This window comes from Electrona antarctica (genome assembly GCF_951216825.1).
Source record: "Electrona antarctica genome assembly, chromosome: 4".
NCBI lineage: Eukaryota > Metazoa > Chordata > Actinopteri > Myctophiformes > Myctophidae > Electrona > Electrona antarctica.
The window spans coordinates 8364837-8425784 of record NC_136809.1 but is presented as its reverse complement, the minus strand read 5'-3'; the positions used below and the strand labels follow the sequence as shown (position 1 = coordinate 8425784).

Sequence of the window (60948 nt, the reverse complement as noted above, 5' to 3'; positions counted from 1 at the left end):
GTGTTTTTAAAAGGGATTTAAAAGAGGACACTGATTCAGCACACTTGATATGTAAGGACAGTGTGTTCCAAAGTATTGGCGCTATGGTGCTGAAAGCCTGGTCTCCTTTGGACTTTAGCCGACAAATTTGAGGGTTAAGAAGGTCATTGGATGAGGATCTCAGGGAGCGGGTTGGGACATAGGGGGAGATAAGATCGGCGATGTAGGGTGGAGCGAGACCGGACCTGGCCTTGAATATGGTGAGAAGGAGTTTGAAATTGATTCTGAAGGAAATTGGGAGCCAGTGCAGGGACGCTAGAACGGGGGTGATATGGTCAAATTTCCTGGAGCCAGTTAGCAGACGAGCAGCAGCATTCTGTACTAGTTGGAGACGATGAATAGATTTTTTAGTGAGGCAGGTATACAGAGAGTTACAGTAGTCTAAGCGTGAGAATATGAATGCGTGAATGACTTTTGTCAAGTCAGAGGGGGATAGAAATGATTTTATTTTGGCGATGTTTCTTAAATGGTAAAATGATGATTGAGTGACTTTCTTAATGTGGTGTTAGAAGTTGAGGTCAGGATCAAAAGTGACACCTAGATTCTTAACAGTGGGCCTGAGATTTACGGTTAAGGGGCCAAGGTCATTTTCTATTTGGGCTCTGGCGAGAGCCCAAGTACAGTATGGGTAGCCTATAGTGGCAGCGGTGGCCGAACGGATTGCGGAGCGGTCTTGACACCGGAAGGTCGCCAGTTCGAATCAGCGGTCCGACACGTTAAAATTACCACCGCTGAAGTGCCCTTGAACAAGGCATTGAACCACTACGATGAAATGTTCTATGAGCAGGGCCTGGCTGGAAACAAGTTCTTGAGCTTAGCCCAGATACCCTGGGTAAATATAGTAATCATTTCATTTAATTTCATATGCTAAAGACTATACCACCATTTATCTTACATATGGCCCCCCCCATTAAAATTGGGGGGGGGGGGGGGGAAACAATCCATTGTGTGATGTGTTCATTATGTTAAAAAAATTATGTGGTACAGTAATTTTAATTGACTTTGGTCTCAAATAAGTCAGAGAGGTGCAACTATACCAACTGGTTGATCTTGTTAGAATAGAACTCTTATCAGTTTTGTCCCTAGATTATAGTGGCTGTGTGTGTATGTGTAGGGCCAATGTGTACTACAGTGCCTTTCCACGCCAGAGAATGGTTGCTCAGCTCACAATCTCACAGAAACACTTAACTAAACTTGGACAGTTGGACTTGGACTGTCATGTTTTACTCACTGTGACACACGTTTGTTGATGTTGACAGTTGATTGATGACTGACTCTTGAGCTTGATATGGCTTGAAACCGGTAGAATTTGGCAGGAGTGAGAGTTAACTTAAGGCTCCAGAATAGTCCAGACATAAACTAAATACGTGTTTCAAGTCATTAATATACCTTAGAGCTGTTGTGTGAAAATAATAAAAAACGTCCCCCCATTCTGTGTTTCCTAGAACTGGAGATCTGAAAAAAATCATTAACATGGTGAAACACATCTTGATGATCTCATCAAGATGCGTTTCACCATGTTAATGATTTTTTTCATACTTACAGTTCAGGAAACACAGAATGGGGGGACTTTTTTTATTATTTTCACACAACAGCTCTAAGGTATATTAATGACATAGTAAAATGTTGAAAATGAGTGGAATGCCCCTTTAAGTTTCAAAACAGGAAAAGCGCATGTTCCAGGTTCAGAAAGGGGGGGGGGGGGGGGATCTGCGCTGTGTGTGCTGTGTAGTGTGTAGTACACAGCTTGTCACACAGCTGTGGCTTAATTAAAGGGAACTATGGTGCAATTTTCCAAGACGACCTGTGGGGGCGACATTTAGTCAAAAATATGGAAGCAAATGATATAGCTCAGTGACAGTGGGACTTAAATACACCTCTGGCACTGCACTTATTTGAGACCAACGTCTAATTATTTATTTAGTTTAGTGAGAGATTAAAAGAACACAACTTATGATCAAAATAGTGTCACTGTTCTGCAGAAGAGAGAGTGAGGAGAGATATAGCAACATAATACCAATCAAAAATCTACGGTCCAAGAAAGTTTAAATAGAGTGAATAAAGTTAGATAATTATAATAATTAAGTTGCAAGCTATAATTTCATGGTACAATTGTCCAGGGATAGAATCTACTGTATATAGCCTACTGTACTTTAAATAAACTCATTTATTGATGAACTTTATTTTACATTATTTTATTGTATTGGCATGCTCCATGCGTAACCCCATGCGTTACAATACAATACACCAAGTACAACTGCAGAGGTCAAACTTTAAAATGTATTTGATTTAATTACAAAATCACAAGTTATTGAATACAATCTACTCTTTTTCATGAGCCATAGCTTAATAGCAAATTTTCAAATATGAGCTCTATATAACGGTGATGTGGATCTCTTGACTTGGATAGCCTATAACCTATCTGACTTTGTCAGATATCATTGGATACTGCATCTGTCCACTGCTTTCTCACAAGCTTTTCGAAGCTTGCGTGCAGCTTCCACTATGGACACTTTCGCTTTTGAAAGGAAGGAGTTCCTTTTTTCAGCTTCTTTTCTTGCATTTTGCTCAAACTCTATATTCAGCTGTGTCTCTGCATGTGTCAGAACCGGCCCTGGAGGGAATTGGTCCTTCAGCTTTTCCGTCGCTATGAGTATCTCAGGTTTATTGAAGGTCAGAATCCTTGTCTTCTCTTCCTGTATCGCTCCCTCTGCTTCTTGGAACAGCTCAGTGGTGTAGTGGCTTCTTCCGTTCCTTTCCGCCATCGACTCGATTTTCACCAGCAGCTCGGTGACCTGAGAGCGATCCTTGATGTCGTTGTTGAAGACATGATAGCGACCGTAACAATTTCCGATCAGTTCTTGTAGTTTTCGACTGTTTTTCAAAAAGTCTTCAACTGGTTCGCCTTTAAGCTGGTCACCACCAGTGAACAGAATGATGGTGTATTTGTTTGACATTTCACCAAATACCGTCTGAATCATTTCCACAGATTTCTGCTCCTCTTCTGTGAATTTTCCCAATCTGATCACAAGCAGGAACACATGGGGACCAGGAGCAGCAAAACAAATACACTGTTGGATCTCTTCAATGATTTGTTCTTCACTAAAGTTGGTGTCAAACACTCCAGGAGTGTCAACAACAGACACCTTTCTACCTTGCCCTACTACACCTCTGACTTTCTGACACCTTTCTGTCTGAGATACGGCTGCAAATTTAGATGCAAAGACGTCAACACCCAGGATGGTGTTTCCAGTGGCGCTCTTTCCAACTCCAGTCTTTCCAACCATCACAATACGAACTTCTTCATCCTTTGTTATGAGAGCTGGTGGATTAAATTGGTACGGTTATGGATGATTGTCAGAGGTTTCCAAAAAACATTGTTTAAATACTATTATATTAGATTGTGTGTGTGTGTGTGTGTGTGTGTGTGTGTGTGTGTGTGTGTGTGTGTGTGTGTGTGTGTGTGTGTGTGTGTGTGTGTGTGTGTGTGTGTGTGTGTGTGTGTGTGGGTGTGTGTGTGTGTGTGTGTGTGTGTGCGCGTGCGTGCGTGAGAGAGAGGGGCACATACCTTTTGAACTCATCATGTCTGTCTTGAAGTGTTACTCTGTAAGAAAGAGAGAGAGAATACTGTTAATGCAATCTACAGCAACAGTTTTTCACATTCAAATGAGGGGGAATTGTCCTATAAAATTGGCACTTTTTAACAAGTTTAAATCAACACAATCTCAAACCAAAAATAATGAACGGCCATAATGACCTATTCCATCACTCACCTCAGGTGAGGTGATGACGAGACAATCGTCCTGATTGTTTTGGTGGTTCTATGGCTGTTTTGACAGCAGCGAGAACCTACAGTATCAGTGGATATAAGTGTAATAAGTAAGTAATAAGTAATAACTATATAGAATATAATATGCAATATAGAAATACTCTGTTACAAGTAAAAGTCCCGAATCCAATATGTACTGTAACTTAAGTACGAAAGTATTGGCATCAAAATGTAAAGTACCAACATGCAGAATGTCTCATTTCAACAATCTTCTGATAATAGCAGCTCTAAAAGCTCACAATGCATCACATCGCGATGCATTGTGAGCTTGTAGATCAGCTATTTTCAAATGGCCGAAATGTATGTAGGGTTGAAGTGGTTAATGTATGTTCTGTAATAATAATCTAAATCTACAAAGAAACTAGTAACTCAAGCTTTCAAATTAATGTAGTGGAGTAAAAGTACAACATTTGGGATGATTTGTGTGGTAATGAAGCAATGCTGTACACACATTATGGAATATAGTGTAATTGTAATGCAGTCGTCCCAGTTTGACATTGTCCGCATGGATACATAGTACTTGATTAACTTACTACAACAAATCATATTTAGATTTTCAGTAATATTATTTCAAGTTTCTATGAAGCAACAACAATTATAATACACCATTATCCTGGCCAAAAGATACAAGTCTGTAAGTGGACAGTAGGCTAGGCCTAATTATAAAGTATTATGATATTTGAAGTCTACAGTACATGCCATTTTTCATGTGTTTTAATTATAGCTATGAAGCATTGTGAGTATTTATGAGTCCTCAACTCCTCATACAATGTTATAAGCATGTATTTTTGTTTAAACTATTTTATGCATTATAGACATGGGTTTCATAGGAAGTGTCACCGTTTAGGTCACACTTTCCCATGTACATGTCACTAAAACTAAAAGACAAGAGTTCTCAGTATCATACCTGCTTCAATGTTGAAATCCTGATGTATAGGTCTACTCTGGACAGAGGAAGAATAAAGACAGGGTGTGAAGAAGGACCAGCTCACTGACACATCTCTGGTGTCTCCCTGTCATTTTATATATTTCAGTCTGCAATCAGACTTCAGTGGGGTGGGGGGGAGTCAGCAGATCTATCTCGTTTACATAACGAGAGGCCATTCATTCATTCAAATATACCGTGATGAGATCATGTGACCGGATTAAGCAAAGTTCAATCTGCACCACAGAGAAAAGGAATACAACAGCAAAGTAGGAATAGTAGGAAACGCCTTGTGACACGCTCCATATATGGCCGTCTCCATATATGAATATCACGACACAGACCTCATCAAACCCTGGATACCCATACATGGAGAAGACTGGATCATTGCCTACTGTAGATCTGCATATATGGAGCCGGCCAGCAACTCTACATCTGACCTCAAACCCTTAGATCTTCATATGGAGCTGACCTGTTCTGACGTTCCATATGTTGATCCTTCCTCTTCGATGTCTCCCTTTTGACTGATACCTGTCCATTCAAACTCTAGATGGCTCACCCCAAAGTTATTAGTGCAGCCACGCCAGGCAGCCAGAAAATGAAGGCCCGGCCCTACCTGGGCCCTCATCAAACCCTGTACGCCAACACTCAAGACACTGCCCACCGCTGCCACACTTAGATCTCCATATATAGAGCTGTCCTGTTCTGACAGTCTATATGTTGATCTGACCTCATCAAACCCTGTACACTCAAGACACGCTCCATATATGGCCACTACAGAATTCCTTCCATATGTTAATCTGACCCCCATGCCAAAGTGCCAGCACCCGCACAGCAGTCTGCTGTCACCCAGGCAGATGCGTGACAAAGATACAGAACTTTGCCATGGAAAAAGGTCTGTAGGAGATTTGTCCCCTAAGCCATTGTGCGTCGCAACATTAAACAAACTGCCCCGCCGATAGGATTGTTCTGTACACAGCGGGGACCTTTACCACCTCTCTTAACTTGCGCAAGCAGAGCGAGCAAGTATTGTGGTTGGCTGTGTATTTGTGGTACTGTACTGTATGTATGTATGGTATGCATGGTAGGCCATGTATGGCCTACTTGTGTGCAAGGCGCAAATTGGCACCTCGACAGAGTGCATTTCTAGTTAAAGACTGCACAGTCAATTCAAAATGTCAAGTCAAAGGGCTTTATTAGCACGAGAAAACATACGTTAACATTGGTTCCCAGTTCGAACCTGGGCTCCTCCAGAGTTAGTGTCGAAGTGTCCTTGAGCCAGAATCTGAACCCCTAATTTCTCCCGATGTGCAGGTTAGTGCCTTGCATGGTTTCCTCCGGCATCGGTGTGTGTGAATGGGTGAATGACTGTATGCACAATCTCTGTAAAGCGCCTTGGATAAAAGGAGCTATATAAATGCACCATTTACCATTTTATTTACCATACAGTAGGTAAACCTATCATCAGTCTAGACTCTAGACAGTAGAATATCCATAAATCAATTCCTATGAACAGAGGTCACTCAGTGCAGATAAATACACACAATGATTACTGTCTTTAAGGTGGTTGTGTTCCATTTGATATCCTCCTATCACAGCAGCTCGCAAATCTTGCCGCTGTGTTTGCACATTGTTGTACCCATACTGTATATACAGTATGAGAGCTTTGTGACATTAGTCTTGTTTTCAAACTCTCCTTGGGTGATTGTAATCTGTGGGAAGTATGTGTCTCTGACGTATTGGTACAGTGGACAGGCGGCAGTGGTGGAAAGTAACTAAGTACTCTTACTCAAGTACTGTACTTAAGTACAATTTTGAGGTATTTGTACTTTACTTGAGTTTTCCCAATTTCCATTACTTTTACTTCTACTCCACTACATCTCAGAGCCAATTTTTTTACTTTTACTCCACTACAAGTATTTGAAAACTTTAGTTACTAGTTACTTTGGAGATTTTAATTTTGATTAGAGAACATACATTAACCACTTCAACAATATACATTTCGGCCATTTGAAAATAGCAGATCTACAAGCTCACAATGCAGATCTGCTATTTTCAATAGATTTTGTACACATTTTGAACATGTGAAATGGCACATTCTGCACAATGAGTACTTTTACTTTTAGTACCTAAGTACATTTTGATGCCGATACTTTTATACTTTTACTCAAGTACATTTTCAATTCCGTACTTTTACTTGTAACGAAGTAGTTCTAAATTGCAGTATTGGTACTTTTACTTAAGTAAAACAATTGAGTACTTTTTACACCACTGACAGGCGGTTAGCGGTTAGTGAAATGTAGCTTCCACGTAATTTTGTGTGCAGTGGGTGCATAGGTGGGTCTTCTCACTATGGGGCGTACAGGTTCAATTAGACTTTAGACATAGGTGGGTCTTCTCACTATGGGGCGTACAGGTTCATAGGTGGGTCTTCTCACTATGGGGCGTACAGGTTCATAGGTGGGTCTTCTCACTATGGGGAGTACAGGTTCATAGGTGGGTCTTCTCACTATGGGGAGTACAGGTTCATAGGTGGGTCTTCTCACTATGGGGCGTACAGGTTCATAGGTGGGTCTTCTCACTATGGGGAGTACAGGTTCATAGGTGGGTCTTCTCACTATGGGGCGTACAGGTTCATAGGTGGGTCTTCTCACTATGGGGCGTACAGGTTCATAGGTGGGTCTTCTCACTATGGGGCGTACAGGTTCATAGGTGGGTCTTCTCACTATGGGGAGTACAGGTTCATAGGTGGGTCTTCTCACTATGGGGCGTACAGGTTCATAGGTGGGTCTTCTCACTATGGGGCGTACAGGTTCATAGGTGGGTCTTCTCACTATGGGGCGTACAGGTTCATAGGTGGGTCTTCTCACTATGGGGCGTACAGGTTCAATTAGACTTTTGTGTACTTGCAAAGTACATGGTCCTGATACATGAAACCATTTTTGAGTGGTGTAAACCACTCCTACAACTGGCTTTGTTAGTCTGTGCAAAAAAAATGAGCATGGTTGCTATGTTCACCCTGTTCACCCGGGTGTGATTTCATTATTGAGTGGTGTAAACCACTCCTACAACTGGCTTTGTTAGTCTGTGCAGAAAAAATGAGCATGGTTGCTATGTTCACCCTGTTCACCCGGGTGTGATTTCATTACGTCAGACATGATTTCATTACGTCAGACAGGCTATATAAGACCTTACACCACTCAGTTCACACGGGTGTGATTTTTTTTTTAGAATATATATATATATAAGCTGGTTATCAAAAGCCTTTTCAGGAAAGAATGTGTCTCTTGAGAAAATGTTTATGTAAATGATTTTGCACCACTATTTTGCACCACATCTGCATTACGTACAACAATAGTGTTCTCTTTTAATAGTTAGTATGATGAAATAAAGATGTGATAAATCAGGTTTAAAGAATGATTTACCCTGGCCTACAGCCAGCTACTGCAGACAAAGAGAATTTGTATCACAGATTATCAAAGGATCTAAATCAATGTTTCAATGCCAAAGGGTACAATTATGGCTTTAAAAGATTGTCTACACAAGGTAGCAGAACCAGTTTATTTTACCTCTGAATGTCCACAGCCAGGAAGAGTTTAAAAAATGGTGCCGTTTACCACTTTTTCGATTTAAAGAGGATCGATTGTCCAAAAACTACTTACTATATTCTATCCACTGATCCTATCATCCTGTTGGTCATGTGCTTAAACACAAGTTATGATGAAAATAGTTGTATTGGTCTGTAGAAGAGAGTGAGGAGAGATTCAAATAGCAACATCAACTAATACCAATCAAAGTTGGTAAACAAAGAAAGTTTAAATAGAGTGAATAAAGTTACATAATTATTATAATAATTTAGTTGCAAGCTATAATTTCATGGTTTGTACAGTGTGTGCCGCACAGTACCGGTAATCATTTTCCAAGGATAAAATATATATAGCCTACTGCACTAAACATTACTTGATTGATTCATTTTATTTTACATTTTATGTTATTGTCTTGGACACAAACTGTAGTACAACTGCAGACGTCAAACACTTTCATTTTAGTTAATTTTATTCCAAAATCACAAGTTATTTTAACTACAATCTTCTTTTTCATGCACTTGCAATTTGTCAAATATGAGCTCTATATAACTGTGATGTGGATCTCTTGACTTGGATACATATCTCACTTTGTCATTCATTGGATATTGCATTTATCAATAACCTTTCACTAGCTTTTCTATACAACTGCCTGTACGCTTTGCAGCGTCTCTAAGCTTGGGTGCAGCTTCAACTATGGCCCCTATCACTTTCAAAAGGAAGGAGTCATTTAGTCATTTTAGCTTGCATTATTGATCGTTGTTGATGTTCTGTATTTCAACCGTGTCTGTGTTTATATCAGAGCCGCCCCTCTATACATTTTCTTCATTCTTTTTTCATCTCTTGAGTCTTTACGTCTCTCGGAGTCTCTCCTGCTCAATGTCGTTCTGAATCCTTGTTTGCTCTTCCTGTATCGCTCCCTCTGCTTCTTGCAACATCTCAGTGGTGTAGTGGCTTCTTCCATTCATTTCCGCCATTGACTGGATTTTCACCATCAGCTCAATGACCTGAGAGGGATCCTTGGTTTCGTTGTTGAAGACATGATAGCATCTTCCAATTAATTATTAAAATACAACTTTTCAGGGTTCCAAATTCCAATACAAAAAAGGTAGCATCTTGCTACTTTTGTGTGACAAAATAGAATGACAGAGTAGGACATTAATTTACGAAAAAAGTTAAAATACGGAGGTTTCTGCTGTGTGTGTGCGTGTGTGTGTGTGTGTGTGTGTGTGTGTGTGTGTGTGTGTGCGTGTGTGTGCGTGTGTGCGTGTGTGTGTGTGCGCGTGTGTGTGTGCGTGCGTGCGCGTGTACGTGTGCACGCATTGTAGGCATGGGTTTCACTATTTTACCTGCTTCAATGTTGAAATCCTAATGTAGGTCTGGAGAGATGGAGGAAGTATGAAGACAGGATATGAAGTTTCATCTCTGGTGTCATCCCTGTCATCTTATATAGATTTCAGTCTGTAATTTGTTCACTGGGGGAAGTCAGAGTTCATTATAAATGTTGTGAAGTGGTCATGTGCCCGGATTAAGCAAAGTTCAATCAGTGCCACACAGATAGAAGGAAAACAACAGCAAAGTAGGAATAACACAATCAACAATTGACATAATCAAGGTTCCCCCCCCCCTCTCTCTCTCTCTGTGGCCCAGGGGCCACATGCGGCCCCTGTCAGTTCAAGTAAATTAGTAAATAAGTAAAGCAAGTACATTTTATTTATAAGGGAACTTTTCAAAAGTTCAAGAGGTATGTTGTCTCTCTCGCACGCACGCAACACACAGGGGCGGGCAGCATTAGGGATCTGGAGGCCAGTTTCCCTGAAATAGTTAAGAGTCAAGACGTGCTTGAATCTGAATAATTCCTTGGGCCAAAACTATATAAAAACGTGTTAATTTGTCCCTGTATGTTGTTGTGTTATTTTGAACACCATGGGACATTAGTTGACCTGGGCTAACAAGAAGAAATCTTAACTAGACACCATTAGGGTCCTAAAAAAACGTAATAATTAATATAATTCACTTTGAGTATTTAGTAGAAAGAGAAATATCTATGTAATTTTAACATTTTTTGTTCGTTTGTAATGGGGACCCAGGGGGAAGATTTGTATAAAATGTATACAAATCTAATGCACCGTGTTTCTGTACGTCTGTCTGTATACGTATGTGTGTATGGCTGTAATCCATCTAACTCGTTTACCCCACCGACTTCAAATTCGACAAACGCGTTCCACACAGGGTTGCCCACAGGTGCCCGGTGTCGAGTCAGTCGGACCCACGGTTGTCCAGAACCGCCACAAAAGGCCTCTGCCTGGGCTCTGGACAGGGCCCCTGCCCACTGTGCCCAGGGTCCATATATGGAGCTGGTCTGTTCCGACATCACAACACTCCATATTTGAGCATGCCTGACACATAACTCCATATACGTAGGAATAAAGGGACACAGAGAGACAAATCCAGAAATCTCCATATATGGGCATAAAAGGGACACAGACAGACAGAAATCTGTCTCTCTCTGCGCACACACGCATGCACGCACGCACGCACACACACACACACACACACACACACACACACACACACACACACACACACACACACACAGTTTTCAAATAATTGTAGTAAGATCTGAGATGTATTGAAGATTGCAGCTAAATACTCCAATAAAGTACAAGCTTCTCATAAGTGTAAAGCAAAGCAAAGCAAAGTTACTATATTTACCCAGGGTATTTGGGCTAAGCTCAATAACTTGTTTCCAGCAAGGCCCTGCTCATAGAACATTTCATGGTAGTGGTTCAATGCCTTGCTCAAGGGCACTTCAGCGGTGGTAATTTTAACGTGTCGGACCACTGATTCGAACTGGCGACCTTCCGGTATCAAGACCACTCCGCAATCCGTTTGGCCACCGCTGCCACGAACCTATAAGTACTTGAGTACGCGTAACTTCATATCACATCACATAAATAAAAACTGCTGACACAAAACAACAATGCTGACTCACCCTGACTAATTGCTGCTTTACCAGGGAACATCAAGTGAAATGAATGATGAAATGAATTACATCAGCTATAGTAATTAGCTAAGCTAACACCTGCAGAAACTCAGGCTGAGTTCGATAAGATGGAGACTTCTGTTCCACACAGTCTTTTGTAGAAGCTTTTTTCACCAGCTTGGTAAAGCACTGATGACTCTACTGGTCGAGTAATGTTACAATACGAGTTGTTTATTTGACTCTTTTTTACTTCTAAACAAACAGCTTGTAACAGTTGTAACAGTTGTTTGTGTGTGTGTGTGTGTGTGTGTGTGTGTGTGTGTGTGTGTGTGTGTGTGTGTGTGTGTGTGTGTGTGTGTGTGTGTGTGTGTGTGTGTGTGTGTGTGTGTGTGTGTGTGTGTCACCTAACAGCCAAAAAGGAGGAAGCTCAAAGTCTAGACATTAAAGTGCATGACAGTGAATTACACCTTTAATGAGCCTAACAATATGCTGTTGGAGGACAAGCATAAAAAGCTTTTTTTTGTACAGTACTGACTACAGTATGTGGACCATGGTGACATTGATCAGGCCCCAAAATCTATACATCTCAGTCACACTATTAAGGCAACCGGCCAGTTCCACGCGCTGCACAAGGTGCCCTTTTTTCACTTGAGCACCTGCCCCTCAGAATGTCTGTGCACGCCACTGCATCCAGTCCTAGTATTTCAGAAATAACAGACCTCACATCCAGTCCTAGTATTTCAGAAATAACAGACCTCACTCTTGGTTATCTGAACTGACTTGTATATTACACATGGAGAAAATGTGTTATGTTATGATGGATAATTCAAGCAAGTTCCATGCGATTTGGCAGCAATTCTTAGAACACATTGCTCAAATGTCTCACTGATCCCACTTAGCATTTAGTCTGCATGCAGCATCTGTGTGTCCTCCACTTTCCATATGATATATTCTAGTCTCTAGCAGTGTAACTCATTGATTTTAAATCATGCCCTGTTCTTTCTTTTGTTGTTTATGCTTTTTTTTCATTTTTTGCTCTCAAGAGTTAAAGATCTAAGGGTCCATTTGGTTACTCTCTATCATTTAGCTGGGGACCACCTGGAACCCCCTCAAGGACCACTGGTATCACTAATATCCCTAATATGTATGGCATGGTGTAGTACAGTTGAGTTTGGGTTTTGCACCCCAGCCTACTGACAGGAAATATGCTGAGCTGTGTATTTTCTTGAAACCACATGGTTTCATGGAAATCATCCACCCACATTTCTTATCTCTTTACACAACTAACAGTAATAAAACAGGGGAGTAAATTATGCCACTCAGTCACACAACATGATGATATCAGATTATCAGATGTAATTGTGAAAGTACAGAGGTCAACGTTATGCGACAACATATATGAGTTTTACGCAATTTACTCATAATTTATTTGAAATCTGAATATTTAATTGGATTCCCCATATATGAAAACCTAAAATAAAAAAATAATAAAAAGGTTTCTATATACCTTTTTTGGTCAAAAAGATGCAATGTAATATATTTCAGTATAGTGGTGGCCGCCATCTTTAAATGGTCAATTTTGAGGGCTTAGCATCCATTTTTGAGTTATACATATACAGCAGATTTGGATTCAGCAGCCCTTAATACCCCTAGAAAACATGTATGTAATAAATTAACACGATTTGCCTTCAGCACTTTAAATAAGCACATTTTCTGAAATCAAGCCTAGTCTAAATAGCCTGTCCCTTCATCATTCATCCCTTCATTGTAACCACTTCAACTGGGATATGTACATCAAATCTCTGCATGCATTGTTTGAATGAGTTGGCTATTCAAAAATATAGAAAATATTTGGACAAATATACATTATCCAAATATAGCATGTTTTGATTTGATTTGTTAATCGACAATCTATGATTAGGTAAACACGTGAAACATGTATGGTGGTCATAATGTAGACTTTTATTTGACAGAATGACAGCTGGTCAACAGCGACTCCTGTTGACTAAAGCTAGTCATTTTCCACGTGAGGTGGAAACTATCCAAAATTCAAATGCCGGGGTGAAACATTATCCTCTATATTTCATCTTCTTTATTTCTTGTATGTAGTGCTGAACCCGTGTAAATGTATTAAATGCATAGTCATGTCCAGTTTTGTGACTCTGTGCCATAATTTACAAAACACATAGCAGAGGATGGTTTCGATCCATCGACCTCTGGGTTATGGGCCCAGCACGCTTCCGCTGCGCCACTCTGCTGTCCGGGATCTGAACCACGAAATACACGTATATAAACCTAGGTCACATTCGGTGGTGCTCTGAAATATTACAGTGACGGTGCCTGATTGAATACATATCCCACCCACGTCCTAGTAATAACACGAGGGACAGCAACCTCATGAAGTAAGAAAAATGTAGTCGGGAGAAGTATTGACGAAGATGAGAATTGAGAACAGCTTTCATCATGGCGTACTATACAGCAGAGTGGCGCAGCGGAAGCGTGCTGGGCCCATAACCCAGAGGTCGATGGATCGAAACCATCCTCTGCTAGGCGACCCATTCTTTTCTGTAGGCCTACATCATAAGCGATGATTGCTTAGTTGTAGGTATGATGAATTGAAAAGGACCACAATGGCGAATGAGTTATGCTTTTAGCAAAATATCATAGTACCACTGTTGGCCACCAGATGGGACACTTTGCCTTACATCCTGTGTGATTCTCAACCTTTTAAATTTCAAGGCCCCGGCCCGGACGGTTAGCTCAACCGTCTGAGCACCTAGGCTGCCAAGCCAGCCGGACGGCGTGCCGCGGGTTCGACTCCCCCGAGCCCGACGGCCCCACCCCAGTTCGATATGCATTAGAGTGGGCCAGGGACCCCCCCCCCCCCCCCAATTTGATACAGAATTGTATTAATTTATTTATCTCTGGGACTTCAATCTACATCTTGTGTTCATTTGACCATGGTATGCAAACGGGAACCAGAGAATGGAAATCCTCAGTTAACAGGCCAGCAACCATTCAGGGATCTTCATACATTGATTGATTGAAATATTTATTAACAGTTTGCAGAATTACAGTACATTTCAAGCACAAACTCAATACAAAGACTGTTAACTGTGAGTGGACGACCCAATTAAGCATTACACTTGTTTACAAGAGGGTCCACCATGTTCAATTCATCAAAACATTTAGAAACGTACAAATAGACACTTCTATATAGTCAAAGAACAGAACAGGAATTCATCAAGCTTTATTACAAATGGATTCATGACAAATATATACATACAGACAAGATACGTTGAAATTCAAAAGTTTCATCATATATGCTGGAATTCAAAGTTTTATAAATACTTGTTAACTTGTCACAGCTCTGCATTGCTGTCCCTGTTACACAGGGAAACCAGTGTTGCGCACCACAACTATGTTAATGTCCGTGTATAAGACAAGAAGTAGTGATTGATAAAGAACAGAATAAAATAAAACATGTTTAAACTGAAATCTTAAGATAAACATTCAAAAATACACAGTCACATAAAGAAAATGAGACAAGAACATAGGAATTAAAATACTAGTATGTACTATGTTGACTATGTAGGGCAGGCTACTGTGGGCCGCTCAAAATCACTCACGGATTTGTCACTGTTCAGCAACAACACGAGGGGCATAAAAAGATCACTGGTTTTAGTGGTTTCAAATTTTAAGTGATTTTGTCCTAGTAGGAACCCTGATGAAAAAAGGTTTTTGTTATCTAAATGTCACAACCTACATATATAATTTGATTGATTGATTGATTGAAATATTTATTAACAGTTTGCAGAATTACAGTACATTTCAAGCACAAACTCAATACAAAGACTGTTAACTGTGAGTGGACGACCCAATTAAGCATTACACTTGTTTACAAGAGGGTCCACCATGTTCAATTCCTCAAAACATTTAGAGACGTACAAATAGACACTTCTATATAGTCAAAGACCAGAACAGATCATGAATTCATCATAAAGGAGGTACAAAGGGAAAAGAAACATAGTGGTGGCATTGAAACATATTGTGCTGTTGGAATAGAGGGTATATGCGCATGCATAATGTGAGAAACAAATCGAGTGGCAAAGTGAGTTAAACTTTGTTTGACGTCGTTTAATGCAGTCAGATAGGACTTTTCTGTTTGGATGTATGGGCTGTCAAATGTATGTTTTCTAATCAGAATTAAAATCGCCAAATTAACTAGTAACTAAAGTTTTCAAATAATTGTAGTGGAGTAAAAGTACAAATTTTGGCTTTGAGATGTAGTGGAGTAGAAGTAAAAGTACTGGAAATTGGAAATACTCAAGTAAAGTACAAATACCTCAAAATTGTACTTAAGTACAGTACTTAAGTAAAGTACTTAGTTACTTTTCACCACTGCTTCCGGGTATGATGATGATGTCACGCGCATACCCTCTGTTCATAGACACACGATATGGGAAGGATTCTGTTTTGCTTTATCATTGATGTGAATTTTGATGTGAACATTTTTAATTGTACTGTGATGTTCCTCGAAGACACTGCAAATGAGGGAAACCTCATCATTGTCTTTTGAGAGTAAAGGTTTTAATCAATGAATGAAAATAACACTCACACACTGTACATATTTTGTATTGTAATTATTTAAGTGAATGGAATCATACTGAAATTAAATGCCTCCTCAAGGACCCCATGGTACCTGGGCGGCTGGGCCGCACCCCACTTTTAAAACCTGAAAGCCTGGATTGCAGCTACTGTAATGATTGTGGCTTTCCACTGTTTCCAGACTACAGTATGAAACTAAATTCCTCCAATTTAACTTCCACACATCAAAAATCCAGTGTCCCTTTAACCCTGTCAGAGTTAAGTGAACACTCAGGGTTTTACTGTGGAGAGTGTAAAAGAAGATCAAAAGTACAATAGTGCTTTATGTACACATATTTACATACATTAACCACTCAAGCCCTCCTGGTGATGATTGAGCTGTGAGCTTGTCGATCTGCTGTTTAAAGAACAACTTTGGGTTGTTTTTTTCAACCAAGGTTCATGTTTTAGGCTGTTATTAGAGAAAGTAAAAGATGAGTGTTATTTTTATTTTATTTTATTTATTTATTTTTCGTTGTTTGTACGGATTTTAGCTATTTTTGACAGAGGGGTGGTGGCATTAGAACAAGTGGCTAAATTTTGATGGTGATTTCTTTATTGTTGTTCGGATTTCAATCCCTCCGAAAGGGAATGTTTGCCCTGGTAGTTCTGGCAATGATAACTACTCAGCCTCACACACATTGGAATACACTTGAGAAACAAATAACTGTCTTTTGACTCTTGTTGTTTATTTTACCAAACTCTTTCACACACAACCACACACACTCTCTCTATACTTGTGTACGGTTATGGCCGACCCGTGAGTTGAGGCGCTAGCAATTGCCTCAAGTAAAAAACAATACGTTGCTGCAGGCAGGAAGGTAATTTACTGTAACACACCAAAGAAAACAAATCACACTATTAATATAACATATACACATTGACTGTAAACCTGAACATCATGCAAGAAATTATGAAGGAATTAACGTCATATTAACAATTAAACCGCTGGTACTCACACATTGGTCTCTACAAGTTGACAAACATCTCCGCACTGACTAAATGACCAGCTTGCACATGCGCAGTAGCGTCCCTCACCAAAACATTCCCTCAAAATGACATATAAACACGGGTTCCAATAAAATACAGTTAAACATGCTCACCTTTCCCATGCAATAAAATCACCCCTAAACATACATATTTACCCACATGATCCCCTCATTTTACTCCTGAGATAAGTTTGTAAACTTTAGTCCAGAATAATAAAACACGATGTTCTGTTAGCCAGGTGTGTGACCCCTTCTCAGCCACTAGAGGCACTCGTCCACCCATAAATAACCCCACAATTGTCATTTACTATAGTCCTACTAGACCCCATGACATTACATCTGGCCACAAAAGATCACGCGATCTACTGAATGTGAAGGGGGATAATTGGGGGATGCCATATACTGTGTGTCGTAGGCTCAATATGTTTGTCTCCTCACCCTTCACCATTCAGATCCCGTTATCTTTTGTGGCCAGATGTAATTTCCTGGGGTCTAGTAGGAGTCGGACTATAGAAAATAATATTAAAGAAATCAGCGTAAAACTTTGTAAATAAAGACACATTTAGCCACGTGTTGGAATGCCCCCGTCCCTCGTCGTTAAATGATCATCTTTTACCTCACCTTTAACATGAACCTGGGTTGGAAAAAACCCAATGTTGTCCTTTTAAGTGTTTTTGTGGTTAATTCTGGACCTGGAAGAGATTGCTGCATGTTTCCCCCCCAACAATCTCAGTGTCATCATCACTCCTCTCTATATACTGAACAACATCCGTCAACAAACAATCTCTATTTCCTCAACGTCTTCCACTTTCACTTCCTCCGTCTTCTCCTCTCCCTTCTTCTCGTCTCCTTCCTCCTCCTTCCGCTCCTCCTCCTGTCCCATCACCTCCACCTTTCTCCTCGGCCACGCCTCCTCCCCCAGCTCCTCCTCCTGTCCTATCACCTCCACCTTTCTCCTCGGCCACTCCTCCTCCCCCTGCTCCTCCTCCTGTCCCATCACCACCGCCTTTCTCCTCGGCCATGCCTCCTCCCCCAGCTCCTCCTCCTGTCCCATCACCACCGCCTTTCTCCTCGGCCACTCCTCCTCCCCCAGCTCCTCCTCCTGTCCCATCACCACCGCCTTTCTCCTCGGCCACTCCTCCTCCCCCAGCTCCTCCTCCTGTCCCATCACCTCCACCTTTCTCCTCGGCCACGCCTCCTCCCCCAGCTCCTCCTGCACCCCGCCTTCCGTTTCCCCCCTCCGCCCCTCCTTCTCTCCGTCCGACACCGCTTTCCTCCTCCTCCGCCTCTCTCTCACCGCACAGGGGAGACAGTTTACCAGAAAGAGGACGGTCGACAGACAGAGGAGAGAGAGGACCACTCCCGCCCCCACCTCCAGCTCCCTCTCCTTGTCACGATGGCCTCCTCCTCCTCCTTCTCTCTCCTGGCTAGGGGAGAAGTACACGTCACTCTCCTCGAGGTTCGGCATCAGCGCGGCCCGTTCCAGGTCGTTGCGCGCGGCAACAGCGCCCCGCTTTGCGCCGCTGTTCCCGGCAGCCCTGCCGTGATACTCATCGGCGGTGCCATTGTCGCCGGGATCGCCGTCGAAGTTCCCCACGTAGACGCCGCCGTCCGATTCGACCAGCAGGTCCGAAATGTCATACTCGAAGTCCTCGCTGTCCCCGTCCTCGCTCCCCATTGGCCGGAGGAAGTCGGAGTCCAGGTTGACTCTTATCCAACCGGATCCCCTCGCCAGCCTCCTCGTCGGTGGTCTGCTGGGCTCCTCCCCTTCTCCCCCGGCACCTCCGTCAAAAATGGAGTTGGAAGTGACTGGTCGGTCGACGCAGGCAACCACGAGGAGTTCCGCCCTTAGCAGAGGCCCGCCCCCGTCACCCTGGGCGATGACGCGCTGGGCGCGGCCGGGGGTCACCACGACCACGGTCTCGGCCAACGAGGAGAGGCGTAGGGAGAAGGGAAGGCCGTCGAAGGACGAGAGGAGGGACGACGTGTCATCGCTGAACTGGAGCCACGTGCTGATGGAGGCTTCCTGAGAGAGAGAGAGAGAGAGAGAGAGAGAGGAGAGAGAGAGAGAGAGAGAGAGAGAGAGAGAGAGAAAGGGGCAAAAAGAACATTTTTTTTGTGGTTTAGGCTTAGCTTAGATGTTGATTAGGTGTTTCTTAAACGTCTATATATAAACCGTTTATATTTTAGGTTAGCCGTTTTTTTAAACGTCTATATCGGTCTATATATAGACTGTCTATATATAGCTGTTGAATCAACGTCTAACCCAAGCCTAGACCTCTAAAAAAACTTACATTTTTATTTTTTAGACCATATATAACCCATGCTTAGACGGCCATTTAGACATATAAAAATGCGGGTCTTTACAACATGGGTTATGTTTTCTTTGGCATGGGACCACAATGTAACAACAAACATTCACATTCATGTACAGGTGTGTGGTCACCCAGCCAGGCGTGCGGTCACCCAGCGGTCACCCAGTGGTCACCCAGCAGTCACCCAGTGGTCACCCAGCCAGAACCAACCTGTCCATATTCGTAGAGGATGTTGTAGGCCGTCACCGTCGTCGTGATGACAGCAGGGTGGGCGGGGTTGGCCTTGACGGACATGCCGAGGCCGCCGACCACCTGCACCGAGAGGTCACCCAGGGTCACGGCTTCAGAAGACACTGTGACGTCACAACTCCCCAGCACCCCGTCCCACTGCTCTGATATGACCTGACAGACAGACAGACAGACAGACAGGCAGGCAGGCAGGCAGGCAGGCAGGCAGGCAGACAGACAGACAGACAGACAAACAGATGAAGAGATATACTGGCCATGATATTGACATGATACCGACCATGATACTGACCATGATACTGACATGATACCGACCATGACTAACCATGCTACTGACACGATACTACCCATGATACTGACCATGACACTGACATGATACTGATAATGATACTGACATGATACTGACCATGACATTGACATGATACTACCCATGATACTGACATGATACTGACCATGACACTGACATGATACTGACCATGACACTGACCATGATACTGACCATGAAACTGACCATGATACTGACCATGACACTGACCATGATACTGACCATGAAACTGACCATGAAACTGACCATGACACTGACCATGATACTGACCATGAAACTGACCATGAAACTGACCATGACACTGACCATGACACTGACCATGATACTGACCATGAAACTGACCATGATACTGACCATGATACTGAGATTTTACCAGCCTCAGGTACGTTTCATAATTCAAAATAAGATATTGTTTTCTTAAATAACAGTTCAAAACAGAAATCGGCTGATCCATCATTGCCAGCTGGTTATTGCACTGACAATGTGACATGCCTATCAGCCCAGACCAGTAGTCATAAACCATCACCTACATGCAGCCATGTTCTGCCAGGTCGTAAACCATCACCTACATGCAGCGATGTTCTGCCAGGTCGTAAACCGACCACGGTGCCTCGTTCACCAAGGACGGCCACCAGAGGGTTCTCCACTCTCAGCCAGCTGTGAAGCAGCTCCGACACGTCCACAAACCAGTCCGACGAGCCCAGCAGGTGTGTGGCGTCACCCTGAGCATCCTGGGCCGTGAACTGAGTCAGAACCTGGACTGTAGAACGCTGGAATAACGGAGAACAACTGGAGCGAGAGAAACAGAGAGAGAGAGAGAGAGAGAGAGAGAGAGAGAGAGAGAGAGAGAGAGAGAGATAGAACACATGGAACGCAGTAAGAACGGTGACCCATGTTTCTTTTGTATCATCAGTTGGAAACTTCATATATCCATAACGTTACGTTTCAGGATTCAAATTCAAACATAGCAAAAAGTAGCATATTGTCGAGCTCAAAACGAGTCTCTTCGTGCAGCGGTTCGAGCTTGCAGATCTGCTACTTTTGATGCTCTTGTGTGATGCTGTGGTAAGTAATATGGAGATACGAGGTTTCTGCCCGACGAGTCGCGATGGCAGCAACAATATAAAGTATTTAGGAACAGAATGTTTGTGTGTGTGTGTGTGTATGTGTGTGTGTGTCTGACAGTTTGACAAAACAGGAAAGGGCGCACACCAGTGTTGGTGAGGTGCTGGCCTAAGGCAGTAAACAAGTAAAAATAAGAAAAAGGCTGCACACTCAAATCCAACGTTTCAACCTAGGTCTTCTTCCCTGAAGAAGACCTCCTAGGTCGAAACGTATACAGCATTGTGGCTACCAGTGTGTGGCCTTTTTCTTATTTTTATCTGTCTGACAGTTTACCATATACTGACTGTGTTATATTATATTAGCAGTCACCTATTAAAGTTCAGATGAAACACATCAAAACAGTAGAGAACTATTCCAATTTATTATGGCTCCAAATGTATTACTTCATGCAAAAACCTAAGATCAGTGATGACGCGCGTACAGCATAATTCTAACCCTATACAAAAATAATCGGGAAAATGTGGCTCAAATCTTTGAATATATATTATTTCAGAGCGAACGTTTTTTAACTCAATTCTTTGCTTCTGGTGAGTTCCCTGGAACAACATATTTTCAAGATGGGGGTCGGCGGCCAAATACATGTCCTTCACATGAAAAAGGTTGAGCACCACTGACAGAGATTTAGAAGGTTGAGCACCACTGACATAGATTTAGAAGGTTGAGCACCACTGACATAGATTTAGAAGGTTGAGCACCACTGACAGAGATTTAGAAGGTTGAGCACCACTGACATAGATTTAGAAGGTTGAGCACCACTGACATAGATTTAGAAGGTTGAGCACCACTTACATAGATTTAGAAGGTTGAGCACCACTGACATAGATTTAGAAGGTTGAGCACCACTGACATAGATTTAGAAGGTTGAGCACCACTGACATAGATTTAGAAGGTTGAGCACCACTGACATAGATTTAGAAGGTTGAGCACCACTGACATAGATTTAGAAGGTTGAGCACCACTGACATAGATTTAGAAGGTTGAGCACCACTGACATAGATTTAGAAGGTTGAGCACCACTGACATAGATTTAGAAGGTTGAGCACCACTGACAGAGATTTAGAAGGTTGAGCACCACTGGCATAGATTTAGAAGGTTGAGCACCACTGACATAGATTTAGAAGGTTGAGCACCACTGACATAGATTTAGAAGGTTGAGCACCACTGACATAGATTTAGAAGGCATTTGTAGAATCGTCCTCGGGTCTAAATGGGTTAATACAGCAATCAAAATTAGTGTAACCACTTTATTTGAATTTACTGGGGTCATATTGCAGATCTGGCAATTTCCAACATTTTAACGATACAACTTGTATGGGGGTCCCTGGCACGACATGTCTTCAGAGATTAGAGTTCATTTCCAACATTTTAACGATACAACTTGTATGGGGGTCCCTGGCACGACATGTCTTCAGAGATTAGAGTTCATTTCCAACATTTTAACGATACAACTTGTATGGGGGTCCCTGGCACGACATGTCTTCAGAGATTAGAGTTCATTTCCAACATTTTAACGATACAACTTGTATGGGGGTCCCTGGCCCGACATGTCTTCAGAGATTAGAGTTCATTTCCAACATTTTAACGATACAACTTGTATGGGGGTCCCTGGCCCGACATGTCTTCAGAGATTAGAGTTAATTTCCAACATTTTAACGATACAACTTGTATGGGGGTCCCTGGCCCGACATGTCTTCAGAGATTAGAGTTAATTTCCAACATTTTAACGATACAACTTGTATGGGGGTCCCTGGCCCGACATGTCTTCAGAGATTAGAGTTAATTTCCAACATTTTAACGATACAACTTGTATGGGGGTCCCTGGCCCGACATGTCTTCAGAGATTAGAGTTCATTTCCAACATTTTAACGATACAACTTGTATGGGGGTCCCTGGCCCGACATGTCTTCAGAGATTAGAGTTAATTTCCAACATTTTAACGATACAACTTGTATGGGGGTCCCTGGCCCGACATGTCTTCAGAGATTAGAGTTAATTTCCAACATTTTAACGATACAACTTGTATGGGGGTCCCTGGCCCGACATGTCTTCAGAGATTAGAGTTAATTTCCAACATTTTAACGATACAACTTGTATGGGGGTCCCTGGCCCGACATGTCTTCAGAGATTAGAGTTCATTTCCAACATTTTAACGATACAACTTGTATGGGGGTCCCTGGCCCGACATGTCTTCAGAGATTAGAGTTAATTTCCAACATTTTAACGATACAACTTGTATGGGGGTCCCTGGCCCGACATGTCTTCAGAGATTAGAGTTAATTTCCAACATTTTAACGATACAACTTGTATGGGGGTCCCTGGCACGACATGTCTTCAGAGATTAGAGTTAATTTCCAACATTTTAACGATACAACTTGTATGGGGGTCCCTGGCATGTCTTCAGAGATTAGAGTTTGCAGACTACATATAAAATGGAATGAAAACGTTTGAGAACCGCTGCTCTACCTCAGGGGTTCTCAACCCGTGGGTCGCGACCCCACGGGGGGGGGGTCGCCAAATTATTTTGGGGGGTCCCCAAATTATATTAAAAAAAAAAACAACTGAATGGCTGGAAAATGGAAATGAAGAGTTTACTAATAGTACACATAGTTCATGCGTACACCTTCCCTAATGATTGTCTCCACCAGGCCGAAGGCATGGGGAGAGAGTATGTTTTGCACTCCGTCCGTGTGTGTGTGTGTCCGTCCGTCCGTCCTTCCTTCCGTCCGTCTGTGTACAGCTAATCTCCGGCACCGTTAATCCGGTCGATGCCAAACTTTGCACACACACTCCCTGGATGCCAACAATGAACCTCTGCCCCGCATTTTCCAGAACGGCCTGTTATAGCGCCACCATGAGGCAGCTTTTCACATTCTTTACCTAAAACTGCACCGATCTGCGTGAAACGTTGCATGCACACTCCCTAGAGGCCAAGGACAAACCTTTGACCTGCATTTTCCGCATCTGCCTTTTATAGCGCCACCAGGAGGCCGACTTTTGTAAAACACATTTTTTTATATTACTCCTCCAGATTCTGTCCAAAAATCTCACAAATCGTTACACAGTATCTCTATGGTCATGTGCTCAAGTCGGATCTGTCCGATATTTCATATTCCATCCTAATTGGCTATAATTGGCTTTCACAGTTTGCAAGATTGCCCCGTTTGGAACAAAAGCCTCAAATCATGAACGCAGCATGCAATTTACCTGAAATCTTTCACACATTTTCTTACTAGGCTGAGGAATATATCCCACCCTTTTCACATTGGCCTGTTATAGCGCCACCAACAGGTTGATTTTTGCAAAACACATTTTTGGAACAAAATGCCTCAAATCATCCAATTGCCATCAAAGGCAAACATGTTTATATTACTCCTAAACATTTTGCCAAACATCTCACACAGTCCTATCCTCCTGGTGGAGACCTGCGCCCAGAAGGGCACTTTTTCTAGTTTTATCTGGTTTCAGTATTTATTTATGGTGTATTGTTTCTATTATTAAGGTTATTGTGGCAGTCAATTTATATTGGGGGTCGGGCGGGAGAACCCCTGCTCTACCTCACCTAGCTACAGTACAGTATATCTATTTATAGTTCGTTGTGTCCGTTGCTCTACTGAGTGGAACAGAATGGAGGGAGCTAGCAGAGCAGTTCTTATTTGCAATAGTAGACAAGAGTTCACCTTTGTAACATCTGTTCTGGGGCATTACAAGGTTTCTGTGTAATCCCTTCTTAAGCAATCGGATATCTTAAATCCCACCGCTCTCCTACCGCCTCACACATTATTCAATTTCTAACATGTTCAACTTAACAGGTTTCAGCTTAGAAACACTACTCAACTAAGAGCTGTTTCCTACATTGGTCAGCAAACTACTTGCATGCAAATCTGTATTATGTAACTTTTGTCTTTGTGAATAAAATGACCTAAAGGTCAAACATTCAATTTCTCCCCTGAGCAAAGCAGGCAGGCTCTATTAAACAAAAAATAAATCAGCACTTGTGCTGCTGCGCAGGAGACCTGGATTCAAATCCAGGCCAGAACAGGAAAGTTACATAGTGAAATTTAACCAATCAGTTAGCAGTTTTGATACAAAACAATATGCTGTGGAATTGCTTAGTCTGAATGTTTGCGTAAGTGTAAGCAGCAATGTCAAGATAATCTGTACTCGGCTGACTGTAAACTAAAGGATCATACCTGGTTATCTGTCATGACTCACAATACACAGTACTTTGATTTACAAGGAATCCACTGGATTCTGTTAATTTGGGCAGTTAAGAAAAGAACAGTGATTCTCAACCTTTTTTATTTCAAGGACCGCTAGTTTGATATGCATTTAGGCCACAGACCGGCGTTTTATTTATAACATTTAATGAAAAATCTCTGAGACCCACTATAACATACACACTATAACATCCTCTGAGTTAAACTAACTCTGAGAGTTACAGATCTCCTCAAGGACCCCCTGGTTGAGAAGCACTAGAATAATGGACCCACATACCCATTCTCTGTCAAGTGGTTCCAGCCAACGATAGCGTTGAGAACGGGGTCTGACAGGGACACTCGCAGGGGCACCGAGGGAGCCCACACCGACACACACACGGACCCACTGAGCATGCCCAGTTGAAACTCCACCCGCGCGCAGGTGCTCCCCATCCCTGATTCGCTGCCGTCCACAAAGAGGGTAGAGCAATCGCTGGACACCTGTTGCAGACAACAATAATAACGATTCATTATTTAGAAAATGCAACATTTTTGTGATCCTTTTGCTCTGTCAGAAGTTGCTATGGGAAGCCAGGGAAGGTGCAATTAATGATGTGAGTAAGCCATTGGAGAGACACAAGTAGGCCTATACAGATCATAAAATGGTTTATGTAGTAGCAGTTTTTATCTTTATTGCAGGGGAGTTTGGCTGATCATGATCACGAGTGCTCTTTTCAGCAACGCACTGCTTCCCAATGACACTGCCTGTGTGCGTTCAGATCCCTGAACCTGAGTGTGCGTGTGTGCGTGCATGCATGCATGCATGCATGCATGCATGTGTGTTCTCACTCCCAATCTTCCGCCGTAGTCTGAAAACCCACCTCTTCAGACTCCACCATGGCCCGTAGCACTTGCCCTAGCCTAGCCCCTTAGATAGCACATTATGTAGACTTAGATAGTATTTTAAACAGACTTATAGCTTGTTATGTAGACAGCTCTAGAATTGCACTTTATGTAGTCATAGCACTTTATAGTACACATGTATAATATATTATATAGTATAGTATGTATAGTTTACATAGATACTCCACTGTTACGTTCTTAGTTTACGCATGATTCATGATAACTACTTTTTTATACATGTGATGTATGCCATGCTTTTTGTTATTGCTTAATGTAAGTCGCTCTGGATTAAGAGCGTCTGCTAAATGCCTAAATTGTAAATTGTAAATTGTTCTACCTTGATAATGTCTTCGTTGGTCGACCGACACCTGACAACAGTGGTGACATCGGACACCTGCCCGTCGTGAGCCACGGCCAGCGCGATCACAGGGAGTGACACATGCTCTCCGGTCAAAATGGCCGTGTTTATGATTGTGTTACTCTTAAAAGAGACGAAGGAAAATAAAAACATTATCAGTATTATTATTTTCTTCTGCTGAAATGAGATTGCAGTGAAATATACATACAATCACATTCCTTAACACAATTCCCGCCGGGATTAATTAATAACATGCCAGGATATCGCCCCGTTCAACCCTTATTTTGCAGATCCAAAACACTGCGACCGGATGATCAGTACAGGCCGGCGCCATTACTGCGACCGCCAGACAATAAGTGTTGTTTTGACCAGAAATGCCGCCTGGGAGGGGGATTTGGAGACTAAAGCGACTAAAAGCGTGCGTGCGCGTGCACACACGCGCGTGCATGCAGGGTGCATGCTTTTGGTTAGACATACCATTGGTCCGATATCTCAAACCCTCACACTAACCCTAACCTCCCACAGGGCAGCACACCTAAACCTAACCTTAACCCTCTCCCAACCCTTAATCCAGTCAGACCAATGCTATGTCTAACCAATGCTATGTCTAACCAAAGTATGCCTCCCTGCGTGCACAATCAAGATGGCACAGTCCAGTGTCTAAGCTAACAACAGATAGCCATCCGAAGCTAATGTGAGTAGCCTTTCCACTAGATCGGATCAAACACGTTTATACAACGGAATAAACGTAGGCTAAGTATTTTGGCAGCGTCGCTTCACGAGAAATTACGGCGGGGAAACGGTTAATTGAGATTTCTTGAAAACTAGACTAAATCGCAATCAGCTCTGTACATAACTGTAGAACCCATTTCCTGTTCCGGTTCAGTGTCCCATGTGTGTCTCGCATGGCCTCACACAATTTTCATATAGACTGGAGCACCGAAGCTCTTTTGATGATTAAAGGCAAAATAAATTACGGGAGCAACTTCATAATCAGTATCAATGAATGGATGGAGGTTTATAGTGGGTGAGTCAATCAAGGAATGCAGGGATGAATGAAGGAGTAAACGATACCTCGGTGAGGGGAGCAATGCCCACGATTTGTCGGTCGGCAAAGGAGAAGGTGCTCACTGCTGCCCCGTGTGCCGAGTGGATGTTGTTGCGCCCCGAGTACTCCACCCACCAATTAGCCATCACTGTCATGGCAACGCCGAAACTCCGCCTCAGGCCGTCGAGCGAGAGACACGCCACCTGCTGGAGGACAGAGTGACTGCAGTGGGAGGATGGAGGGAGGGATAGAGAGCCAGGATAGATTAGAACCATTTATACATTCACTGATCTGTTCATTCAGAAATATTCCATTCATAAAACCAGTGGTGGAAAGTACATTTACTTTGCTAAGTACTGTACTTAACACTTTGATTGCTGCAAGATCTCAACAGGCCTATTTGGATGTTGCTGCCGTTTAACATTGCACAAAGGCCTTGTTCGGGGGCCCACAGTAAAATGTTCTCTTATAGCGAGAATCACACGCCTACATCAAAAGAAAGCTGAACTTGTCCACTTCAATTAAAAAAATACATTTTGATTTTACCATGTTCCATTCTGGAGATATTGACCTTTTTGCAACACCTGCATTTGCCTGGAAGTGGTTATCTTGAACAGCGAGCAGAGTTATGGATGGTTTAAAGTCAGAGACATTGACAGGCAGATATAAAATTGAACCCAATAAATATCCTATACATCCTATACACCGAATGAAAGCCCTGAATGTGTACTTTTACGAGGAAAACAGTAAACATTGATCCCATCTACAGTTAGACAGTAATTGGTTATTGAATGCAGCTTGTGCCCACCAGATAACTTCAGAGAAGACATGGACGTGAACTCCTCAATATTCACAAAATAAGGCCTATAGCGACATATAAATACTATATACCGTATGAAACAGAAGACTCTCTGCTTTCATAAGGAAAAAAATTGTACTGTAATAATAAAAAAATCACACCCCTGTGAAGTGAGCAGTGCAACTCTACTTCTCTACTTATTCACTACAGCTCGCTATATACGGACTGAGGCAGAAAGTCATGTAAACCTTTTATTTACAGTTTGGTCTGTAAACTTCTACTGTAATAATAAAAATCACACCCCTGTGAAGTGAGCGTTGCAACTGTTCTGTACTTATTCACTACAGCTCGCTATATACGGACTGAGACAGAAAGTCATGTAAACCTTTTATTTACAGTTTGGTCTGTAAACTTCTACTGTAATAATAAAAATCACACCCCTGTGAAGTGAGCGGTGCAACTGTTCTTTATAGTTGCGCGGTGCAACTGTAGAGAACAGTTGCACCGCTCACTTCACAGGGGTGTGATTTTTATTATTACAGTAGAAGTTTACAGACCAAACTGTAAATAAAAGGTTTACATGACTTTCTGTCTCAGTCCGTATATAGCGAGCTGTAGTGAATAAGTACAGAACAGTTGCAACGCTCACTTCACAGGGGTGTGATTTTTATTATTACAGTAGAAGTTTACAGACCAAACTGTAAATAAAAGGTTTACATGACTTTCTGCCTCAGTCCGTATATAGCGAGCTGTAGTGAATAAGTAGAGAAGTAGAGTTGCACTGCTCACTTCACAGGGGTGTGATTTTTTTATTATTACAGTACAATTTTTTTCCTTATGAAAGCAGAGAGTCTTCTGTTTCATACGGTATATAGTATTTATATGTCGCTATAGGCCTTATTTTGTGAATATTGAGTTCGGGTCCATGTCTTCTCTGCAGTTATATCTGGTGGGCGCAATGTGCATCCACCCAGTATCCAATTTATGACAAACTGTACATGGGATCAATGTTTACTATTTTCCTCGTAAAAGTACACATTCAGGGCTTTCATTCGATGTATAGGATGTATAGCATATTTATTGTGTTTATTGTTATATCTGCCTGTCAATGTCTGACTATAAACCTTCATAACTATGCTTTCTTTTTGATGATGATTGCCGCCTCGCCTAATCTATCTCACTGCTTTCATTGTTTTGATCGCAGTAACATTGGGGGGGGGGGTCATGGGCACATTGGGCAGCAAAAGTCTTGATCCGTACGGCTATAAAAAGTCCCATTCCACCGTTCGGTTCAGAACTATAGTATAACGGTGAGACATGTTGTCATCAGCTGATTTTGTTTTTCAAGCTAGTGTAGGGGAACATGCCTGGGCATGCTAGCCTGGCACGGCCAGACTCATAGCGAGGGTTCACTGATGTTTCCTCCGGGGAAGAATCTTCAGTGAATCCCCGCTATGAGGCTGGCCAAGCCAGGCTATGGGCATGCAGCTTGGGGGCGATGGAGGGGGAAAAAAGCGTCACCCGGCTGTGATGTCGACGAGAAGGAAAAAATGACTTCCACAGATGACAACACCACGGTTTAGGTCGCGGAAAAGTTCGTTATACATTACACCCGGGTCGATTACGTCCCCGACGCGTTCATTGCGGTCTTATCACTACAATTATAATGAATAAAAAAGCGTTACAATCACACGTCTGAGCGATCTCCGATTATGACGGCTCTGCATGGCGATACGTGATCCCCCAACGGTAGACTGTCTGTTGTCATGGCGGCCCCTCTCGATACTGTGGTTAGTTCGTAGTATTGTAGGCTCGGGGATCGTTTGGTCGCTACAGTATGAAGAAGGAAACATGCATCTGTCCATGTGTGTTGCAGATGTTATGCATTGCAATGCCGATCTGGTGCATATGTGTTTAGGCAATAGGCAGCGTTCCGTTCAGCGTTCAACTGGTAAAGCGGCCAGCCCTCCTGTTTTCAGGAGGGGAGGGGGGTTTTTGTTTTTTGTTTTTTTTTCTGATCACGTGAGCGGGAGTAAGCAGCAATGATAGGGCGATGGTTCTTCATTGTCCGGGTGGGTAAAAAGATGAATGAAAGTATTCTATAAAAAAGTGATTGAAACGTATTGATACGTGATCCGCACCCGACGTTTGATTAATTGATAACGTATTGATACGCGATCCGCGTTGGGAGTGTTAAGTAGCTACAATTTTGAGGTATTTATACTTTACTAATAGTTCCAATACTTCTACTCCACTACATCTCAGAGGCAAATATTGTACTTTTACTTACAATACATTTATTTGAAAACTTTATAGTTACTAGTTACTTTGATTATCATTACAAAACATAAATTAAAACACTTCAAGTCCTATATACATTTCGACCATTTGAAAATAGCCGATCTACAAGCTCACATTACGCATTGTGAGCTTGTAGATCTGCCATTTTAAATTATTTTTATACATTTGAAAACTTGAAATGGTACATTCTGCATAATGAGCACTTTTACTTTTGGTACCTAAAGTACATTTTGATACCAATACTTTTGTACTTTTACTAAAGTACATTTAGAATTCTGAACTTTCACTTGAAACAGAGTAGTTCTACATTGCAGTATTGATACTTCTATCTATCTATAAATGCACCAAAGTACGTATGCATGTCTGTAATCTACGTAACTCGAGAACCGTTCTCCCCACCGACTTCAAATTCGACACACGTGTTCCATACCCCCACAGGGAGTGCAGTGCCCGGTGTTGGTCGGAGCCACGGTTGTCCAGAACCGCCACAAAAGGCCTCTGCCCGGGCTCTGGACAGGGCCCCTGCCCAGTGTCCATATATGGAGCTGGCCTGTTCTGACATCATAATAATATCTTACACATGAGGCCGTGAGCTGTCGGTGGCGGTGATGTTGGCATGATGCGATCACTGTCAATGATCTGCACAATGATCGATTTAGTAACAAAACAAATTAAAAAATAAAAGATAAATCAGCCATATTGGCCTCCTTATCCGTGAATATCGGCCTGATATACTATACCAGTCTGATAAATCAGACTATATGACTGTTTCCGACATTAGACTGTGATTGTATTGTTATAATAAAAGTCTCCAGCGTAACCACACTAGAGTATAGTTCAACTATGGCAGTGGTTTTCAACCAGTGGTCCTTGAGGGGGTTCCAGGTGGATGATGAAGAGTTGTTAAACCAAATGGACCCTTTCAGATCTTTAATGCTTGAGAGCGTAAAATAAAACCAAAACTTTGGTTTCATTTAACGCTCTCAACAGTTACATTATTGTTAAACATCTGCATCAGATTTATTTACAAGAGGTTTACACAATTAGAGAATGTAGAAGAATTGTTATTTTGATCAACGTTTGCATGTTATCTCTCCTAATGGTACCAACATCAATACAACATGGAAATGTGGACAAATGCCATCAGTGGCGTGCACAGGCATTTAGAGGGGCAGGTGCTCAAGTGAAAAAAAGGCACCTTGTGCAGCGCGTGGAACCGGCCGGTTGCCTTAATAGTTTGAGATTTATGGATTTTGGGGCATAAATAAGCTTTAGAATCTTTTTTTTTTATCAAGAATTGAATTGCCACTGAATGCCGAATAAATAAAGGGTTGAAATCCAGTGAACTATAGTAGCGTATGTGTCAACGTACTTCAGAGGGCCACGTTTATGACAGATGATGGAGATGAACTATAGTAGCGTATGTGTCAACGTACTTCAGAGGGCCACGTTTATGACAGATGATGGAGATGAACTATAGTAGCATATGTGTCAACGTACTTCAGAGGGCCACATTTATGACAGATGATGGAGATGAACTATAGTAGCATATGTGTCAACGTACTTCAGAGGGCCACGTTTATGACAGATGATGGAGATGAACTATAGTAGCGTATGTGTCAACGTACTTCAGAGGGCCACGTTTATGACAGATGATGGAGATGAACTATAGTAGCGTATGTGTCAACGTACTTCAGAGGGCCACGTTTATGACAGATGATGGAGATGATGTCATGCTTGGAGGCGTGGCTTCTGTCCAGAGTCACCACCCACAGGTCAGAGGTCAATGTCCGCTGGGCCAGCATCGACACCAGACCCTTCTTTACCTTCAGCCTGTGGATAACGCGCACACACACACACACACACACACACACACACACACACACACACACACACACACACACGCACGCACGCACGCACGCACGCACGGTTAAGACCAGCCTACTCGTCATGAGCGCCTTGCGTAATTAAATTATAGGACGTGTATAGTATACCTGTGATTAGCACAAAATGTTTTAACCTTGAAAATGTAGTTTTGTTTGTGATACCAATACATAGGAATAGAACTACACTATGTATAACAACAAGTATACTATGTTAGTTGCAATGATCCAAGCCAGAACACAATCCATCCATTGACCATTAAAACAAACATGCTTTATAAAACCATTCTCTGAAAAATGCACACAGCCCACCCATCTGACTACTTGCTATGTGGTCAGAACACTGTCGAGAAAAGGTTGTGAACCTGTTTGTTTGTTTGTTTGTTACATTTCCATTCACCTTATAACAACAAACTCGGAGCTGAAGTTGGCTCTGAGGTTGACGGACACGCCGACGGTCTGTCCCGCCCACACCGGGCCCTTGTGGTAGCGAATCAGGACGTGGGGATCCAAGATAAGCTCCTCCTCTTCCCGGCCTTTCAGACATGCTTCTTCCTCTTTGGTCCTGTTCCTCGCTTTGAGATTGGTCTTCTCCTGCTCCTCTCTCAGCGTCACCACGCCGATGTTGAAGAGCTCCCGCTGGGACTGAGGACGGTCCTCCACACACCTGGACGGATGGATGGACAGTGGTGGACAAATTAGTAGGCTACTCAATTGTTTTTACTTAAGTAAAAGTATCAATACTGCAATGTAGAACTACTCTGTTACAAGTAAAAGTCCAGAATTCTAAATGTACTTGAGTAAAAGTGCAAAAGAGTATTGGCATCAAAATGTACTTAAAGCACCAAAAGTAGAAAGTACTCACTATTAGAATGACCCATTTCAAGTTTTCAAATGTATACAAATATTTAGCAAATAGCAAATCTACATTTACTGCTTTCTTTCGTTTTAGCGATTTTTGTGATTTTCTTTACAGGGGACGGGGGCAAATAGTAAATGATATAGAGCACCGAAGTCTGACGTCACTTTCAGTAGAGGGCTCACACAGGTTCATGTATTTTTGAGTGGTGTAAACCACTCCTACAACTGAGCATGGTTGCTACGGTCACCCAGTTCACCCGGGTGTGATTTCATTACGTCAGACATTACGTCAGACCACAGCTGATCAGGCTATATAAGACCTTACACCACTCAGTTCACACGGGAGTGATTTTTTTATTTGCATTGAAATCTCCATAGGGCGATTTTAGGCCGCTTCATATAAGAACTGTGTTTGAAAAATAAACCGACCACCCCGGCCTTTCTGTCAGGGGAGTGGCTGTGCGTCGTTAATGATGTCCATTCATATTTGATACAGCCAGTTTCTGGAGAAAATGGAATTAATGTGGCCGCAAAAGCCTTGAAACTACATATGAAAGCAATATCGCTGCTTATATACGTCACGCCCAGCTGTCAACACATTGCGTTCCTGAGATTCCTCATTGACGTAAGCTCAGCTGGTGGTGACTCGACTCGTACTAACCACGAAACATTAAATATCAATAAAATAAAAATAAAAATAAACGTAATTGACATTCAGTTTCTGTTGTGCGACGGGCAGATGCAGCCACCCCCCCTACCCGGAAATGTAGTCTCTGGGTTGTTTGATTCGTTTCTAACGCTTATTTTGGGTATTTTACTCTTTGGGTATACTCTTTGGGTATATTTGTACATTTCCACCTTCAGTCGATGCTTCATATCCATATGAGTGAAAAGGCCGGGGTGATCGGTTTATTTTTCAAACACAGTTCTTATATGAGGCGATCTAAAATCCCCCTATGGAGATTACAATGCAAATAAAAAGTACATGAACCTGTGGACTGACGCCCTCTACTGACAGTAGAGGGCAGTGACGTCAGGACTTCGTTGCTCTATAGTAAATGATAATAAAGAAATCGCCGTGATGTTTTAAAAATAAAATAAATCATATTTAGCCACTTGTTCGAACAAGTGGCTAAATATGTATTTTTTTAAATTTTAAACAAATCACGGCGATTTCTTTATTATCATTTACTAGTCCTACTAGACCACAGGAAATTAAATTTGGCCACGAAAGAGCACAGGATCTATTGAATGTGAAGAGGGAGGTACTAGGGTCTAGGGGGCTACCAGTGTTGTAGGCTCAATCGTCAGTTTGTCGCATCCTCCTTGTCGCCCGGGGCATTTTGCGTATTCAACGCCCCGTCCAAATAATAGCCCAACTGAATGAATGGACCAACTGGGAACTGGCCAATGACCTGAACAAACCTGTTAGGCCATTACACACACGCTCACTGAGTCCTCCTACCTGGGTGCAGCTTGTTTCAGGTTGGACACGGGGCCAAAGGAGGAGTAGTACAGCTGGATGTGGCTCCCCGTGGGGCCACGCAGGTACCTGAGGGCCCCTCCTCTGAGGGCCCCTCCTGCTGCACCCGCAAGACCAGGCTGCTGTCTGCAGGACAGAAGAACAAACCAATGCATTCTTGAAATCACTCGTATGGATCACGCAAATGACTGAAGACTGAACTACACCAACGGTTCCCAAGCCCCCCCCCTGTTTTGGTTGTACATGATGTGTTCCTTAAATAATATATGTTCCAATCAGAAGGGTCATTGAGTGATACTTGGTTCCCAAACCACTGACCAGAGGTCCTTGAGGGAGTTCCAGGGGGTCCCCAGCTAAATGATAGTTTGAAACCAACTGGACCCTTATGGGTCTGTAACTCTGAGAGCGTACAAATGAACCCTAACGGGTCCATTTGGTTCCATTTGTACGCTCTCAGAGTTAAATTAACATTGATTTTACAATATAAATTGGGGTCTCTGAGATAGAAATTTAAATTAAATGGGGGGTCCGTAGATTAATGCATGTCAAACCTGAGGGTCCTTGAAATTAATCGGGTTGAGAATCACTGCTAGAGCCGTAAGAATCTTCTCTCATGGGGGTCCCTGGCATATCTTTTCAAATGGGGGTCAGCGGGGCTGATAAGTGTCAATTTGGGGGTCCTTGACATGAAAACGTTTGGGAACCAGTGATTCAGGGGGCATGTTTATGAGTGAATGAATGAATGAATGAATGATCGAATGATTGAGTGAATGAATAAATGAATGAATGAATGAATGAATGAATGAATGATCGAATGAATAAATGAATTAATGATCAAATGATTGAGTGAATGGATGAATTAATGAATGAATGATCGAATGATCGAGTGAGTGAGTGAGTGAGTGAGTGAGTGAGTGAATGAATGAATGATCGAGTGAGTGAGTGAGTGAGTGAGTGAGTGAATGAATGAATGATCGAGTGAGTGAGTGAGTGAGTGAGTGAGTGAGTGAGTGAGTGAATGATTGAATGATTGAGTGAGTGAGTGAGTGAGTGAATGAATGAATGAATGAATGAATGAATGAGTGAGTGTACTGCCGGTCACCTGAGAGGAGCAGTATCTCCTGCCCCAGCGGTTCGATCGTTGTCGCCACGCGAGCCGTCGTCACCGGCATCGCCGTACCAGCTGCCCCGGCGGCGGTGGTGGCTTTGGCGGTCCGGCGCCCGGTGCCGCTGATTGACGTGTCTGAGTCGCTGGTCCAAGCCCTGATACGACTGGTCAAGGAGGTCCGACTCAAACCAGTCCCTGGGCAGGGTAAGGGTCACCATGCACAGACCCAGCGGGGGCTGAAAGACACAGAAGACATGAGTAGACCAGCTGGGCCAGTGGTTCCCAAAGTGGGGTCCGGGGACCGCCCAGGGGTCCTTGAGGGAGTTCCAGGGGGTCCCCAGCTAAATTATAGTTTGGAAACTAATGGACCATTATGGGCCTGTAAATCAGGCAAATGGAACCAAATGGACCCGTTGTCCATTTTGTTCACTCTCAGAGTTAGATTAACATTGATTTTACTATATAAATGGGGGTCCCAGAGATAGAAATGCCATTAAATGGGGGTCCCAGAGATAGAAATGCCATTAAATGGGGGTCCGCTGACGCATGTCGAACTGGGGGGGTCCTTGAATTTAAACAGGTTGAGAATCACTACTAGAGCCGTAAAAATATTGTCTTATGGGGGTCCCTGGCATTACCTCTTAAAATGGGGGTCCCTGGCATTACCTCTTAAATGGGGGTCCGTGGCATTACCTCTTAAGATGGGGGTCCCTGGCATTACCTCTTAAAATGGGGGTCCCTGGCATTACCTCTTAAATGGGGGTCCGTGGGCTAATTAGTGTCAATTTGGCACTGTACTGGCATGCAGGACCATTATGAACATTTCATGTCACGATTATTTTGGCCCAAATAATTGCACTACTGTAGCTATTGTGAGGAAAACGTAGTGTGTGCACACGCACACACGCGCACACACACACGCACGCACACACACGCCGGTACCTGTGTAACGCAGGAGGCCTTGTGCTCCTGGGTGTCTTTGAAGGCGTGCAGGGTGATGCAGGTGGCCCCGGCGCTGCTGCTGCTGCCGTTGCCGCGCACGTGGAACAGCGCTCTCACCCGGTACCGCTCCTCTCCCCCCTCCCCCCGCTCTCTGACCACGCCCCCCGACAGGAGGGACGCCAGCAGCGGAGGGGACAGAGGAACCACGGCCTCTGACATCAGCTGTGAAGAGAGAGAGAGAGAGAGAGAGAGAGAGAGAGAGGAGGGTCGAGGTCAAGTCTTAGAATAGAAGGTCATCTCCTTGATTTCCTGTTTAGCAGTGTTTACATATCTATGTTGTCTGTCTTGAAGGACTACTATCGACAGAGAGACAGAGAGACATATCTATGTTGTCTGTCTTGAAGGACTACTATCGACAGAGAGACAGAGAGACATATCTATGTTGTCTGTCTTGAAGGACTACTATCGACAGAGAGACAGAGAGACATATCTATGTTGTCTGTCTTGAAGGACTACTATCGACAGAGAGACAGAGAGACATATCTATGTTGTCTGTCTTGAAGGACTACTATCGACAGAGAGCGCCGTTTAATCCAGGATTATTACATTTAATCCCACTTCCTTGTGCTTGTAATCAGTCTGTCTGTCTGTCCTAACCCTGGCTGTCTGTCCTAACCCTGGCTGCCATCTCTGTCTGTCTGTCCTAACCCTGGCTGTCCTAACCCTGGCTGTCCTAACCCTGGCTGCCATCTCTGACCAAACTACCCATATCGACCTGAACCGGACTGTCTGTCTGTCTGTCCTAACCCTGGCTGCCATCTCTGACCAAACTACCCATATCGACCTGAACCGGACTGTCTGTCTGTCTGTCCTAACCCTGGCTGCCATCTCTGACCAAACTACCCATATCGACCTGAACCGGACTGTCTGTCTGTCTGTCCTAACCCTGGCTGCCATCTCTGACCAAACTACCCATATCGACCTGAACCGGACTGTCTGTCTGTCTGTCCTAACCCTGGCTGCCATCTCTGACCAAACTACCCATATCGACCTGAACCGGACTGTCTGTCTGTCTGTCCTAACCCTGGCTGCCATCTCTGACCAAACTACCCATATCGACCTGAACCGGACTGTCTGTCTGTCTGTCTGTCCTAACCCTGGCTGCCACCTCTGTCCAACTACCCATATCGACCTGAACCGGACTGTCTGTATGTCTGTCTGTACAATTTAAAGCAAGGCTTTTGCACACCTACAGGCGACAGGTGAGTAAAAGAGGGTACGGTGCCCGACAATGAAAAAGGAACAAACACCCGCACACTGTCTTCAAATGCAGTGAACCAACTTTAATTAGGGAAACAGCAACGTTTCGGCCTATGCGGCCTTCATCAGGTTATCTTTATGGCTATAAAGATAGAGAGAGGGCCTCAGTAAACTAGAATCACAGGTAGACCTGTCTGTGAGTGACTACTGTCTTACCTGTGTAACCGAATAAGGCCCAAACGAAGCCCGGATGCCTGGTTTGGCGGCCTGCCCGGGCGGGGGCACCAGCAGCAGGCTCTGGGAGAAGGAAAAGGGGCTGGAGTTGGAGAAGAGAGGCCCCAGCTCCACCTGGGACAGAGGCACGTACCTCCAGGGAGGAGGCACCACAGACATCTGGACAGGCAGGGAGAGAGGGAGCGGGGGCTGGGGGAGGGCTGGAGGGACTGGGCGAGGTGAAGGAGGTACCACATGTCACCAACAGAAGAATGACCTTGAGTCCCCAGTCAAAAAAACACGTGATTTGGGGCCCTAAAGATGAGTACAAAATGAAAATCAACATCCTAATACTGTCCAATAAGGCAGGGGTTCTCAACGTTTTTGGCCGGGGACCCCCGAAAATGCTTTGGCAACGTCTCGGGACCCCCGCCCCGCCCCCTCCCGACCCCCAATATAAATTGACTGCTACAATAACCTTAAACCATTTTGGGCGGGAACCCCTTTTGGTGTTTTAAGCATTGTTATAATTTAGCTATTGAAAAATAGCAGATCTACAAGCTCATAGCGCGCCACCGATTGGCGCGCTACGAGCTTGTAGGTCTGCTATTGAAAAATCGTGAAAATAAAATTTAAAAACGTCTTTTTTTTTTTTTTGAAAATAATTTGGGGACCCCCTAAAATAATTTGGCGACCCCCCGAGGGGTCGCGACCCACGGGTTGAGAACCCCTGCAATAAGGGAGGGGGTGAAATTATGATAGGCAGTTGCTAGTGTCAAAATAGTCAAAAAACACTTTTTAAATATTTGTTTTAAATAGACACTTGGCTATTCAAAATTGTATTTGTCGCAAAGTGACTGCAAAAAATGCCGCTATTTGTTTCAGAAAAGCGTTATACTCTGTATAACATGAATATGACGATGCAACAGCCCTCGACACAGACCCATTGGATAACAAAATGGTACCATTTAATCATGAACATTAGTGAGGACCAATTGTGAAGATTGGATGAAAATGGGTGACGTCGTTCTGTCAAATAAATTGCTCGGAGTGTGTATAATAGGCCTACAAAATGAACTTACCAAATACATGCCGTATGCCCATATATTTGAATGTACCGGTATGTTTTTTCTTGTCTTGTCTGTGTTGTGGATTGTTTCTAGTGTAAACAAGGCTCACCTGCTGTAAGGATCCAGAGCAGTGCCAGCATCCTGTCTCTGACTCTATCCCCACAATGCATCGGGCCAGTTTTCATCTCCCATCACTACAGTCCTGGGGTTTCACAAGAAACATGTATTGTCGTATCTTAATCCATTCACAGTTATCATCACACTTATGATGAATTGAACATGGTGGACACTATTGTAAACAAGTGCAATGCTTTATGGTGTCGTCTGTCAGGCACACGTGGAAAGGACTCAGGATGCAGACACAAAAAGTGACTGAAAACGGGTTTTAATCCACAAACTTCAAAAACAGGCAAGGGGCAGGCAAAAAAGCAAAACAGTAGAATGCAAAGGTCAAGATCCAAAGGCAGTCAGCGAGGGCAGAAGTACCGAGGGCTTGGCAAAAACCGTGGTCTAGAAAAAGCAAAACAGATATCAGTATGGGAAAGGCAAGTCTTGAATAGTGCTTGGAAGGTCACAAGACAATCTGGCAAGGATTGCAGAGAGACTGAGGGCTCAATTTTTGCCACCGCTAAACCCCTTATCCCTAAACTTCTTTGCCTTTTTTTACTATTTTGATTTTTTTTTTTGAATAGTTCAACTAGACAATCTACATTGACACGTTGTGAGCTTGTAGACTGGCCATTTTAACTATTCAAAAATGTTTTGCAAAATAGTAAAAAAAGACAAAGAAGTTTAGGGATAAGGGGTTTAGCGGTGACGAAAATGGAGCCCTGAGACTTAAATACTATGGGCATGATTGCAGGGGATAGAATGCAGGTGGTTCAGACACACCCACTCCCACTCAGACTGTGACAGTCGTCCATAGTCAACAGTTTTGTATTGAGTTGTGCTTGAAATCCTACTATAAATGCGCCACGTCTCTGTCTGCGTGCGTGCGTGCGTAAATGGTAAATGGTGCATTTATATAGCGCCTTTATCCAAGGCGCTTTACATAGATTGTGCATTACATTCACCCATTCACACACACATTCATACACCGATTGCGGCGGAAGCCATGCAAGGTACCAACCAGCACATCGGGAGCAATTTGGGGTTCAGTGTCTTGCCCAAGGACACTTCGACATGTAGCCAGGAGGAGCCGGGATTCGAACCGCCGACCCATGGATCATTGGACGACCTGCTCTACCTCCTGAGCCACAGTCGCCCCGTGTGTGTAACACACATAACTGGAGAACCGTTTGACCCACCGACTTCACATTCGACACACGTGATCCACACCCCCGCAGCGTCGCAGTCCCTCCCCCTTTCATGACGACGCCAGGCCCAAGGACTGTCTAAAGAGGACGAGACGCGAAGACCGCACGGGCGACGCCATGTTGCTCCATGGTGCTCCATGGAAGGAAAGAAACATGCGCAATGGGCTATATGCAGCCAACACTTCCGCGTTCAGCTTCCTTGGTCTCAACTGCGCATGTTTCTTTCCTTCCATGGAGCACCATGGAGCAACATGGCGTCGCCCGTACGGTCTACGGTGGCCTTCGTGTCTCGTCCTCTTTAGACAGTCCTTGGCCAGGCCCAGGAAATTAATCCCAATGCATTTTTCCCATAGACATTTCAAAAAGTATTTATTTAAAGACCTTTAAGCGTCGTACGAAGCCAACTTGAGTCGTGACAAATCATGACAACAAAAAATGTGTAACCTGCCGTTTTTTTCTACTTTCTAATTCTTTGTTTGGCCCAAAACATTGTGTTTATTGTCATGATTTGTCACGACAAGAGTTGGCTTTGTCCGCGGCGTAAACGTCTTTAAATAAATACTTTCTGAAAAGTCTATGAGGAAAATTAATGGGGATTTATTTTCCGGGTCTCTCGAGGGGGCGGGACTACGACGCTCTATAGAGTCGGTCGGACCCACAGTTCTCCAGAACCACCACAAAAGGCTCTGGTCAGCCTCTGCCAGTGGGCCTAATGAGGCAAACTCCTTTCACCTGGGCCAGGCTCTGCCAGTGGGCCTAATGAGGCCAACTCCTTTCACCTGGGCCAGGCTCTGCCAGTGGGCCTAATGAGGCAAACTCCTTTCACCTGGGCCAGGCTCTGCCAGTGGGCCTAATGAGGCCAACTCCTTTCACCTGGGCCAGGCTCTGCCAGTGGGCCTAATGAGGCCAACTCCTTTCAACTGTGCAATTTCCAGCCTCTGCCTCAGCCAATCAGGCTCTGCCAGTGGGCCGAATTGATTGCCAAGTACACTTTTCACAGTCAGTTTGCAGTCTTCAGACACAGGCACATACACAGATCTCCATGTGGGACACAGGCTGACAGTTAAAACGGGTACTATGACAACGCATATCATTAGGTTCCCAAGTTGCATCGTTCCCAAGTAGGCCAGTGGCCGACTGCACGTACAGGTCTAGTGTACTGTAATTCTCCAATCTGTTTATACTTCAATCAAACAGTTCACACATGCACTATAAATTGTCAGTCAATCTCTCTCTCTCTCTCTCTCTCTCTCTCTCTTAGTTCAATTCAATGGGGCTTTATTAGCATGAGAAAACATACCTTTACATTTACAGGAACAAAACAATCAACGTAGAAATGTGTACACAGCTATTACACTGAAACTGATAAAAGACAACTTACAAAAACCATAAGAATTGTGCATTTTGTTCCATCATGTCAATGCTCTCTCTCTCTCTCTCTCTCGCAGCACCCCTTTGCTCCTGCATGCGTCTCAGTTGTGTGTCCACTCCTTACCTGTATACGTGTGAACTAAATCCATGTCAGTTGCGGTCATGCTGTGGTCATCATCATCTCCTCCTCCTCCAGGCCCCTTTGGTTGGGTTGTGTCCAACTTTGCTGTGCAGTAACAATAATTCCACAATCCTCCCCGCTCAGAGCTCCTACCGACCGGGGATTTAAAATCACAAAACATGTAATCCTTCCAAGCAAAAAAATAAATAAAAAATGAATACAAACAATACAACATAAGCCAACTAAAGTGTTTCCTCCTTTGTTTATTCCTATTTTGTAACAGTTCCCCCTTCTTCTTGCTATATGTTCTCCATAGTCTGCTCCCTCATTCTCTCCCTCATTTCCTTTCACTCTCATCTCTCTCTCTATCCGTGTGCCAGATTCATACATTCATTTAAAACGGTAAATAATCCTCTGTCCACGGCATCTCTCTCTCCTCCCTCCCTCCTCCCTCCATCTCTCTCTCCTCCCTCCCTCTCTCCCTCCTCCCTCCCTCCATCTCTCTCTCCTCCCTCCCTCTCTCCCTCCTCCCACGGCATCTCTCTCTCCTCCCTCCCTCTCTCCCTCCTCCCACATGTCTCTCCCTCCTCCCTCCCTCTCTCCCTCCTCCCTCCCTCTCTCCCTCCTCCCACATGTCTCTCCCTCCTCCCTCCCTCTCTCCCTCCTCCCTCCCTCCCTCCCTCCTCCCACATGGCATCTCTCTCTCCTCCCTCCCTCTCTCCCTCCTCCCACATGGCATCTCTCTCTCCTCCCTCCCTCCCTCCCTCCCTCCTCCGACATGTCTTCAGAGCCAGTGTTGATTCCGTCAAGCTCACAAGTTCGAGCTTGTAGATCGGCTATTTTCAGCAAGTGTAATTTCATAATGACGGCCAAAATACATTTTAGTCGACTAAATCAACTGTAGATTTCGGCGACTAAAATGGTACGATTAGTCGACTACAACTAGACTAACACTAAAACATTCCAGGTGACAAAAATGTGACTAAAACTAAATGAAAACTATTCAAGAGACTGTGACTGAAACTAAAATCTAAATTTTCTGTCAAAATCAACACTGTCCTCTCTCCTCTTCATCGTGCAGCCTGAAGAACAGAGTTCTCCTCATCGCTCCAATGCTATATCTTGCGCCTTATCCCTAAACCTATTTTCTGTTTTAACTATTTGAAAAAAACCTTTTAATATAGTTAAAATTAATCTACAAGGTCACAACGTGTCGATGTAGATCGGCTAGTTGAACCATTTTAAAATGTTTTTCAAAATAGTAAAGAATGGCAAATAGGTTTAGGAATACGGGGTAAGGGGTGACGCAAGAGTATGAGCCCACATATCCTCACTGACGGGCAGACACCGCTTATGTCCATATTTGAACTTTTTGTGTCATTCTGCATACATTTTATTTTCATAAATGAATGCCCTACACATACTACAGTGTCACACAATAAAGTAGCAGATCTGCATGCTCTAATTCAGGGGTTCTCAACCCGTGGGTCGCGACCCCTCGGGGGGTCGCCAAATTATTTTGGGGGGTCCCCAAAATATTAAAAAAAAAAAAAATCTTTTTAAAATTTTATTTTCACGATTTTTCAAAAATAGCAGACCTACAAGTTCATAGCGCGCCACTCGGTGGCGCGCTATGAGCTTGTAGATCTGCTATTTTTCAATAGCTAAATTATAACAATGCTTAAAACATCAAAAGGGGTTCCCGCCCAAAATGGTTTAAGGTTATTGTAGCAGTCAATTTATATTGGGGGTCGGGAGGGGGCGGGGCGGGGGTCCCGAGACATTGCCAAAGCATTTCCGGGGGTCCCCCGGCCAAAAACGTTGAGAACCCCTCTCGAGCTTTTGCTACTTTTGCTATTTTTGAATTTGAATCTAGAAAGGTTTTGGACATATGAGGTTTCCACCCGATATGGACAATATATATTTTTCTGCAGCTGAAAGTCAGTAAATTCTGTCAAGTGACATCACACACACACACACACACACACACACACACACACACACACACACACACACACACACACACACACACACACACACACACACACACACACACACACACACACACACACACACACACACACACACACACAATGTGTGTAATTTCAGGCTTAGTAATGAAAGCCCAGCACTTGTCAGCTGAGGCTCACTCTAATGTAAAGGCTTTAACGCAAATCCCTTATTTCACTGTTAGCTGGACCCAGCTGCGTGCAGCCACAAGTTCAACCGCATGCGTGCGCGTGCATGCGTGCGTGCGTGTGTGAATGTGTGCGCGCGTGCGTGTGTGTGTGTCATCAATCATTAAACTCACAATGGTATCAAACACTGAAAACAGCAGATTTACAGAAAAACACTACTTCGGTTAATATATAGCCGTCATCACAAATGTGATGAGGTCAGCACATTTGGGCACATTTTGGCAAGTGGCTATGGCCGAATTTAGCCCAAGGAGTGTTTTTCGTGCAAAACTAATGCTTGCAATGGATTCAGAATCCACCCAGTTTGGGGTGCATACTTAGTTTAGACTAGTCATTGGTTAGACATGGGTTAAGGTTAGGTTTAGGTGTGCTGCCCCATGGGAGGTTAATGACATTTTGAGAATTTTGGGGTGCGCACTTGCGCACGCTTATGCGACGTACACCAAAAGTCCGAAATGTGAAAATCACCCGTTGCTCCAGACATGCGTTGCGTCGTGCTTGGGGTAGGATGTCGGACTAATGACTGTCGGACTGTTATAGTAGGCTATGTCGGAACTTATGCCTGTTCAGCAGCTGTCACAAAGTTTCCCAAGGGAAAACACATTTGTGAAGAAAGCTAGTGGTAAGCTCTTTTTTTTCTCCAGATTTGCCATTCATTTAGCTACTTTTCCCTTAGGGCCCTTATTAAATGGTTTCATGGTTGCCTGTTCTGACTGTGTATTATTGCTGTGGGTGGGTGGGGCTTAGCAATCAGAAATCAACTAGTCACAGCATTCGGTAATCATCATTCAGTTATTGTCACAGTTTGGTTCAAACCAGTGTTACTTTGGGCTATTATAACTTAAGTCATTTGTTGTTTAATTCATTGGTTCTCAATAATTCATGTCAAGCACCCCCAAGTATTTGGCCACAGACCAGATTTTGAGCCACTCTGAGAATTATGGGGGTCCTTGACAGACATTTAACTTTAAGAACCACTGTTCTGTTCTTGTTCTACACCCCTGTGTGTGTGTGTGTGTGTGTGTGTGTGTGTGTGTGTGTGTGTGTGTGTGTGTGTGTGTGTGTGTGTGGTGTAATAGAGCAGCAGAAGGGGATTAGACAACCAACATTGAGAGAGCTTTAACAGAGGGGAGAAAAAAAAGGAGAAAAAAAACCTACAACATTAAAATATGACTAAACATATCCCCCGTGTACCTCCAGAGTAGACCACAGCAGCATGTGACTAAACATATCCCCCGTCTACCTCCAGAGTAGACCACAGCAGCATGTGACCACTGTTTCTAAACATATCCCCCGTCTACCTCCAGAGTAGACCACAGCAGCATGTGACCAGTGTTTCTAAACATATCCCCCGTCTACCTCCAGAGTAGACCACAGCAGCATGTGACCAGTGTTTCCCCACACAGAACAAACAGACACTTCATCTTTCTACTGTCTGCCATTATATTAATTTGGTTTGTAGGCGATAGTGGAATGTAGTGAGTAATGACGATGGGAACCAGAGTGATACAGCCTAAGGGGCGACTCACACGGTCGCAACAGATACATCTTGCCCCAATGCATTTCCAATGGGAGTCACATAGTTTGACAACATTTGTGTTGTATGAGGGGGGGGGGGGCAGTCGAAACACAGCCGAAAGCCATACAACAGCCTGTAGTCCAAAATGTTGTATCAAACCATGTGACTTCCATTGGAAATGCATTGGGGCGGCCATGACACTTACATCTTGCTTACATCTAGTATGCTAGATCGAAAGGTGTGAGTGAGGCCATAGGGTGCACTCACACGGTTAATGCAATGCTCTGTGCTCGTTGGATCAATGCTGTGTTGTGTCATGGCCGCCCAATGCATTTCCAATGGAGGTCACATGGTTTGACATAACATTGTGTTGTATGAGGGGGAGGGGCGCAGTCGAAACACAGCTGAAAGCCATACAACAGACCCCTCCCCCTATGTTGTGTCAAACCATGTGATCTCCATTGGAAATGCATTGGGCGGCCATGATACTACACAGCATTGATCCAACGAGCACAGAGAATTGCATTAACCGTGTGAGTGCACCCATAGGCCGAGCTCACACCTTTCATGCAATTCTCTGTGCTCGTTGGGTGTTGTGTCATGGCCGCCCAGCGGCCCAATGCATTTCCAATGGAGGTCACATGGTTTGACCCAACATTGTGTTGTGTGAGGGGGAGGTGTGAGCTCAGCCTTAGGCTGAGCTCACACCTTTCATGCAATTCTCTGTGCTCGTTGGGTGTTGTGTCATGGCGCAGTCGTCCGCCCCTCCCCCTCACACAACACAATGTTGGGTCAAACCATGTGACCTCCATTGGAAATGCATTGGGCCGCTGGGCGGCCATGACACAACACCCAACGAGCACAGAGAATTGCATTAACCGTGTGAGTGCACCCTTAGTGGGTAGTAGGGTACCATGACCAGCAAGTTACAGTACTTGCAGTCTAGCATCCCTATTCTTGGGGGGATATTTGCTGACAATATAGCGGATATACAAGCTCTCAATGCTACACAACGTGACAAGTTGTGAGCTTATAGAGGGTATGGGCAGGCATTAAGTAAATGGCAAATCGAGTGGCAAAGTGAGTTTAACATTGTTTAATGCCATTTCATGCTATCAGACAGGACTTTTCTGTTTGGATGTATGGGCTGGCTGTCAAGGCCAGAAAGTCGTTTTTTGCCACTCAGTAGGCGTTCTCGCATAACTTCCGGGTATGATGATGATGTCACGTGCATATTTTTGGCAAAGAGATTTGGTGTTGAGGAGAAGAAAGAGTAGTCCAAGTATAGCGCCAAAAGTATTGAGGGTTTAATTGCCTAAAAGAACTTTGCAAATTCATGTAGTGCTCAACAACCTGCTGTAGCTTCACTTCACTGTCCTCTTCATGCTCAACAACCTGCTGTAGCTTCACTTCACTGTCCTCTTCATGCTCAACAACCTGCTGTAGCTCAACAACCTGCTGTAGCTTCACTTCACTGTCCTCTTCATGCTCAACAACCTGCTGTAGCTTCACTTCACTGTCCTCTTCATGCTCAACAACCTGCTGTAGCTTCACTTCACTGTCCTCTTCATGCTCAACAACCTGCTGTAGCTTCACTTCACTGTCCTCTTCATGCTCAACAACCTGCTGTAGCTTCACTTCACTGTCCTCTTCATGCTCAACAACCTGCTGTAGCTTCACTTCACTGTCCTCTTCATGCTCAACAACCTGCTGTAGCTTCACTTCACTGTCCTCTTCATGTAGTGCTCAACAACCTGCTGTAGCTTCACTTCACTGTCCTCTTCATGTAGTGCTCAACAACCTGCTGTAGCTTCACTTCACTGTCCTCTTCATGCTCAACAACCTGCTGTAGCTTCACTTCACTGTCCTCTTCATGTAGTGCTCAACAACCTGCTGTAGCTTCACTTCACTGTCCTCTTCATGCTACATGGTGCTCCTTCCTTTTTTTGCTTTCAATAATATTTGTGTTGATTTTTACATTTTATGGAAAAAAAAGGAAATAAACACAGATCATACACGTTGCAAAACAAAGGACACAGTCACATACAAATACCGGTAAGACAGGAAGCGACCTCACCTCGCCCTAAAGGGCGAGGTCGCTTGCACGCATCCGCCTCATTGACGGCAGACTGCTGGACGAGCGATGGCTTTGCTGTCCGTCCTTATAGTTTAGCGCATAACATTAGCTGCTGTTGTGTTAGTGAGGCATCCTTGACTGTTCATGCCATTGATTGCTGAGCCAATCAGGACTAGTCCCATAGGCTAGAGAGGCATACCGTTGCTTAGAGACGAGGCAACCAATCAGGACTAGCAGCAAAGTCGTCATTAAATTTGAGTAAGACATAAGTCAGGTTTCACCTGACAAAAAGTCAACCAAAGAACAAGATTCCTGTACAGGATCTCCTCACTGGTCAACAAATACACTAACAGGAGCCCTTGTAAAAGGTTTCTTCGACTATGCTTGCACCTCTTGGTACCACAGCACCTCAAAGGCCCTAAAAACTAGGCTGCAGACTTCCCAAAACAAACTGGTCAGGCTAGACTAGGCCTCACTCCAAGAACCCACCTCACCCCTGCCCATTTTGATAGGCCTGAATGGCTTAGGGTTGACGATAAGAAAAATATAGCTGCAAGCAGCGATAAGGCGGGACCAAGAAAGAAGACAATACACAATAAGAACAATATGCACAAATAAGAATCACAGGCTGAGTTGTCGTTACCCGGATTTGAACACACAACCTTGTGGTCTGAAGGCGAGAGCTCTACTGACTGAGCTAAAGCTGGGGAACACTAGACTGTAAGAGGGGGGGAAGAAGAAAAATGGAGGGGGGAGAAGGGGGGAGAAAGAAAAGAGAAGAAAGAAGAGAAAAGGAGAGAAAACTTGAGAAAATGGAAGGGAATGGATGCAATTCTAACTCAGCTTCATGTACAATCCTGCTGCAAGCGATAATGTATCCGAATATTTTCAAAAAGCACTGAAATGTTAAAACTAGCGTTTCTAGGAAGGGGAAGTACGGATCCCAGTGTCACCAGTTCAAGCCCCGCTTTAAGCAAACTGTATGAGTAGACTTTACAGCAAACCTTCAGTGTCCCCGGTTCAAGCCCCGCTTTAAACAAAACTGTATTGAGTAGACTTATGACAGCAGTGAATGGTAAACGTTTAGCATTGGATTCAGAGTGATTTCACGTAACTGCTACAGTCAACCAAATTATTTTTCTCTGCAGGGAGTCAAGTATGCGTTTACTGAATGTCATCATTCATCAGCATGCTCACATATAGTTATATATCTGCTGTCTTTGCATAAACACCTTGGTTCCTGCTTTAAGGAACTGACAAGCCCTTCCAGCACATAATGTTTGATCATTTTGTAAAACCCAAGTTTAAAGCATACAATTCTGTATTGTGTAGGCCATTCTGTAGCTCATTATTAAATGTGACAATTGTTATTGAGTCATAACAAATCTTTCAAATATCACTTAATCAAATTAAAGTAGCCTACCACCATTATGACTTACACTAAAATACAGTAGCATACACATACCCTATCCCATCCTATTCACACAGGAGGCAAATCAATTCTAATTACTATATAAAATATATGAACCATGTTAGGTTATTATTAATACAAGTAAACATTATATGGACAGGGTTTGAGCCACTGCAATTTCCTGACATTTGGACATTTAAACATCACCCTCTAGTCTAGTCCTAGAGTATCCTATAGGAGGAGGTGAAGACATGGTGGAAGACCATCTAGAGGTCATTGTTGTCTATTCTGACACCTGCCACACAGCCTCTTTGGACACAGTTTTCAACAGCTTCAGTGAAATTGTTCATTTGTTTAATGGATAGTGTGACAATGCATTTAGACAGACAGCAGCGCAGGGATGTGACCCTGATTCTAGCTATGTAGAATGTACCAACTACCACTGCTTGTTTTCTGACATCATCCGTACTTCATGTCAATACAGAAAATATTAAAATAGGGAGGAGTAACCTGTGTTGCAATTAAATAATGAACCGCAATACTATAAAATCCTAACTAAGAGTATACAAATGGAACCAAATTGATCTGCCCTATCTTCTACAGAGCATAGGAGCAATACATAAATAAATCAGGTACAGTAAACATATCTGCAATGCATATTGTCTAAAATCATCAATCACTCATTTGATTTCTAACTGTTGTAGCATTTGGCCTATATACAGCATCAAACTCATTTTTACCCATTATAAAATGTTGCCTAGTTTGCCATTATCTAGGTGAATGGCCCATGCACCTGTCATTAATGGCTATGAGTCATTGAAAATATTGATTGGGGTCAGGGGACCCCCAGGGGTCCTTAAGTCAGTTCCAAGTGGTCCCCAACATACATATACAAATTATATATACATCAGAGCTATGTGAAAATAACCGATCTACAAGCTCACAGTGTTGGGTGAACTATTAGTCAGGGTGGAACAAAAAAACGTGTTAGACAAAATCTGCTATGTGAAAATAGCCAATCTACAAGCTTCTAGATTTGATTATTATAGGCTATTTGTCTAGCATGGACAATCTGTTAGAGATAGCACACAACTTATAGCCTATTATAAAATCCCAGGTTGATATAATACACAATCCTCTGTGATCACCAACTCACCAGAACATCTCACATTAAAAACGTTTGGATTGTCATGTTTTAAAGTGTTCTATTCATGCAACACTGAGCCTGTAAGCTGTGTGATGCTAACGCGCTAACGCCGTTAGCATGGTCTGCCTTGGTCAAATAAAAAACGGGCAATCTAGACACACAAGGTTACACGAGTTTATAATGTTACATCAAGTGTTTCTGTGGTAAACAACTCACTTTACTTGTGGTCTGCGCACACTGTACGTTGCTATGGTAACATAAACACAAATGCTGCTAATGTTATGGTCACCACCACTGTTAGCATGTGTGCTATCAGGCAAAAGCTCAGATAGATATAAAACTCCTGGCCAAAATGTCATACAAAACACAACACCTAAAATCGGAATGTTATTGTGACCTATTGAGCACAAACAGACCATCATGATTTTCTTGCTGGACCTATTGTCATGTGAATGAATGTACTGACGGAACAATGTGTGTGTGTCTTTAAGACCGGACTGTATAGAGAGGCGCACGCGCCGGAAGTAATACAACTACATGTGATATAAACAAGAGATGCAACTGTGAACCGAAGCCAAATAAATACTACCTCTACAGTTAAAGTACGTTGTCAAGAGTTACTCATTATATCGGTCATAACCTGCACATGGTGTCAGAAGTAAAGCTGAGAAGATGTCCAAGTTTAATCCTCCCGAAACCTTTGATTTCACCCGCCCGGAGCTGTGGCCGGAGTGGAGGCAGCTGTTCCAACGCTACCGGTTGGTAGCGAAGCTAAACCTGGAGGATGGTGCCGTTCAGGTTAGCACGCTGCTGTATGCACTCGACAAGGAGGCTGAGCAAGTTTTCAACACGCTACTTTTCGCGGTAGGGGAGGACAATAATGACTATGAGACTGTGTTGGGGAAGCTGAATAATTACTTTGTCCCGAGAGTGAACATTGTCCATGAGCGGGCTCGGTTTTACCTCCGCTCGCAAAAGAGGGGCGAGTCTGCGGAGGAATTCATACGGGCGCTCTATGCGCTGGCCGCGACCTGTCAGTTTGGTCCGGTGAAGATTGAAAATATTCGGGATAAACTGGTGATTGGGATCCTGGATAAAGAAATGTCGGAGAGGCTACAGCTGACTGCTGATTTGACACTGGAGAAGGCAGTGGAGCTGGTGAGACAGTCTGAGCAGATTAAGGGGCAAGTTAGCCAACAAGCTAAAGCTGGCTCGGGGGATGCTACATTCCTGAGCGAAGTCTCTCACACATGCGCTTGTAACTGTGGGGCTGCAGCATTATTGAATGAGGTGAGACACAATGCGCGCGCTGCGCCTTTCCAACAACAACAACACAGAGGACGAGGAGGGGCACGTGGCAGCGGCGGCTTCCAGGCGTCACGGCATCGCGACGGGGAAACAAAGTGCTTCAGGTGTGGGAGGGACCACCCGAACAGCGCGCAATGTGCAGCCAGGCAGGCGAAATGCAGAAACTGCCAGAAGATTGGGCACTTTGCGGTTGTGTGCCGCTCTGCAAGGGTGAATGAGCTGACAACGGTGGAGCAGCATGATGACGGCTACGACGGTTACACAGACGGACACTTCCTTGGTGAGGTGAAAACAACGTACCTCTACGTGACTGATTCCAATAAGCCATGGACTGTTAAATTGAACGTCTGTGACACTCCTGTCACTTTCAAGATCGACACTGGAGCAGATGCAAGCGTGATTTCGGACACCGCATTCCAGCAGCTCACACGCCGGCCCCAATTGTCCAGCAACTACAGAGCTTTCGAGAGCCCCGGAGGTAGGCTTAACTGTCTGGGACTGTTCTCTGCCGTAACCAAGTACAGAGGCCAGAAGTACAAGTTCAACATCCACGTGATCAAGACGGCTCATGGCAGCAACCTGTTGGGCCGTGATGTTGCGGCGGCGATGGGACTTGTGAAGAGAGTGGAGGAGGTGCAGAGCACGGAGGAGGTGCAGAGCACATTTGGGACGGATCTGGGTCTCTTAAAAATAAAGCCCGTGAGAATATCACTGCGGGACGATGCTGTCCCATACAGCATTACTACAGCAAGGAGAGTGTCTGCCCCCCTGCTTCCCAAAGTCAAGGCTGAGCTGGCCAGGATGCTCAAGTGCGGCGTCATAGAGGAGATCACGGAGCCGACGGAGTGGTGCGCTCCCATAGTTCCAGTTCCCAAGAAAACCGGGGAGGTGAGGATCTGTGTTGATCTAAAACGACTGAACACGGCTGTGAAGAGGGAGAGATTTGTTCTGCCCACCATAGATGACATATTACCAAAGCTGGCGGAGTCTCGAGTGTTTTCCCTGCTCGACGCGGCAAGTGGCTTCTGGCAAATTCCACTCGAGAGGGACACAGCCAAACTGACCACGTTCATCACCCCGGTGGGTAGATTCTTTTTCAAGCGGCTTCCTTTCGGGATCTCCAGCGCACCGGAAATCTTTCAGAGAGAAATGTCAGTGCTGTTCAGAGGCCAGGAGGGAGTAGAAGTGTACATGGACGACGTCTTGGTTCATGGCAGAGACGACAAAGAGCACGAGGAGAGACTCCAGAACGTTCTACATATCATGGAGAGCGCTGGTCTGAAGCTCAACGACAAGAAATGCTTCCTGCGGCAGAAACAGTTGAACTATTTGGGGCATCGGATCGACAGTGAGGGCATCCAGCCTGACCCCTCAAAAGTAAGCGCCATCACAGGGCTACAGCCACCATGTGACGTGCCAGGCTTGAGAATGTTCCTGGGCATGGTCCATTATCTCGGGCGCTTCCTGCCAAACTTGTCAGAAGTGATAAAGCCGCTCAACGACCTGCTGAAATGCGATGCCGTATGGACCTGGGACGCGCCACAGGACGGTGCATTCAATAAGGTGAAGCGACTTATCTCTACCGCACCTACACTGGCATTCTACGATGTGAACAAACCCACGGTAGTGAGTGCTGACGCGAGCAGCTACGGGCTGGGCGGAGTACTGCTACAGAGACACCCGGATGGACTGAAACCGGTGGCATTCTGTTCAAGGACACTGACTGATGCTGAGAGGCGCTACGCGCAGATAGAGAAAGAGTGTCTTGCTGCTGTTTGGGCCTGCGAACGATTTTCCACGTACCTATATGGCCTGGACAGCTTCACAGTCCATACAGACCACAAACCGCTGGTTCCGTTGATTAACAGCAAAGACCTTGATACTGTTCCCCTGAGATGCCAGCGGCTGCTGATGCGTCTGATGAGGTTCAACCCCATTGCAGAATACGTGCCTGGGAAAACATTGACAGTGGCTGACACGCTTTCCAGACAGCCATTATCTGTGATCCTGAGTGAGGTGTCGGACCTGACCAGTGATGTTTCAGCGTTTGAGGATGCAGCTCACGAGGCGTGGCCTGTGTCACCATCCAAACTAGAAAGGATCAAGCAAGAGACAAGAGCGGACCACGACCTGCTGGTGGTGAGCAGACTGGTCAAAGAGGGATGGCCGAAGTACGTGGGCAGTGTACCAGCGCAAGGCAAAGCATATCACCACTGCGGTCACAGCCTGTCAACATCGAAGGGTCTTGTGCTGTACGGAGACCGCATAGTGATCCCTCACAGTATGAGAAGAGAGATACTCCACCGGCTGCACGACGGACACCAAGGCATCAACAAGTGCAGAGAACGGGCACACATGAGTGTGTGGTGGCCCGGGCTGGAGACGGAGATTCAAGACCTGGTGACACAATGTCCCGAGTGCATGCGAGTCAGACCTACACAGAGAAGGGAGCCTCTGATTACAACGCCACTGCCACAGAGACCCTGGCAAACGATCGGTGCGGACATCTGTGAGTATGAGAAACAAAACTACTTGGTAGTTGTTGACTATTATTCTCGCTACATAGAAATAGCCCATATGCCTGACATGAAGAGCGAGACAACATGTTCTCGTCTGAAGAATATCTTCTCCAGGTGGGGCTGTCCAGACGAGCTCCACACGGATAACGCCAAACAGTTCACGAGCAGAGTGTTTGAAGATTTCACTGTTGCCTATGACTTTAAACTCATCACCTCTAGCCCTCACTATCCTCAATCCAACGGTGCGGCTGAGAGGGCGGTACAGACAGCGAAGAGGATTCTGCGTCAGGATGACCCGTTTCTGGCTCTCATGAGTTACAGGGCTACTCCACTACAAGCCACGGGTGCCAGTCCTGCACAGCTGATGATGGGCCGTCAGATCAAAACGACGGTGCCTACGGTCGATAAAGTGCTTTTGCCTAAGTGGCCCAACTTCACAAAGGTGCGTGAAGCTGATGCCAAGGCGAAGAGGAACTACAGGCAGGCCTACAACCGGCGCTACGGCGCCAGAGCACTTCCACCTCTCGGCCCGGGACAGAGCGTGGCGGTGAAACTCGACGGTGAGTCCGGCTGGACGACGGCGGCGACAGTTCAACGGCCACACCCGGCTCCGAGATCCTATCTGGTCCAGACGGACCGTGGGACCCTGCGGAGGAACAGGCGACACCTACGACCGACATTCCTTCCTGGGGAGGCGGAGAACGCGGAAGTGGGCGAGCAACCGCCTTCACCCCAGCTTACACCTCCAGGCTCGCCTGCCAGGGGAGCTGTGTCGCCTGCTAGAGAGACTGTTTCCCCTGTTCGTGAGCCTGTCCCGGCGGAGCCTGAGGGTCGTCTTCCAGAACCGGCTCAGGTAACTTCTAGGGGCAGAGTCGTCCGTCCACCTGAGCGGTTTAATGACTTTGTGTGTCGGTGACTTATAGCTTGCCATTATGGAGCAGAATAACCTCCGGCAGCTATAGAGGTGACTGGGTAGTCTACCCCATAACCTCAGAGAAAAAAAAAGACAGTCACTTGTTCAATGTTGGTTTATGCATTACTGTGCCTTTCTGTTTTACTTCTCCTACTTGCCTTTCTGAAAAGAAAAAATAATCAGAGAGGGGGGAGGGGGTGGTTTATTGTTTAGTATTACAGCACTTTGATTAATGCACTTTTCATTGATTGATTTGAACAGAGGATACTACTTTATATATCGCAGGCTAGCATTGTTTAGAGTCTATGTTATTTGCAGATCTGGAAGGACAATACACTAATTTTGTATTCACCAGTATACACTGTCTCTGACTCAAAGGAGGGGAGATGTCATGTGAATGAATGTACTGACGGAACAATGTGTGTGTGTCTTTAAGACCGGACTGTATAGAGAGGCGCACGCGCCGGAAGTAATACAACTACATGTGATATAAACAAGAGATGCAACTGTGAACCGAAGCCAAATAAATACTACCTCTACAGTTAAAGTACGTTGTCAAGAGTTACTCATTATATCGGTCATAACCTGCACACCTATAATTAATTTATTTGCATTTCCACTCGCCCATATAAATAAAAAGAAAGATGGCTGCCGTCAAGGCATTCCAGCTTCATTCCATTGGCCAGTTAATGAAGCCGGGATCTTCCCCAGCTTCCGTCATTGGTCAGTTAATGAAGCCTGGAGAGCCGTGAATGGTCAATTAATGAAGCCTCCTCCTGCGATTCGTCAGTTAATGAAGCTCAAAGCCCCGTGAATGGTCAATTAATGAAGCCTCCTTTGCTACACAGAGACAATCATTAACTACAATGTAAACAGGAATATTATTCAGTGTGTTTGATAACAATCACGTGTGTCCTAGTTTTGGACATGTCATTATCCATTACTACAGTGTGTTCGTTGTTCATGTTTTCACGTCCAAAGTTCTCTTCAACTGGAATTTCAGATAATGGTCCATACATGGTCCATACATGGTAGAGCGTTTCACGCAAATTGCTCAAAAAAACAGGCAGAAAATCAGGTATAAGCATTCTTCAAACTGCTCAAAATGGCGGAAAATCTGAGGGCAGAGCTTACTACAAAGTGACAGATGTGGAAACAAGTGCCATGAATTTTGGCCAATGAGGCATGAGTTATGACTGTTCAAAGGTTTCATTTTCAAAAAATTGCTATAGCGCCCCCCTTTGGCCAATTGGAGTGAGACTGCTTTCAGTGCTATTTGGCATGACCCTCTACCATACTGTAAAGTTTCATAAGCAAATGACACTGCGTGTAGGTATTAGGGGCAGAAGAAGAAGTTTCACAAAACTTTTTCATTGGCTCTTAAAAACTTCATTTTTTCACTTAACAAAAATGTGCTACGATTATTTGTCCGTATAGGTCCAAAGTTCACGTGTAGAAGTTTTTGTGCATTTTCATCAAAGATCCTGGGAGCAGATACATTTTAACTGTTTTTCATATAATTCAAAATGGTGGGTGATCTAAAGGTCAGAGGTCAAAAGTCAGAACACGAAAGTTGTTCGGCATGAGGAGACACATAATGTATCAATGTGTCATTGCCGACGGTCAAACGGTTCATGAGATATGCACGTTCAAAGTTTGCATTTTCAATTGAGCGCTATAGCGCCACCATTTGGGCTTCGCATAGTCACCGTTTGGCATGGCCCTCTACCAGATTACCGCGTTTCGCGAAAACCGACTGCACCATTCAGTCAGAACTGCAATTTTTGGCGGAAGGAGAAGAAGAAGGAGAAGAAAAATAAACACAAAAACAATAAGTGACCAAAGGCACTTCGTGACTTCTTGGTCCCTTAAATATAGATGCCTCATTGGTCGCTGCACCTGTCTCCAACGGGAGGAGGAAGTCAAGTGGAATCTCGGAAGGCAAGTGCTGCTGGGAAAGAGGGAGTCTCGCCTCTGATTGGCCTACCGAACGCCCCCTTCCGTTCTTCCGTTTTGCTTCCGCTATGCTTCGCAAGGAATCTCGGGAAAGCTTGCCAATGCAATCCAATCACACAACGCCATCGCCTCCCGCTGCCTTCCGTTGAGATACAGACGCCCCAGAGGTGTGCGATAGAGTACAGCATCATGCAATGGACCTGGTCTACAAGATTCGCTACACAACCAAGATACCCATGCACCTGTCTACTTCCTTAATGTCAAGGAAGTCCACAGCCACATAACACCAGAGGGAGTTCAACAAACCATGTGCAACACCAGATTCGGCTCAAACAAGGGACTAAATTAATTTCGCTCCTATGCCACTAAAATGTGGAACGCCCTAAGAAACAGCCATTAAGAAACGCGAATCCCTTGACTCCTTCAAAAATCTCAAAGAGCACCTACAGTGCCCCCCTCCCACCCCTTTTCTTTCCCATACTGTACACACTTGTACATCCCGCCCCCATTACATCACTTCCTGTTCACCCCCCTTCCCTTTGTTTGTTTGTACCTCCACTTCGCTCTCCATTTATTTACCCCCCCCCCCCCCCCCCCTGCATGTCTGTCAATCCCTGGGCAGTTAATCTGCAGCTGTAATCTGGAGTCATCTGTCATTGTTTCACTGGACGGGACATTTGCAACGAAGCCAGATTATCATCTGATGGCGTGACCTGAGAGAGAGAGGACAGCACACGATACATCTACTCATACACATACCTGACAGAGAGAGGACAGCACACGATACATCTACTCATACACATACCTGACAGAGAGAGGACAGCACACAATACATCTACTCATACACATACCTGACAGAGAGAGGACAGCACACGATACATCTACTCATACACATACCTGACAGAGAGGACAGCACACGATACATCTACTCATAAACATACCTGACAGAGAGAGGACAGCACACGATACATCTACTCATACACATACCTGACAGAGAGAGGACAGCACACAATACATCTACTCATACACATACCTGACAGAGAGAGGACAGCACACGATACATCTACTCATACACATACCTGACAGAGAGAGGACAGCACACGATACATCTACTCATACACATACCTGACAGAGAGGACAGCACACGATACATCTACTCATAAACATACCTGACAGAGAGAGGACAGCACACGATACATCTACTCATACACATACCTGACAGAGAGGACAGCACACGATACATCTACTCATACACATACCTGACAGAGAGGACAGCACACGATACATCTACTCATACACATACCTGACAGAGAGAGGACAGCACACGATACATCTACTCATACACATACCTGACAGAGAGGACAGCACACAATACATCTACTCATACCTGACAGAGAGGACAGCACACGATACATCTACTCATACACATACCTGACAGAGAGGACAGCACACGATACATCTACTCATACACATACCTGACAGAGAGGACAGCACACGATACATCTACTCATACACATACCTGACAGAGAGGACAGCACACGATACATCTACTCATACCTGACAGAGAGGACAGCACACAATACATCTACTCATACCTGACAGAGAGGACAGCACACGATACATCTACTCATACCTGACAGAGAGGACAGCACACGATACATCTACTCATACACATACCTGACAGAGAGGACAGCACACGATACATCTACTCATACACATACCTGACAGAGAGGACAGCACACAATACATCTACTCATACCTGACAGAGAGGACAGCACACAATACATCTACTCATACCTGACAGAGGACAGCACACAATACATCTACTCATACCTGACAGAGAGGACAGCACACGATACATCTACTCATACCTGACAGAGAGGACAGCACACAATACATCTACTCATACCTGACAGAGAGGACAGCACACGATACATCTACTCATACCTGACAGAGGACAGCACACGATACATCTTCTCATACACATACCTGACAGAGAGGACAGCACACAATACATCTACTCATACCTGACAGAGAGGACAGCACACAATACAGTTTTGAGTTACATGTACTTTACTTGAGTATGTCCAATATCCAATACTTGTACTTCTACTCCACTACATTTATTTGACAGCCAATTGCTTTGTAGATTTGGTTAATTTATGACAGGACATACATTAACCACTTCAGCCCTATATACATTTCTGCCATTTGAAAATATTTGTATACATTTGAAAACTTGAAATATAGTCCCACTGCCAGCTGGGGATTCCCTCTCAGATGAGCGGTAGATGTGTCTATAGTCCCACTGCCAGCTGGGGATTCCCTCTCAGATGAGCGGTCTGAAATATAGTCCCACTGCCAGCTGGGGATTCCCTCTCAGACGAGCGGTCTGAAATATAGTCCCACTGCCAGCTGGGGATTCCCTCTCAGATGAGCGGTCTGAAATATAGTCCCACTGCCAGCTGGGGATTCCCTCTCAGATGAGCGGTCTGAAATATAGTCCCACTGCCAGCTGGGGATTCCCTCTCAGATGAGCGGTCTGAAATATAGTCCCACTGCCAGCTGGGGATTCCCTCTCAGATGAGCGGTCTGAAATATAGTCCCACTGCCAGCTGGGGATTCCCTCTCAGATGAGCGGTAGATGTGTCTATAGTCCCACTGCCAGCTGGGGATTCCCTCTCAGATGAGCGGTAGATGTGTCGTCTCTCACAAGGGAGATGCAGGTTCAAATCCGGGTTTTAGGACAGAAAAGTTGACAGCTTTAGTTGAGATCAATATAATGGTTGCAAAGTTATTAATTGATTGCCTGAGTCCCATGGTGGGAGTTCTGGTCTGGTGTTGTGGTAATCCACAAAACTAGCATAATTTGTAGACCTATAGAGCAACTTTCGTTCAACTTTGACCCTCCTGTCACATGGAACTATGGTTTTGTGATGCTGCTGGCGTAGTGATACTGGAGTGGACACAAAAAAATAGTTCCATGTGACAAAAATAGATCTTTTAACATGTTAAAACTTTTCTTTTATGTTTTGCAATGTAGCCTAAAATGATATGCCAAGAATAAGCGACGACTGCGACGCCAGATTTAAAGTGGTTACAAAAGGATCTTGACTCACCAACTGTCGGCATTAAGAGTCCAAATGTAGACAGCAAGCTTTACTTCCATCCTAAATGACACAGACAGACAGACACCAACGACAGGAAAACTGACGAGAAAGGAAATGCGCAGGGGTGTAGAACTTTTGCTTTTGTCTCCTCTTTCCTCCATCTCCTCTCTCTCCCTCAAGAGTGAATCACTCCAGCCCCGAACTACCATCACTGCAATTTCAAAAGTGCAATTTCCTCACTGCAAAGCGAAGTAGATAATGACGGAAAAAAGGAGAAGAAATGAGAGAAATTACACAAAGGAGAGGAAAGAGAGAGAAGCGGGCGTATGCATTGAAGAGAGAAGCGGGCGTATGCATTGAAGAGAGAAGCGGGCGTATGCGTTGAAGAGAGAAGCGGGCGTATGCGTTGAAGAGAGAAGCGGGCGTATGCATTGAAGAGAGAAGCGGGCGTATGCGTTGAAGAGAGAAGCGGGCGTATGCATTGAAGAGAGAAGCGGGCGTATGCATTGAAGAGAGAAGCGGGCGTATGCATTGAAGAGAGAAGCGG

At 44.2% G+C, this 60948-nt stretch overlaps 2 protein-coding genes across 2 annotated transcripts; both read right to left on the bottom strand.

The window, feature by feature from the left end:
• Positions 1-2477: 2477 nt before the first annotated feature.
• On the bottom strand, positions 2478-3620 carry LOC306922187 (GTPase IMAP family member 7-like; the record flags this gene model as incomplete). The annotated part of the gene is made up of 2 exons (XM_079499583.1): positions 2478-3361; positions 3608-3620. The coding sequence occupies 2 exons, from the start codon at positions 3618-3620 to the stop codon at positions 2478-2480; spliced, it is 897 nt and encodes a 298-aa protein (XP_079355709.1).
• A 14151-nt stretch (positions 3621-17771) lies between these two features.
• tmem132a (transmembrane protein 132A) lies at positions 17772-48541 on the bottom strand (the record flags this gene model as incomplete). Its single annotated transcript, XM_079499582.1, has 14 exons — positions 17772-19025; positions 19525-19716; positions 20455-20655; positions 25501-25707; positions 26447-26590; positions 27542-27737; positions 32308-32448; positions 32899-33165; positions 34825-34968; positions 35945-36186; positions 36893-37114; positions 38369-38595; positions 47334-47693; positions 48532-48541. 14 exons carry the CDS (start codon positions 48539-48541, stop codon positions 17772-17774), a joined length of 3807 nt encoding a protein of 1268 aa, XP_079355708.1.
• Positions 48542-60948: the final 12407 nt, after the last annotated feature.